General features: G+C 44.7%; 1 protein-coding gene, 1 long non-coding RNA gene and 2 pseudogenes across 3 annotated transcripts; 2 read left to right on the top strand and 2 right to left on the bottom strand.

The window, feature by feature from the left end:
• The window catches only part of LOC115134948 (peroxiredoxin-like 2A), a 14,485-nt pseudogene extending 10,596 nt beyond the window's left edge, over window positions 1–3,889 (top strand).
• A 267-nt stretch (window positions 3,890–4,156) lies between these two features.
• On the bottom strand, window positions 4,157–17,248 carry LOC115134947 (sideroflexin-1-like). Its single transcript, XM_029669068.2, has 11 exons — window positions 16,909–17,248; window positions 13,133–13,319; window positions 12,154–12,324; window positions 10,749–10,847; window positions 9,553–9,628; window positions 9,365–9,450; window positions 9,018–9,145; window positions 8,665–8,714; window positions 8,231–8,280; window positions 7,962–8,009; window positions 4,157–7,823 (listed from the first exon to the last, which is right to left on the bottom strand). Exons 2-11 carry the CDS (start codon window positions 13,294–13,296, stop codon window positions 7,727–7,729), a joined length of 969 nt encoding a protein of 322 aa, XP_029524928.1. The 5' UTR covers window positions 13,297–13,319; window positions 16,909–17,248; the 3' UTR covers window positions 4,157–7,726.
• Window positions 17,249–39,546: 22,298 nt separating this feature from the next.
• LOC135573554 (uncharacterized) lies at window positions 39,547–42,684 on the bottom strand (annotated as a pseudogene).
• A 3,133-nt stretch (window positions 42,685–45,817) lies between these two features.
• Window positions 45,818–71,765, top strand: LOC115134946 (uncharacterized). Of its 2 annotated transcripts, XR_010464816.1 has the most exons (7): window positions 45,818–45,991; window positions 51,603–55,318; window positions 55,667–55,760; window positions 57,930–58,065; window positions 61,543–61,707; window positions 62,013–62,154; window positions 70,997–71,765. It is a non-coding gene; the product is annotated as an uncharacterized LOC115134946 (long non-coding RNA). The 2 variants fall into 2 exon arrangements; XR_003864408.2 differs by lacking the exon at window positions 45,818–45,991 and having other exon boundaries at window positions 46,065–55,318.
• The last annotated feature ends 324 nt before the right edge of the window (window positions 71,766–72,089 follow it).

The following is a 72,089-nucleotide window of genomic DNA, read 5'->3' as shown; positions in this document are numbered from 1 at the left end:
GCATGCTTTAAAATATGTACAGTTGAAGTCGGAAGTTTATATACACTTAGGTTGGAGTCATTAAATCTAATTTTTCAACCACTCCACAAATTTCTTGTTAACAAACTGTAGTTTTGGCAAGTCGGTTAGGACATCTACTTTGTGCATGACACAATTAATTTTTTCCAACAATTGATTACAGACAGATTATTTCACTTATAATTCACTATATCACAGTTCCAGTTGTGCCTTTTAAACAGCTTGGAAAATTCCAGAAAATGATGTCATGTCATAGAAGCTTCTGATAGGCTAATTGACATCATTTGAGTCAATTGGAGGTGTACCTGTGGATGAATTTCAAGGCCTACCTTCAAATTCAGTGCCTCTTTGCTTGACATCATTGGAAAATCAAAAGAAATCAGCCAAAATTGTGGACCTACACAAGTCTGGGTCATCATTGGGAGCCATTTCCAAATGCCTGAAGGTACCACATTCATCTGTACAAATAATAGTACGCAAGTATAAACACCATGGGACCATGCAGCCGTCATACTGCTCAGGAAGGAGACGTGTTCTGTCTCCTAGAGATGAACGTACTTTGTTGTGAAAAGTGCAAATCGATCCCAGAACAACAGCAAAGGACCTTGTGAAGATGCTGGAGGAAACGGGTACAAAAGTATCTATATCCACAGTAAAACGAGTCCTATATCGACACAACCTGAAAGGCCGCTCAGCAAGGAAGAAGCCACTGCTCCAAAACCGCCATAAAAAAGCCAGACTACGGGTTGCAACTGCACATGGAGAAATGTCCTCTGGATTGATGAAACAAACAGAACTGTTTGGCCATAATGACCATCGTTATGTTTGGAGGAAAAAGATGGGGGCTTGCAAGCCGAAGAACACCACCCCAACCGTGAAGCACGGGGGTGGCAGCATCATGTTGTGGGGGTGCTTTGCTGCAGGAGGGATTGGTGCACTAAACAAAATAAATGGCATCATGAGGAAGGGACATTATGTGGATATATTGAAGCAACATGTCAAGACATCAGTCAGGAAGTTAAAGCTTGGTCGCAAACGGGTCTTCCAAATGGACAAAAAAAACAAGCATACTTCCAAAGTTGTGGCAAAATGGCTTCAGGACAACAAAGTCAAGGTATTGGAGTGGCCATCACAAAGCCCTGACCTCAATCCTATTGACATTTTGTGGGCAGAACTGAAAAAGTGTGTGTGAGCAAGGAGGCCCACAAACCTGACTCAGTTACACCAGCTCTGTCAGGAGGAATGGGCCAAAATTCACCCAACTTATTGTGGGAAGCTTGTGGAAGGCTACCCAAAATATTTGACCCAAGTTAAACAATGCTACCAAATACTAATTGAGTGTATGTAAACTTCTGACCCACTGGGAATGTGATGAAAGAAATAAAAGCTGAAATAAATTATTCTCTGTACTATTATTTTGACATTTCACATTCTTAAAATAAAGTGGTGATCCTAACTGACCTACGACAGGGAATCTTTACTAGGATTAAATGTCAGGAATTGTGAAAAACAGAGAAATTTAAATGTATTTGGCTAATGTGTATGTAAACATCCGACTTCAACTGTACAAATGGAGTACGCATTAGAGAAGTGTCCGCCGTGTTCCGTTTCGCATACTTTGATTTTGACTCCGACCTTCCATACTCCTATATGCGTGCTCGGAGCATGGTAGTATGCATTTTGAGAAACACCCCGACTCTCTATGGGTGCATCTCAATAGTCTATAGAAGGTGAGACGGACTTGACTATTGGTACATCTCAATAGTCTAACAAAGGCTTCCTCTCCTTGTCGCCATTCCTTCATCTGCACTGGCTTAAATGAACTGTGAACATGTTTGAATCGATTTCTACACAGGCCTGCTATGAAGGAGAGGAGCTGAACCATGTGTAGATATAGTATGCCTGTTGTCTGTGCCTGAGTTTTCTTTTCTCTTGATTGATTGGTTTACTTGTGTTCTTTGCAGCACCACTTCTATGGTCCACTACAGAGGAAGATGGGGGTGCTGGGCTTCATCCGTCTGGGGGTGTGGCAGAACTTTATGCGGGCCTGGAAGGCCGGTTACCATGGCAACATGTTGGGGGAGGGCTTCGTCCTGGGAGGCGTGTTTGTCATCGGAGCAGGGAACCAGGTACCCCACACACAGGGCTGTGCATCAATGGATTACGCTCAGCCACAGCTGGGAATCATTAACAGGAGCTGTTAAGGTGTCCGCATGCTTCTCAGCCGAAACAGTTTGTGCATATACGGTGACGTTTTTGTTCATTTTTGACTTCAGTAAGGTTTTTTTTGGCTGTTCGGGCACACAATTTTTTGAGGCAAGCCAAAGTCTACTCCCCTTTGTCTGTGATTGGTCAACAGTAGGGATTCTTCAATTAAGTCTTTGTCATTCAACGAGAGACGACCCATTTTCATTAAATTTTTGTTGTTGAAATACTGCACCTAAGATTTTAGGTGTGCAATTTTACATTTAACTAAGATCTCCTCTCATTAAAAAAAATTGCAATGACAGATTTCTTGAGTTAGATTAATTCGGACTATTTTGAGGAACTGTAATGTATACTGGCTACGGTGTCTCAAAATTGATAAACAGTACTATTGCTGCTTTTTTTTCTCGTTTTTCAAGCAGAGGTCTATTAAGGGAGTATGCTAGCACTCTGCTGGGTGCCAGCCGAACTGAAGCATGCTGACACCTTTAGACTCCAACTGCCGACACATGTATGAGGGGAGAGACTCAACCATGATGGATCCAGTGCTGCAGATGAGACACACACACTATCTGTTATCAACTCAGTAATCAGTGGCCATGAGCAGAGACAAGGGAAGGAAGTCCTCTAGGACAATATTGATACAAACACAGTTTAACCGAAATGTATAGTCCAAGAGCAGCAGCATTGTTGTTACATTGTGTTGTGAGGTTGTTTGGTATTACGTAGGTCCCTTTTTTAAAATTGTATTTTTTCCTCAGGGAATTCTTCTGGAGCACAGGGAGGAGGAGTTTGGCAACAAAGTGGAGAATGAAGATGTTTTGCAGGCTGTCAAGAGAATTGTTCCAGTGCAATAATGGTTAGTTTTGTGTTCACAAACTTAGTAGCATTAGACCAACGCTGATAGAGGCCTGTTTCATTCACAACAACTTCATCCCAACAACAAGTGTTTTTGAGTTGTGTATGACATTTAAACTTGAAACAGGCACTTTTCATATCTGTAGTTCTCCTGCACCAACCTTATATGATTTCTATTATTGCTAGCTCCGCCCATCAGAACGGTCTCTTCCTCAATAGCAATGTGAATGCTCAGGTGAATGATGAGCTCCACTGCTTATAATATCCTGACCTCATAAGCCCATTGGAAGATGAGGTGGACCATATTCCCATCTATTTTCTCTAGATGTAGAAACTCCAAGTTTTACCAATTAGACAGTGTTCTGTGGGCGTAAGGTCTTGGTCAGGTTGTTATTGTAAAAGATGTGTTCTCATGACTTACCTGGTTAAATGAAGGTATTGTCAACCAGGGACCTTACTGCTTGCACTTGAACATTACTCATCTCTTGGGAGAGCGGTATATCTACAACTAGTGTGTTTACACTTTTGAAGTCAAACTCAACGTGAGGAATGCATGGTTCTCTGCATCTGGATTTTGTACGTAAAGTCAGTCTTGTAACTTCGCTATGTGTTTCATGTTATACCTGTGAATGAGTGTGTGTGGTCAATGTGTGTTTATTAATGAAGACCTGACTGTAAACTCGGTGACGAGGGGAGCAGGTTTGATATCCAAACACACACTGCCTCAACATACTCACCATGGCCAGGTTGGCAGGAAGCAGGTGTGTGAGAGACAGGGTGCAAAGCACAATAAACCCACCACACCATCCTCCTCTCTTTTCTCTGGACCCACATTCTAGAATACATTCGAACCCCTTCATAAGATGTTTCCATTACATAGTCACAACTTCAGCTACGTAGCTGTGCACCGCAATCTGCTACTTATTGTATTTGTAAACATTGAGCAATGCGGCATGAGTGACGTGACACACCCTCAAATGGGTACGTTCAGCAGGGCACAATGGTGTGGAATGTTCACTTTGTCTTGATTTTGTTCCTGAACAGTACAGTAGGTCTGTGGCCTGAGAAAGAAAACTCACATTTCAATCACTTTATTCTATAGCTTAGTAAATGTCTCACATAGTCCAGGTGTGACAGAACATATTCCAACTCAAAATGGAGGGGAAAAACAAGTAGTGAGCACCAATACTGACAACTACATGGGTACTGGACATGGACACACATTAACATGAAAACATTCATGGAGTGTAGCAACATCATAGATTTGTCTTCAGTGTTGTGCCTTTAATGTGCTGCCAAGACCAAATTCCATGACATGCCTAAGCTAACCTACAGATATTTCATATATAAACACAATGACATGCCTAAGCTAACCTAGAGATATTTCAGATGAAAGTTATTGCATGAAAATATCTTGATAGAGGATCGTCATAAAGCTGAAGCCGATGACAAACGCTAAAGACCACTGCCTTTTCTACTTCAATTCCAAGCCTTGAATGTTTGTCAGCACATAAAGGCTGGGCTATAGGTTCATTTGTTCTAGTCACATTTCCTTGCCCTCCCCACCAAAAGGATCAGAAAACAGCTAAATGGCGATGATAAAATAAAGCTAGCTACTGCTGGATAACTTACTCTAAGCTCATAGTAAATTGTGACCTGGTTTATATCATGCACATTATAGAAACAGTACAAACATTTCCAATACATTTTTTTTTTTAAAGAAAGGTGGTACCCCCACCCTTTACATTGGTTATTACACAGCACCCAAATCCAGGCCAGACTCCAAGATGTGCACCCCCCCCCAAGGCCCAAACATACAATGAAGAGGGTACCTCCTTTTATAGCCAGTGAATGAGTTTACAATGGTGCCAACTTGCTCATGAAATATGGTATTTTATTCAATTATGGACACATAAATATTGTGACTAGTGGAATAACCATTTACTATGTGTGCGTAGATACAGTACAGATGAACCAGTATCTACTGGAATTGGGGTTAAGTCCATTTCAATTCAGTCGATTGAGAAGGAACTGACTCCAACCCTGGTATTTACAGTTGAAAGCCATGGCATAATGTAGTGTTTACTGTATGGCCATAACACTGTGCTGCAGTGCATCTGATCGTCTATAGACATGCATTTGCTATAAAAATGTATGAGGAGCCTAGCCTGGTTCCATATCTGTGTGTTATCCAAATCCTATGGCCAGTCACCCTAAACAAGACCGCACAAACAAAACTGGGACCAGGCTATGCGGATACATTACAAAAAAAACAACCAAGTTTCATATCAGTCTGAGGAGGAGATTCATGTCTTCATTGCATAAATATCCACTGATTTCATTCAGAGGGAACTACCAACTAGAGTGGTTTGGTAGACATGCAATACTGACTGAGGAAAAGGTGACCTATAGCCTGGCAAGACCGCACAAACAGATCTGGGACCAAGCTACATGGCGAAGCCATATTAAAGTCAGCCGGGACAATATTGATGGGTGGTTTTGACAACTATATCCAAACATACTGAAAATGTGTAATAGTTGTTCTAACTTCTAGCTGAATAAATGTAGCCACCTGGTGGAGAAATGGAACAGTGCACCCTGAAGTTTTAAATCTAATACCTCACCACCATTTATTTGTTCAATATATATCCTGTTACGGCATCTTAATCCCGCAAAAATATACCCGTTGTACATACTATATTTCCACCACAAAGTTACTCAGTTGATACGGTACTATGAAATTGCCTAGACTACTAAACAACCATATTACTACACTTGACATCTAGCTGGATATTCAACATTAATATACTGTATTATAGCCCAGGTTTGATCAGGAATGCTCTAACTAAGCCCAGATTTTCCACACAGGAACTAAAGATCCAAGCATTTCTTCCAACTGTCTTACAATCTAATCAATGATTTCCTTTTACACACTGTTAAAGGGACTGACAGATTCTAGCAATTAAGCGTATGCTAGCGTACATGTAGACTACCAATCATTGTGCTAACACTAGTTAGCCTTGGCCCGCAGAAATATCTAACTTCCTTCACACTGCATGTAGAGACATACACCTGGTATCCACGAGTTAATCAGAATCTGGGTAAGTGGAAAATGCCAGAATCTCACTCTATCCCTTCATGACCATGGGCTGCATTTACTAAAGACAACCACGGGCCACATTAAATCAGCTTGGGAGACACATTTGGTCAGCGGGCCTGTAGTTTAAGACCCCTGGTTCTCACAACTTTGTTTTATGACAATAAAACGATATTTGGTACACATCACCACAACACAATTCATCTAAAGCTAACAGACTGGGATTCATATTTACTCCCTTGCCTCTTATTGCATAAGTTGGCCCCACCACACATCTAGGTCACCACTGCAAGTGAACTCTTCTCTGTAACAGACGAATGACTAAAGAGACAATAAGCGTCACAAACTGACAGGCCTGTGGCAGGGTGGTTAGGACAAAACAGATTCAATTCCTTTAACATTTAGACAAGACATTCCCCTTCAATGACAATACTGACACACGGCACAAATTTCACCAACAATCATTCATGAGTTCCGTTGAAACTGCACAGACACGATCCAAATTCATCCATTGTGTTTCCAAATCAAGAGAGGCCTTGATGAGGCTTAAACATTAAGCCTTTGATCCTGTCCTATAGAAACCTTTATTCTGCCTTATCATTGTCATCAGTGCTATTGGGGATGTGCTTACTGAAATCTAATTTAGGAGTGCTCATGCAGTGTCATTGGTTTTCTTGATAACACAAACACACAGGGTTCCTAGTGCACTAGGCTGAGAGCGGTTGAGGTGGGACCGTGTGTGCAAGTACACTTCCAAGGGAGATAGAAACTGTGCTCATCCTGTTCATTGGGGCACACTCACTGGAGCAAAACATTTTGCAACAGAAAACAAAACCCTGGTAGACCCAAAAAGCAATTCAATAACAGGTCAGTCTAATGTGCTCATAAACAAACTGTTATCCTTCACTACCTGTACTAGACTACAGTTAAGGCAATTTGAGGGAGTGGATATCTAGCAGATTACATTTGACTATTTCTCATTTTAAGTCATGAATGGGTTTCAGTGCACACAGCTCAAAAGGGTACGATCTCAAACACACGGGCAATAAATAACAAAACACAATTTGGGGAGAAAAAACAAAACAAAAACAAACTCTGGGGTCAAATACAAGAGGTGACATGTATGTAGTTAGTGGTGATGGAAGTAGATTGTCATTCTGTGTGTGACATTCACAGCAGTCAGTAACTAAACAGCCACAACCCCAGGAAGGACAAATACACCAGACTAAACCCAAATTAAACCATAGTCTGTTTGTCTGTCACGATACTCTCACCTCAGGTGCATCTCATTACTCTGAAGTGGCTTCCTCATCTCCTTTCCTTCATCTACAATGATGACAAAAACCTGACGGGTAGGCTCCCCCTTATTCAATCCTTTCAGACACACCCCTCACCATAATCAAATCCTAAAGCCTATAACAAACATCATAGTAAACAAACAGGTAAATACAAAAATAAGCATAAATAAAATATTCTCTTTGCCCGCTGAGCTGTACTAGCAGGGTCCAGCCAGCAGAGGGGGCTGGTCTGAGGTGTGTGTGTGTGGTCCTACAGGCCTTTGTTGAAGAAGACGGTAGTAGTGTGGGGACTGTTCTGTCGTATCCTCTCCTGCAGATCTGGCTCCAGGCTGCTCACAGTCATAGAACTATATAGGGAGGGAGAGTTAGAGAGAGAAAGAGGGGATGAGAGAGTGAAAGGGAGAAAATGATTGATTAGACAGTTGTGTAGGAAAAGCAGGTCCACGGTCTATATCTAAGGTATGTACCAGATGGCCATAACGTACCTCTTCTGTGGGAACAGGGCGCAGCACAGAGGAGTAGCAAACACCAGGCTGAAAGAGAGACGGGAGGTTTTGTCAAACCAGAGTTTAAGTAAACTGTGCAATACACATGGTTTGCAATGGCGACGTTCAGTATTCAGAGCTCCAGTCCATTTAAAATGTTATGGTTAGTTTGCTTACAGTGCATGCCATTGCAAGAGGACTTATAACATGGATGAAACGTGTACCAAACAAACAGTTTACAGTAACATTAACTATAGATAGATACTTACCACAGACCCACCAGTCCCACCTGTACTGGAGCATTTAGGACTGGGAACCGCTGAGGAGAGAACACAGTGAGAGAGAGAGAAAGTGAGAGACTCAGAAGCAGAAGCAGTTTTTCATAAAAACAAACAGTATACAGACATTACACTGACAGTATTGTAGAGATTTACAGGCGTGGTCCAGATCTGTTTGTGCCATCTTACTTATTCATATGGTCATTGGCAAAACAGCACAAACAGATCTGGGACCAGGCTAGAGTTTTACTGGATATCAGACAGACAGGGCACAGATTTCCAACAAAAATTGCATTGCATGTTTAACACGGCTAACCATCCAGATTGGTTTGAACTCCAAATAGAGGGTAGACCAACAGTGGCTACATGCCACACTCTCCCTACTGACTGTAGAACCAGCATGCCCATGGCTGTTGTAACATTACCTTCATAAAGGCTTTCTTCTCCAGGGCGTTCATGATCACAGGGGGGATAGCTGTAGACAGAAAACAATGAGTATTTTCAAGAGCAACATTTCTGTTATTTCACAACACGTTGCTGATTCTGATAGTCATCTACAGTTAAGGGGGCTTTGCTAAATCATCTTTCCCAGAAGTACTGGTGTGAGGACAGTGAGTTTCAGACCAAATTACACATGACCAATTGATCTGGATTGAAACTACATGTTAACTCCTTACCCAGTGGTTCCCAAACTGTTTTGCGTTGTGAAATATTGTGTCCCACCAGATCAAAAAACAAAACAATGTTCAATCCATCATGTGTGAAACACAGTGCTTACCCATAGCTGGCACGGCCATGCCAATCCTGGACACCACCACCTGAATGATGCCCGACTTGGCAGCGGTGACTGACTCCCCTAACCGGTTTCCATTTTCATCGGTCACTGGGATGCCGTACTTCAGCTCCCTAAGGAGAGGGACATAAGGAGAGGATGGAATTCAACCAAACCTGTCATAGTCATGTTAATCAATTTGTATAACTTTATTTATTATTTATTTTTTTACAAATACATTTGAAACAAAGTGTTTGACAACAACCCAGTCCTAACCCCTCACAGAGCTGACCAAAAAGACAGAGGAAAACCTTCGTCCCTAGTTAGGAGGTGTGGTCTAAACTCTAGCTCACCTCTGCCTCATGAAGGGGATGTTGATACAGTTGGCAGCAGCTACAGCAAAGAAGGGGACGAACCGGCTCATGACGGCTGGAAGGCGCTGGGGAGGGAGTTTGTTTCAATGTAGAGTTTTCACAGCGCTCAAAAAAATGCAAAGCAAATGCGCAAATCCACTAGAACCAAGATGATCCAGAGACAGTACCTTGGCTAGAGACTTGAGTCCCAGGGCTGTGACTACGGCTCCGGTGGTCGCACTGACATACGCTACAGCCAGCTGACTGAGAGAACATCACACAAAGACATTTACACCTCTCAATTTACTGAGCCTCAATACGGTTCCTGTTCCATTTACCAGAGTCTCTGATACACAGACAGAATGATCCTAAATACAGAGGTCTCAGGTCACAACACATACGGAATGTAGTTAAGGCGGTCAAAGTCAAAAGCCACATTCATTGAACACAGAAACATGACAAGCCAGGCAAAGACAAGATGCACCAATAATGATTGAAATGGCCCCCCAGTCTACATGCTCGTTCCATGGTAGTTTCAATCTGCATATGAACTGAGGAGCACCAGCATTGCTGGCTCCTATTCCTCGTGTGTCCTAGTGGGTGCATCGCAATAGTCTAAAGTGGAATCCTTTCCTTGTATCCTTCCCTTCATCTACACTGATTTGAAGGAACTGGACAGGTGACATCTGATAGCAACAGTGTAAACCTTTCACCGGTCATGCGTTTTCAATTTGGTACAGATGTAAGAGGACGCCCCTTTAAAATTTTGAGATACATCCCTGGTTTGTACAGCCTCTCCACCAGGAGCTGTATGTATCAAAAGCCTCAGATTAGGAGTGCTAATCTACGATCAGTTCTCCCTTTTAGATCTCAATGCATGGGTGACATGATCCTAGATCAGCACTCTTACTCTGAAACATATGGTCCCAGACCAGAAAGATATACACAAATGCCTTGCTTCCTCTACCAGCTGCAGACATGGAGGAAGGGGTAAAGCTACAACCGTTCAGTTGGAATGGAGGAGCATGCTGGACTAAACAGTGGAGTGTAATACCGCTGTAAGGGGAGGAGTGTAGTGGACTGGGGTTCCACTGGCTAGCCTCCATACAGAGCTAGGGGTGCATCGCAATAGTCTACTATGGTCTTCTCTGCTTGCCTCTTTTCCTTTATCTGCGCCGATAGGAAAAGAGAAGACAGGTGAAAGCAACATAGGGGGAGTGTTATGGGGATTTGCTCCCACCTATCCATGTCCTTTCAGATCAGTACTGATGAAGGAAAGCAAATGAGGAGAGGAAGCTAGCTAAGGCTATGAGATGCACCCTAGTACAGGTACAGCAGGGCTGGTTTAGTATGTGGCTGTGGCATTAGTGTTCCCAGTCCCTACTTGGTGGTGAGGGCAGCGTCTCCACTGCGGTTGGTGTAGTTGACCACAGCGTTGAAGGACTGGTTCACCCACTGCCAGAACACCACCGCTGGAGTCGTCCTGGAGGAGAGATGATGAAAACGAGGTGAGAGAAGTGTGGGGAAAGGATAGAAAGGGAGACAAATAAAGTGTGAACAAGCATTAAATCATTTCAGATATTTAATTCAGAGACAGAATGCTTGAATTAATCATTCAAACAAAGGCAAATCATGACTTGTAAAAAGGTACAAATGTCACTTTCCACATTTGTGCACAGTTTACATGACTTAGTGTTTTTATTTAATTTAACTATGCAAGTCAGTTAAGAACAAATTCTTATTTAGAATGACGGCCTACCCCAGGCCAAACCCTAACCTGGACAACGCTGGGCCAATTGCCCTATGGGACTCCCAGTCATGGGCGGTTGTGATACAGCCTGAATTCAAACCAGGGTTTGTAGTGAAGCCTCTAGCACTGAGATGCAGTGCCTCAGACCGCTGCGCCACTCTGGAGCCCAGTGTGACTATGATTGTATGCCCTTTACTCTTCAGACACACAACAATAGCTGCAGTGTGCTACTCTGGTCTTGCCCTCTGAGCAGCAATGTAAAAGGCACAGTGGAAGGTATGCAGAGAGAACATGAAAACAATCCAAGGCATCCACACGCTGCAAGGCCAATAGCGGTGTCCTGACCCTCATTAAACGGCTTAGGAATCTTCCTTTTCGATGCCCACAAGATAAAACATTTGTTTAAGTTTTACATTTTAGCAGACGCTCTTATCCAGAGCAATTAGGGTTAAGTGCCTTGCTCAAGGGCCCAGCAGATTATTCACATAGTTGGCTTTGAGATGCTACCTTTCGATTACTGGCCCAACGCTCTTAGCCACTATGCTACCTGGTTCCCGAATACACAGAACACTGCCATCGAACCCAGTCTTCAGTTGAAAGAGAAGAGACTACACCGATTGGGAAAGTCAACTGCATAGGTTGTTTATGCCATTAGATGAGAAGTTCTAACATGCTACATTTATTCTACACAATTCTGTGCACTTTTTGTCCTGGCATAATTTACTAATAAGCAAGAGAGAAGAGCATGAGCGGCCCATATGGTGTATGTGTTAAGCCAGCCAGCAACAGCACGCACCAGCCACAGCATTCACAGCGTGGGTGGAGATTTAGTCATCGTGAAGAATGTTGAAATATCCCTGCTGTGCGGTTAGTTGCCGCATCTGACATGTGCCTCTACATTTCAATCTGCAACATTCACCTCATCAGATCTTCCTCTTCCAGGACGCAGCCCTGTGTGTTTTTAATGTAGGTGTTTTATGCCACACACAAATTGCATTTAACATGTATTGAATTGAAAAGTCATCCACCCCAGTGGTACCTGTAGAATGTGAGCATACAGCCGGTGATGGTCATGTTCATGGGGACCTGGGCAGACATGCGTCCCACCACCACCATCTTCTCTCCCGTGTCAGGGTGGAAGGCAGAGTCATAGATGTACTTGGCTCTCCACAGCTCATCTTCTGTCAGACCTGGCCTCACCACTCCTAACCTGGACACAAGCACATCCTCTAAACAATGAATCAAACATCAATTCTTAGCATCGAGGCAACTTATTGCAATGTTTGATTCACAGAAACACGGGCTAAAATAAATATAGGCTAAAGCTTCACCTACTTTCAATGTTTTAACAAATAAAATTGTATATCGGACATGTTTTGCAGATGTTAGCACAGGTGCAGCAAAATGCTTATGTTTCTAGCTCCAACAGTGCAGTAATACCTAACAATACACACAAATCCCCCAAATATTTCTGCAGTTCTTCATAACAAAGACAATCTTAGACATTTATTTAGGTGTTTTCAGTTCACCTCTGATGTAAGAGACAAACCAGTATGACAGATGTTCCAACCTACAAGCCTAATTAGTGGCCTGTGTCTAAATATGTTTGTTAGTTTCTCTTATTACAGTGGGGGGGGACAAGAGAGATATCAGGTTAAGGTAACTGCTAGCTAGCTCCTTGAACTCCTCAGTTTAGACTAGAGACAATGTTGATAGAGTCCATGCTCATTCATAAATGCATTAATGAAAATTGATTCCTACCCAGGGGCCAGGGTAACTTCCAAATTACCATTCACATTTTAGGCCACAGTAAACCACCCCTCTAACATAACCCAATGTCAACTCCACTACCACCCCTACATTCCTCTTATCCCGATAATCTCTCACTCTACCCCCTTTCAATACCTGTAGATCTCTACAGAGGCCGGTGTGTTCTCCAGCATCTCAGAGGACTTTAGGATGTTCCTGGGATCAACCACCCTCCTCCTCCTTCCCTAGGTGTCCTCCCCCCTCCGTACCTGTAGTTCTCCACAGTGACCCGTGCGTCCTCCAGTGTCTTAGAGGACTTGAGGATGTTCCTGGGGTCGGTGACAAAAAAGAAGTGCTGGGCGCGGCCCATGAATGTGCTCTGGTCCCATCGCGGCTCCTTGATGTTAATGTCCAGGGACAGATCTCCAGACATCCTTGAGTTTACTATGAGACCACCTGACAACAGAAACAAGTTAGTTAGAAATGTGATTATTCTCTGCACATTTGACAAAGACTCTTTTTTTTTTTTTGCCCTGTAACGTTAGAAAGACAAAAATTGGCCTTGTGGATGAATTCAACCAGCTCATGGAGTTTAGTGACTCGAGCAGAACTCAAAAGGCAAATGATAAAAGATTACTCCTCCTTCCTAGCTAGGACTAAGCCCCCCCACCTCTCTGATCCATGTATAACTCCCTCCCTCTACATAGCCTACCTCAACAGCCAAAACACACCTCCTGATTGGAGGGGCCCTCGCCACCTCTAGTATCCTCCCCAAATCATAATAAAAAAGGACAAGGAGGCCATCATCAGGGCTGTTTCTATTTGAGCCAACTGGTCGTTGTAGGAAGGTAACGGTTAAATACAGGAAGTCTGGTCTTAACCTAATTCTCTGACTATGGAGCTTGCGCCAAACCGTATCAGCATTATTGAAGTGAATTACATTGCCATCCTGAATCTTCTTCCAGCATTTTACACCTAAATTCAACCTGAATGACGAGCAGTCCAGCACTCAGTTTGAGAATAGGCCTACTGGCTGTCTTTTACATGCATATCTAGGCTATGAATCATCTGACCAAAGCTATATCAGAGCCTGGCAGTACAACAATAAACAAACTGAGGCATGAAAAGTCTAGCTTCCAACCACTGGAGTTATTATGATGTTTGGTTTCCTAGGTAATGAGGTGATAAACAGTTATTTCAAGCTGAAGGCTACCAAAGTAAGTTCATTGCATTGTGGCTCAAAACGTGATTACCGCTACTTCAAATGAATGTGGTTTCTAGCTGCCTGAAACATATCAAGGAACATGTTTAGGCTATGTGCAATGAGAGGATCAGTGGTGACACGTAATTTTAGCAAAAAACTACATGTCAGTTCGCAATCAATGTAAAAAATATATAATTGAGTTAAGAAAGCCACACACAAACACAGTCTCTTTTTTTTGTTTTCTTGAGTAAGGCAGCTCCAAAATGCAGCCTAGCTCAGTGCTTTCTGTGGTTGTAGGGCAAGCCAGCAGAAAATACGTAGCACCGTTATTGGCCGTTAAGTGTTTGGTCACTCATGGGGACACTACATCACCGCCAAGTCTAAAGGCAGAGCTAGAAAATTCAAGCCCCTTGGGTGCTGCCATAGAGTTACATTAGAAGTGCCCATCTAAGAATGCTCAAGGTCATTGGCCACAGATAAAATGACATCAAACCACACTAGATCTACAGTAGTTTTCAAAATCTTAGCTAGTAGTCATCATCATGAATCAAGTCAACAATGTACTGGCAAATCCTTTTTAATCCTTGTCATATGAAGAGAAATTATAGATAAAATGTATCGGTGCTAATCGGCCATAAACATTACACAACAAGCCGGAAATTGTAAATTCAACAATGAGGGGTTTGGAAGGAATCAGTGGCTAACAGCAAGCATTGCAAAGCCATCATTACCCTGGCTGTATGGTCCCAAGTCTAAGATTAAGGGTCTCTTTACCTAGTTTAAAATGATAAACATTCAATATTAGCCATGCTGTCAATAAAGCATGATTTGTGCCCCGCTCAAAACAACTTAATTCAGGAACTGCAAAATCTGACTTTAGTGAGTTCAAGACAACTGGTATCTCGGGAAAAACAAGCTGTGGCTGGGAATATACATTTTGAAACTTTTATCCAACTCGGAATTGTAAATCGGGAATCTTTCTAGAGCTACAACCTCATGATTCAACCTTTTTGTTTTGTTCCCAGTTGTCTTGAAAATAACCATAAATCAAGAGAATGACAGACCTTGATGACAAAATTTGCCCACGAAGGACAGCCGTGCTACCTTCCTGTTCAAGTGAGCACAGCACAACAAGGTAAGTCCAAAAATATATTGTATGCTGCTGCATAAATTATGTAATATGCCAGCTAAGAAAGTAATACTAAGAGTATGTTGTGTAGTAAGCTGTTAGTAGGCCATGTGCTTCACCCTAATAATTTGGTCCGTTCCCCCCTCATATCTTAGCCTACTGTTCTAACTTGGTGGTGCACATGTAGCATATAACCTGTTTTTGAGAAATGTAATTAAATATTGTAAGAGCTTTAATTGTCTGCATATATGCCCCCTTTATCCTACGGTTCTGACTTAGTGTACATGGAGAACACTAAGAACGGCCCATGATTAAAGGATTTGCCATATATCTTTAATTACTTGTTACTTTCACCTTCTCTTATTTCTAATCCTTTTTTTAGCTGCACTGTTGGTTAGGGGCTCGTAAGTAAGCGTTTCACTGTTGTATTTGGCGCATGTGACAAATACAATTTGATGGTCTGAATTCGGTTGCTGTACATTTCAAAAGTGCTGAACAAATAGTTATATTGACTACATCCGTCCTAGCTCACTCATGTCTTAATCAAAATTACAGATTGCCTCTTATCCGCTTGTCTTCCCCTTATGCCTTAGTTTGTACATCTCAATTGTCAGAAGAATCCACATTTGTTTAAGTCAGCCAGCCATGTAAATGAGGCTGAATGAAGTGCTTCGCTGCCAGACAAGGCACCGCTGATAGCCAGGTGTAGCAGTGGTATAGTGCAATTACTGTATTGTTTAGTGTTGTGGCATGCATCCCATCCCCAATTATTTATTTTTTGCCCCACCAAATTTACGTGCTAAAATCGCCACTGGAGAGGATAGTGGATATGCATTGACCTATATTTTGTTATGCAAATAAAGTTGTAAGCCTAAACACATCCCAAACAATTTTCAGTTCTTTTCACATAATAGTAAACCAATTGCTATGTCTATACAATAACCACTTGTGTAGACGTCATTGCGACATGGTATGAATTGACAAATGTTGTACTTAAACCACCTGGACAACAAAGCTGACCATCAAATACATTGTAACATATTCCTTCTCTTTGTCAACATACTGCAGTAAGACAACGTGGGAAAATAAGTAATGTTAACTATTGTAATCAACAAAGTGAACCTTAATGAGCCCAAGCTTTATTGCAATAAGGTACGTGACCAGTGCAGAAGATAACAGATCTTCTGTTATCAGCCGTCACACGACATCGCTCAATGCGTGACACTCACGAAAAGTGAAGGAGAAAACAAGACCAAAACAGAAATGTGCCTAGGTACAAATTGTTAATATTACTTGAATATAACGTTAGGTGACTAGAAATCAACCTGCACTTTGCATCACGCTATTGACAAGTCATTGATTCAGCGATGTGACATTTAGTGAGTGCAGTTGACATTAGCTAGCTAGCTAACGTTACTTAGCTAGCATGCTCACTTTTAGTTAACCAGCTACTTTTCTCAGTTTGCTTGTCAAATATTGAAGCAGTAGAATGAGAGTCTGACAGACACGGTCTTGGTATGAATTACTATATTGTGAACGAACATGGTAACTTTTTAGTTAGCTAGTTATATGGCTAACCTATAGCTAGTACGTCACCACGTTGTAAAAAAGGAGGAAACGACCGAACGTGAGCATCTTCGTGTTAGCTCGCGCTAGCTATACATTTACTAAATGCACAAACCCTGCCAACAAAAGCACAAAAACATACATACCTTGGTTCAATGTCCACCAGCTGTGTTCACTATATAATTGCAGAGCGCTGTAAAACTGTGACCTCTCAGTGATATCACCGAATGGCTTGATGTACACGGTGCCAGTCTCTCTACCTTGAAAGCTGAGGCGAAAAGACGGGTTCGTCCTTTGTTACCACAACCACAAAGTCATAACTATGACTAAACCCCGCCTATTTCTACAATTGATCTTCTTAAAATCTTAAACCTTAACCTTAAACTTGACAACTTAGCTAACCGTATGCATAGCCCTAGCATTAAATTAAGACCAAAAAGCAAATGTTTGTTTTCATGAATGTTTATGATATAGCCCATATTGACTTTGTGGCTGTGATTACTAGCTAGTGACAACCGGAAAAGGGCGGTGTAGAACTACAGCATGTTTGTAATTTGTTCCATAGCGATGGGAAGTTGGCTAGAATCACTGGGCGTTGGTGGCAAACGGAAAATGATTGGTTTATTGTATCTGCCCAGCTAAATACTTTCAAAAACAAACTTCTAAAATAGTAAAATATATGTATTTCAATAAAATTGACCTGGATAAATCAAGATTATATAAGAGATACATCGTTTTTTTCCCCGGACATAAATATATATTTTAAATCATGTTTTTCTATTTCTCAGTCTATCAACGTTGCTACATTTTGGTGAAAGACCTTCCTCAAGCCTTCAAATGTTCCTGTGTCCCTCAACTGAAGGTGAACAAAACAGTGTTTTCCAATCCCACCAGAGCCCAACTATGCATGCACATCCCAGTGGAAACTAACTGTGTGACTCACCACAGTGATCCCGTGACTCACCAGAGGTTCTTTCCCACCCACCATTTGAGAAACAGCTTGAACTGAGCAAAGTCTTGAGAGAGGGAAGTATAAGAAGTATGTTTTGCATCACAATGTGTGTGTGTGTATGCAGCACCATATGATTCATCATATGATTAATGATTGATTCACTGACAATCTATATTTAATAATAAACTGAAGATACTTTCAGTCATAACTGAGTTTATAAACTACAGTAGACTACTGGCCTACACTTCCTTCATTATCAGGGATTTTATACTACTACCATGATATGGCATTACTCAGACAGAAGATTGTAGCATAACATCTCTCACTGTCACCCAGGAACACTAGCCATGTATTCTTGTCAATTACAATAAGTACTAGCTTTAATACCTCAAATATGTGTAATTGTGCTCCTAAATTTCCCAACTTTGGTGCTCTGCCCTTTGCCTACTTTGTGAACCTTGTCCTGTAATTATAGAGGGATAGACACAAGCTATAGTATGGGAGTAGTTAAGACACGAGCTATAGTATGGGAGTAGTTAAGACACTAGCCATAGTATGGGAGTAGTTAAGACACTAGCTATAGTATGGGAGTAGTTAAGACACTCGCTATAGTATGGGAGTAGTTAAGACACTCGCTATAGTATGGGAGTAGTTAAGACACTCGCTATAGTATGGGAGTAGTTAAGACACTCGCTATAGTATGGGAGTAGTTAAGACTCGCTATAGTATGGGAGTAGTTAAGACACTCGCTATAGTATGGGAGTAGTTAAGTAGTATTCTTATACCTCCCAAGACAATTGTCACTGTCCAGAGCAAATGAGATGGTGCTAATGTGTCCTAAGCCATCCACAGGTGTCCAATGGTAGGGCAGATGGGCGTGCTGTGTATCTCTGTGGGCGGAGTTGATTATGCTGAGCAGTGGGGCACCGGTCTATGGCCTGTAACATGAACGGGCAAAGCGGTGAGGGAGGAGCACTCTTCCCAAATGGAACAGTAATCTGCACCGTTTGGTGATGTTGTCAACAAGGCAGCATGGTGCATTGTCCAGAAACATACAAGATCTCTTTTCCATAAAATATGCACTACCGTTCAAAAGTTTGAGGTCACTTAGAAATGTACTTGCCTAGAAGGCCAGCATCCCGGAGTCACCTCTTCACGCTGATGTTGAGACTGGTGTTTTGTGGGTACTACTAATGAAGCTGCCAGTTGAGGACTTGTGAGGCATCTGTTTCTCAAACTAGACACACTAATGTACTTTTCCCCTTGCTCAGTTGTGCACCGGGGCCTCCCACTCATCTTTCTATTCTGGTTAGAGCCAGTTTGCGCTGTTCTGTGAAAGGAGTAGTACACAGCCTTGTACGAGATCTTCAGTTTCTTGGCAATTTCTCGCATGGAATAGCCTTCATTTCTCAGAACAAGAATAGATTGACAAGTTTCAGAAGAAAGTTATTTGATTCTGGCCATTTTGAGCCTGTAATCGAACCTACAAATGCTGACGTTCTAGATACTCAACTAGTCTAAAGAAGGCCAGTTTTATTGCTTCTTTAATCAGAACTACAGTTTTCAGCTGTGTTATCATAATTGCAAAAGGGTTTTCTAATGATCAATTATCTTTTTAAATTTATAAACTTGGATTAGCTAACACAACGTGCCATTGGAACACAGAAGTGATGGTTGCCAATAATGGGCCTCTGTACGCCTATGTAGATATTCCATAAAAAATCAGACGTTTCCAGCTACCAATAGTCATTTACAACATTAACAATGTCTACACTGTGTATTTCTGACCGATTTGATGTTATTTTAATGGACAAAAAATGCAGAATCCAGAATCCTAGTCATTACTCGTCATGCTTAATTACCCCATTTTTGTTTTGAGCTCACTTCGCCGTGGGCAGCCCAGTTCCAAAACGAATGCAAAATGCCTTCATGGGCGCCCAGGCCAGATTAATCAAATCTCCTCAGTGTTAGTCACAGGTGAGGTCACTGAGCATGACATGGATACAGGTAATGTAATTTAACTTAGCTTAATAGTGTGCATGAATGGAGGCTGGTGAGAGGAGCTATATGAGGCTGGGCTCACTGTAATGGCAGGAATGGAATTAATGGAACTTTATCAAACAGATCAAACATATGGAAACCACGTTTGACTCCGTTCCGTTAATTCCATTCCAGCCATTACAATGAGCCCGTCCTCCTATGAGCCTCCACTTGTGTGCATGCATGTGTGGATGGGGAAGGTGTGTGTGTGTTTTAAACTTTAGCAGACTTAAACTTTAGCCTACACCGAAGCTCCGCCCCGTGCTTTCTTTTCGAAGGAGCAAAACTATGATGTGGGGGGGACCGGGAGCTATTAGCTGTCGTAAAAGCCTTGAAGGCGTGGAGGCATTGGCTTGAGGGTGCTAAACACCCTTTTCTCATCTAGACTGACCATCGCAATCTGGAGTACATCCGGGAAGCGAGGAGACTGAATCCTCGTCAGGCAAGGTGGACCATGTTTTTCACTCGTTTTGTGTTTACTCTTTCTTACAGACCAGGCTCCCAGAACGTTAAGGCAGACGCATTGTCCCGGCTGTATGACACAGAGGAGCGGTCCATGGACCCCACTCCCATACTCCCAGCTTCGTGTTTGGTGGCGCCAGTAGTGTGGGAGCTGGACGCGGACATTGAGCAGGCGTCACGTGCAGAGCCCTCTCCCCCTGAGTGTCCAGCTGGTCGTCTGTACATTCCGTCTGCCGTCCGCGACCGATTGATCTATTGGGCCCACACCTCACCCTCCTCTGGTCATCCTGGGATAGGTCGGACGATGCGCTGTCTTGATGGGAGGTACTGGTGGCCCACTTTAGCTAAGGATGTGAAGATGTATGTTTCCTCCTGCTCGGTGTGTGCCCAGTGCAAGGCTCCTAGACACCTGCCCAGAGGTAAGCTACAACCTTTACCCGTCCCTCAACGGCCGTGGTCGCACCTGTCGGTGGATTTTTTGACTGATCTTCCACTTTCACATGGTAACACCACGATCCTGGTTGTTGTGGATCGGTTTTCTAAGTCCTGTTGTCTCCTCCCTTTGCCCGGTCTCCCTACGACCTTACAAACTGCGGAAGCTGGGTCTGCGGTTTGTGGGGCCGTTTAAAGTCCTGAGGAGAGTGAACAAGGTATGTTATAGGTTACAACTGCCCACTAATTGCCCTGCACCTCGCCCTCCGGGTCGTCCCAGAGGCCGGTGTCGACGCGCCCGGGGGGGGAGTACTGTCACGACTTCTGCCGAAGTCGTTGCCTCTCCTTGTTCGGGCGGTGCTCGGTGGTCGACGTCACCGGTCTTCTAGCCATCATTGATCCATTTTTCATTTTCCATTGGTTTTGTCTTGTCTTCCTACACACCTGGTTTCAATCCCATTCATTACCTGTTGTGTATTTAACCCTCGGTTTCCCCTCATGTCTTTGTCAGAGATTGTTTTATGTCAGTGTTGTTTATGTTTGTATAGGTGCGCGACGGGTCCTCGTACCCATGTTTATTATGTATGTACATTTAGTGTTTGGAGCATGTTTAGTGGACATATATTAAAAGGACTCCATCACACTCGTTTTACACTCCTGCGCCTGACTTCCCTGCCACCGATACACACGACTGACACATTTACTTTTTCCAGATTTTGTTGTGCTACAAAGTGGGATAAAAATGTATTGAATTGTCATTTTTTTTGTCTACGATCAAACTCCTCTATTTTATAAATTAAACACTAATATATCTTCATTAGATAAACCCCCTGAGTCAATACATGTTAGATTCACCTTTGGCAGCGATTACAGCTGTGAGTCTTTCTGGGTAAGTCTTTAAGAGATTTCCACACCTGGATTGTGCAACATTTTCCTATTCTTTTCAAAATTCTTCAAGCTCTGTCAAATTGGCTGTTTATCATTGCTAGACAACCATTTTCGGGTCTTGCTATAGATTTTCAAACAGATTTAAGTCAAAACTGTAACTCGGCCACTGACTTCTATCCCCTCCTCTCTTCTCCAGACCATTTCCGGAGACCTCCTCCCTTACCTCACCTCGCTCATCAACTCATCCCTGACCGCTGGCTACGTCCCTTCCGTCTTCAAGAGAGCGAGAGTTGCACCCCTTCTGAAAAAACCTACACTCGATCCCTCCGATGTCAACAACTACAGACCAGTATCCCTTCTTTCTTTTCTCTCCAAAACTCTTGAACGTGCCGTCCTTGGTCAGCTCTCCCGCTATCTCTCTCAGAATGACCTTCTTGATCCAAATCAGTCAGGTTTCAAGACTAGTCATTCAACTGAGACTGCTCTTCTCTGTATCACGGAGGCGCTCCGCACTGCTAAAGCTAACTCTCTCCTCTGCTCTCATCCTTCTAGACCTATCGGCTGCCTTCGATACTGTGAACCATCAGATCCTCCTCTCCACCCTCTCCGAGTTGGGCATCTCCGGCGCGGCCCACGCTTGGATTGCGTCCTACCTGACAGGTCGCTCCTACCAGGTGGCGTGGCGAGAATCTGTCTCCACACCACGTGCTCACACCACTGGTGTCCCCAGGGCTCTGTTCTAGGCCCTCTCCTATTCTCGCTATACACCAAGTCACTTGGCTCTGTCATAACCTCACATGGTCTCTCCTATCATTGCTATGCAGACGACACACAATTAATCTTCTCCTTTCCCCTTCTGATGACCAGGTGGCGACCGCATCTCTGCATGTCTGGCAGACATATCAGTGTGGATGACGGATCACCACCTCAAGCTGAACCTCGGCAAGACGGAGCTGCTCTTCCTCCCGGGAAGGACTGCCCGCTCCATGATCTCGCCATCACGGTTGACAACTCCATTGTGTCCTCCTCCCAGACGCTAAGAACCTTGGCGTGATCCTGGACAACACCCTGTCGTTCTCAACTAACATCAAGGCGGTGGCCCGTTCCTGTAGGTTCATGCTCTACAACATCCGCAGAGTACGACCCTGCCTCACACAGGAAGCGGCGCAGGTCCTAATCCAGGCACTTGTCATCTCCCGTCTGGATTACTGCAACTCGCTGTTGGCTGGGCTCCCTGCCTGTGCCATTAAACCCCTACAACTCATCCAGAACGCCGCAGCCCGTCTGGTGTTCAACCTTCCCAAGTTCTCTCACGTCACCCCGCTCCTCCGCTCCCTCCACTGGCTTCCAGTTGAAGCTCGCATCCGCTACAAGACCATGGTGCTTGCCTACGGAGCTGTGAGGGGAACGGCACCTCAGTACCTCCAGGCTCTGATCAGGCCCTACACCCAAACAAGGGCACTGCGTTCATCCACCTCTGGCCTGCTCGCCTCCCTACCACTGAGGAAGTACAGTTCCCGCTCAGCCCAGTCAAAACTGTTCGCTGCTCTGGCCCCCCAATGGTGGAACAAACTCCCTCACGACGCCAGGACAGCGGAGTCAATCACCACCTTCCGGAGACACCTGAAACCCCACCTCTTTAAGGAATACCTAGGATAGGATAAAGTAATCCCTCTCACCCCCCCCCTCCCCCTGAAAAGATTTAGATGCACTACTGTTCCACTGGAGGTCATAAGGTGAATGCACCAATTTGTAAGTCGCTCTGGATAAGAGCGTCTGCTAAATGACTTAAATGTAATGATGTAATGTTGGTCAGAAACTAAAACCGTAAACGCCCGTGCTCAGGTCTATTCAATGCTGGTCTGACAAATCGGATTCCACACTTCAAGATTGCTTCGATCACGTGGACTGGGATATGTTCGGGATAGCCTCAGACAACAACATTGATGTATATGCTGATTCAGTGTGCGAGTTTATTAGCAAGTGTATCGGTGATGTTGTAGCCACGGTGACTAAAACCTTCCCCAACCAGAAACTGTGGATTGATGGCAGCATTCCTGCAAAACTGAAAGTGCGAACCGCTGCTTTTAATCATGGCAAGGTGACCGAAAACATGACCGACTACAGTGTAGCTATTCCCTCCGTGAGGGAATCAAACAAGCTAAGTATCAATATAGATACAAAGTAAAGTCTCAATTCAACGGCTCAGACACGAGACGTATGTGGCAGAGTCTACAGACAATCACGGATTACAAAAGGAAAACCAGCCCCGTCGCGGACACCGACGTCTTGCTCCCAGACAAATTAAATAACTTATTTGCTTTGCTTTGATAACAATACAGTTCCACTGACACAGCCCACTACCAAAACCTGCAGGCTCTCACCGCGGCCAACGTGAGTAAAACAATTAAACGTGTTAACCCTCGCAAGGCTGCCTGCCCAGACGGCGTCCTCAGATCATGCGCAGACCAGCTGGCTGGTGTGTTTACCGAGATATTCAATCAATCCCTATCCCAGTCTGCTGTTCCCACATGCTTCAAGAGGGGCACCATTGTTCCCTTTCCCAAGAAAGCTAAGGTAACTAAACTAAATGACTATCGCCCCGCCCCGTAGCACTCACTTCCGTCATTATGAAGTGCTTTGAGAGACTAGTCAAAGATCATATCAACTCCACCCTACCTGACACCCTAGACCCACTCCAATTTGCATACCTCCCCAATAGGTCCACAGACCATGCAATCGCTATCACACTGCCCTAACCCATCTGGACAAGAGAAATATCTATGTAAGAATTCTGTTCATCGATTAAAGCTCAGCATTTAATACCATAGTACCCTTCAAACTCGTCATTAAGCTCGAGACCCCGCCCTGGTCCTGGACTTTCTGACGGGCTGCCCCCAGGTGGTGAGGGTAGGAAACATCTCCACCCCGCTGATCCTCAACATTGGGGCCCCACAAGGGTGCGTTCTCAGCCCTGTTCACCCACGACTGCGTGGCCATGCATGCCTCCAATTCAATCATCAAGTTTGCAGACGTCACTACAGTGGTAGGCTTGATTACCAACAACGACGAGATAGCCTACAGGGAGGAGGTGAGGGCCCTCGGAGTGTGGTGTCAGGAAAATAACCTCACACTCAATGTCAACAAAACAAAGGAGGTGATCATGGACTTCAGGAAACAGCAGAGGGAGCAGCCCCCTATCCACATCGACGGGACAGTAGTGGAGAAGGTGGAAAGTTAAGTTCCTCGACGTACACATCACGGACAAACTGAAATGGTCCACCCACACAGACAGCGTGATGAAGAAGGCGCAGCAGCTCCTCTTCAACCTCAGGAGCCTGAAGAAATGCGGCTTGTCACCGAAAACACTCACAAACTTTTACAGATGCACAATCGAGAGCGTCCTGTCGGGCTGTATCACTGCCTGGTACAGTAACTGCTCCACCCACAACCGTAAGGCTGTCCAGAGGGTAGTGAGGCCTGCACAACGCATCACCGGGAGCGAACTACCTGCCCTCCAGGACACCTACACCACCCGATGTCACAGGAAGGCCAAAAAGATCATCAAGGACAACATCCACCCGAGCCACCGCCTGTTCACCCCGCTATCATCCAGAAGGCGAGGTCAGTACAGGTGCATCAAAGCGGGGACAGAAAGACTGAAAAACAGCTTCTATCTCAAGGCCATCAGACTGTTAAACAGCCACCACTAACATTGAGTGGCTGCTGCCAACATACTGACTTAACTCCAGCCACTTTAATAATAATAAATGGGACTAGTCACTTTAATCAATGCCACTTTATATCATGTTTACTTACCCTACATTACTCATCTCATATGTATATACTCTATTCTATACCATCTACTCTTCTTGCATATGCGGCACGACCATCGCTCATCCATATATTTATATGTACATATTCTTATTCATTCCTTTACACTTGTGTGTATTAGGTAGTTGTTGTGAAATTGTTAGATTACTTGTTAGATATATTACTGCATTGTTGGAACTAGAAGCACAAGCATTTCGCTACACTCGCATTAACATCTGCTAACCATGTGTATTTGACCAATAAAATTGGATTTGATTTGACGTTATTTGAAGCAACTCCAGTGTTGTTTTTTAGGTTATTGTTCTGCTAAAACGCGAATTAATCTCCCAGTTTTTGGTGGGAAGCAGACTGAACCAGGTTTTCCTCTAGGATTTTGCCTGTGCTTAGCTCCATTCCTTTTCTTTTTTATCCTGAAAACCTCTCCATTCCTTAACGATTACAAGCAGACCCATAACATGATGCAGCCACCACTATGCTTTAAAATATATAAATACTCAGTAATGTGTTGTATTGGATTTGCCACAAACATAACACACGTTTAAGGTAACGCGCCGGCCACATCACAACAACTAAATCCTCTGCTGTGTTCATCACAGTCCCCAGATCTTATCCTCTGCTTTTTGCTTAATATGAGTGGGTCTGCAAATAGCCCCAGAGTAGTGCTGTGTGCCCAGATACAGAGCAGCAGTCTGGGTCACGGCTTGTTACGGCAGATGGGTGGCTGGATGGGTCTGAGTCCCAAATGGCATCATATTCCCTACTCAGTGCACTTTTGACCGGGGTCCATAGGGCTCTGGTCAAAAGTAGTGCACTATATAGGGAATAGGGTGCCATTTGGGATATAGTGTGGGTGTATTTAGGTTACTGGGATCTGAGAATACTGAGCCATTTATGGGATTTATATGATTGTTCCTGATGATTCATGTAGTTGAATTGATCCTCTGTCCCTCTGTACTGTAGTTAAAGCCAGTGGGATAAGCTGAGACTGAGTTCAGCCAGATGTCTGTCTGTACCAACTACCAAGACTAATGTGAGAAATGTGATGAGTGTTATGTATACTGAATGAAAATATAAACGCAACATGTAAAATGTTGGTCCCATGTTTCATGAGTTGAAATAAAAGATCCCATAAGTTTTCCATACACACAAAATGCTTATTTATCTCAAATTTCGTTTACAAATTTGTTTACGTCCCTGTTAGTGAGCATTTCTCCTTTGCCAAGATAATCCATCCACCTGACAGGTGTGGCATATCAAGAAGCTAATCAGCATGATCATAACAAAGGTGCACCTTGTGCTGGGGACAATAAAAGCCCACTCTAAAATGTGCAGTTTTGTCACCCAACATAACAAAACCTCACGGAAGGCTGGTTGCAACAGAAACCAGCTGGAAATTAAAGTCCACAGCCTCTGATCTGTAAGGAATCCATAGGCATAAGAGAACAGAGGCCACAAAGCTACAGATTTCAAAGTATCAGAAATGGGAAATGCATCCCTCCCTCCTGTTTTTTGATACATGAATTAATTTCTATATCTAATCCTAACCCAGAGCGGCTATCCCCTTCACCACACTAGAGTTTACTCAGAGTTCAGTTTAGTGCCTCTGGCTGTGGGTGCCTCTGGATAACGAGATATGCCCTCGGAGCTTTAGGGAGATCCCCTGAGCTGTAGTCTGTTGATCTGCACACGACCCCACTGGTCCTCCCTCTCACTAAGAAATCAACAAAAACAACAACACTTTACTGTTTTGTTTGAAGGTGCAGCTCAATAGTTTTCACCCGCTTCCTCTCCATCATCTGCACTGAACTGAAAATAAAGAATAGATGAAAACAATATGGTGGGGATACCTGAAGTTACAGGTATTTGATTTCACTCAATTGCAGTTTTCACAGATAAGGGAAAGGAGACCAAGAAAGACACTTCAGACTATTGAGATGCACCCCATGAGTCACACTTTATTTATGTTAGTCAGAGGACTGAGGCAGATCTCTCAATACACCAGAGAATGTAACCATCTGTCTACAACACATCAATATTAGCGTGTTGTCTAGTAATGATTACTGGAGAGAACAGAGAATGTGACTGGATGAGGGATGACCAGTCTTTAACCGTGTAGTGAAGAATGAGTTTCATCCACTTTTATTGGCCAGCATGAGCATGGAACCAAATTAACTATGTGTGGTATCCCAGTAGGCCTACCCCGGGGGATGGTAATAGAGGGGAGGGACCTGATGAGACGTTGGCTCCCTCTGCTGGGAATACGTGAGCTGGGCACCCCGACCAGCTCCAGGTGGAGGTAATTAGGGGAAAGTGCCAACCAGCCGTGGAGGCCAAATAAAAGGAGCACTGTGGCACACCGCGATGGAGAACGGGGAGAGACCGACACAGAGCAAAAGCAGAGAAGAAGGACTGAGTGAAACCTACGTGATTGTCTTTGTTATGTTTATTTTCTGTCCTAGTAAAGTTGTTTTTGTGGACTAAACCCTCCTTGTCTCTGTGTTGATCTTGTCTCTGTGTTGATCGACCTGCTCTACAAGAGCCCTGTTGATGTGGAAGGTGGCGAGCTCGGCCCTCCGTTTCTTGTAGTCCACAACCAGCTCCTTTGTCTTGTTGACATTGAGGAAGAGGTTGTTGCCCTGGCACCGCACTGCCAGGTCTCTGATCTCCTCCCTGTTGGCCGTCTCATTGGCATCGGTGATCAGGCATACCACCGTTGTGTCATCAGCAAACGTAATGATGATATTGGAGTTGTGCACTACCACACAGTTATGGGTGAACAGGGAGTACAAGATGGGACTAAGCCTGCACCCGATGGGCCCCTGTGTTGATGGTCAGTGTGGCGGATGTGTTGTTGCCTACCCTTACCCTCTGGTCCAGGATCCAGTTGCAGAGGGAGGTGTTCAGTCCCAGGGTCCTTATCTTAGAGATGAGCTTGGAGGGCACTATGGTGTTGAACTCTGAGCTTTTCAATGAACAGCATTCTGACATAGGTGGTCCTCTTGTCCAGGTGGGAGAAGGCAGTGTGGCCTGCAGTAGAGATTGCTGTCATGCAGAGCAGTGGAATGACTCTTCGGCTGTGAAAAGCTGCCTTGTCTCATTAAGGCTCTCTGCTCCCTCTGAAAGCTGTTGACACTCACCTGCACATCTTTGGAGTTCCATTCATGAAGTGTTTAGTGTCTTTGGCTATCCCGGATTAAGTGATATGACATGCTATTCTATAAAATCCTTTCTCTGTAATTAATATTAACTGATTGAGCTAATCATGTAAATGTAATTAACTAGAAAGTCGGGTCACCACAAAATAATATTTATAGAGCCTTTATCTTCCGAATGAACTAGTAATATTTTCCATCAACAGCAGTCAATATTAATCGTCACCTTATTTCAGTCTCATCTGAAAGTTGAAAATTCTTGGTTATCTTCATGAACAAATTGAATCAGCAATACAAAATTGGGTTTAATTATTTATTTACTAAATACCTAACTAATCACACAGAATTACATATACACAGAATGAATCATACCTTGATTACAAATGATATCATAAAGGAAAACGTCCCTAGCGGACAGAATAGATATGACAGCTGGTTACACAAAGAAAAGGGGGCTGGGTTTGAGTGAAAGAGCGGGAAGACTGAAGAACAAAGGGATAAGTGATGTCTATCGGGCCGTAGGCAGCTACTCTGTCGTAAATACAGAATCTTATCCATTCTAAATTACCGCCCATTTGGAAAAGGATAATGCAATAAATATTTATTCTGAGCTGCGCTTCGGTAGGTTGGTGATAGATGGAAGGCCGTGTTGCCCAACAGAGTCCTTCGTCCTTTGAAGAATGTCTCTGCTGGTAAATTGGATGCGTTGTAGTAACTTCTTTGTGTGGCAGACGGGATACTCTGTCTGTTCTTTCCTAGCCCACATTTGCAGCTGCTGTTGCTAACTCAACGGCTAGGACGTATCACTTCTGTAGTGAATAAGAGTTCAAAGTTCATACCATTCGCAACCAAAGCTCACACTGAGGTTGGCTTCGTTCTGTAGTTATTATCTGAACCATTCTGACATGTCTCAGATGACAACCGAACTGACATCATATTCATTAAGTACCACTGCATATGTTCAACTGGTCGGATTCCCAGAATATGGTTCATTTCCGAAAGGATTTTCAAATGTCACATCAGTAGGGTAGAGAGAGGAAAAAGGGGGAGAGGTATTTATGACTGTCATAAACCTACCCCCAGGCCAACGTCATGACAAGTGCTTTGCAGTTGAACCTGCAGGAGAGCTCAGAATCAGGGAAATTTTTCACAAACGTGCGAACCACTTGTTGAATTATATTTTCCATCCTCCCACCCTGTCTACGTAAACCCTTATCGGCTTGATCTGCTGCTTTGTTGAGCCTGATCCAGTAGTTGATTAGGTTCTTCTTTAGCTTGGGTCTGGGACTGTAGAAGTCTTCAAGCGGCAGACAGGATGACATGTCACTGAAGTACTGCAGGAGAATGTGATAGTATGACATCCACTGACTTGTCACTCTGCAAGCCAATCTTCATGACATCCCTTGCTTTTCCCATCAACCTGTTCATGATCTCTTCCGCCTAATCAGTCACATCACATCACATCACATCACACTCTTGAACTGTGGATCTGTCAGAGCTGTCACCTCTGAACGCTTTGGGTTCTCTCTCGGACTTGACATGGACTGTCACCTCTGAACGCTTTGGGTTCTCTCTCGGACTTGACATGGACTGTCACCTCTGAACGCTTTGGGTTCTCTCTCGGACTTGACATGGACTGTCACCTCTGAACGCTTTGGGTTCTCTCTCGGACTTGACATGGACTGTCACCTCTGAACGCTTTGGGTTCTCTCTCGGACTTGACATGGACTGTCACCTCTGAACGCTTTGGGTTCTCTCTCGGACTTGACATGGACTGTCACCTCTGAACGCTTTGGGTTCTCTCTCGGACTTGACATGGACTGTCACCTCTGAACGCTTTGGGTTCTCTCTCGGACATGACATGGACTGTCACCTCTGAACGCTTTGGGTTCTCTCTCGGACTTGACATGGACTGTCACCTCTGAACGCTTTGGGTTCTCTCTCGGACTTGACATGGACTGTCACCTCTGAACGCTTTGGGTTCTCTCTCGGACTTGACATGGACTGTCACCTCTGAACGCTTTGGGTTCTCTCTCGGACTTGACATGGACTGTCACCTCTGAACGCTTTGGGTTCTCTCTCGGACTTGACATGGACTGTCACCTCTGAACGCTTTGGGTTCTCTCTCGGACTTGACATGGACTGTCACCTCTGAACGCTTTGGGTTCTCTCTCGGACATGACATGGACTGTCACCTCTGGAACTTCCGGTCTCACTGAATCAGCGGCTGACTCTTGGCGGTGTACTGTGGTGCTCGCCACTCACATCAATGGCTCCAGCTGATATTAGTTACTATGGAGCAGTTGGTGGAAAAACTACCCAATCGTCATACTTAAGTAAAGATACCTTAATAGAAAATGACTGAAGAAGAAGTAAGTCACCCAGTAAAATACTACTTGAGTGAAAGTCTGAAAGTATTTGGTTTAAAATATACTTAAGTATCAAAAGTAAATGGAATAGCTAAAATATAAAAATATATAAAGTATAAATAATTTCAAATTCCTTATAATAAGCAAAGCAAACGACACCATTTTCTTGTTTAAAAAAATTACGGATAGCCAGGGGCACACTCCAACACTATTTACAAACAATGCATTTGTGTTTAGTGAGTCCACCAGACCATAGGCAGTAGGGATAACCATGTGTTCTGTTGATAAGTGTGTGAATTTCACAATTTTCCTGTCCTGCTAATGATTCAAAATGTAACGAGTACTTTAGGTTGTCAGGGAAAATGTATGGAGTAAAAAGTACAATATTTTCTTTAGGAATGTAGTGAAATAAAAGTAAAAGTTGTCAAAAATATAAATAGTAAAGTACAGATACCCCCAAAACAACTTAAGTAGAACTTTAAAGTATGTTTACTTACAGTGGGAAGACAAAGTATGTGAACCCTTTAGAACATGGGTGTCAAACTCTGGCCCGTGGGCCAAATTTGGCCCGCTGGGTAATTATATTTGGCCCGCGAGACAATACCAAATTACTACTAGAGCTGGCCCGCCGGTATTATACAGCGCATTCACCACTAATACTACAAATCCCATAATGCTCTGCTGTTTTCGCGTGCCAATCAGGACAGGACCCAGAAACGCTCACTCCTCTGTGACAGTAGTCATAGCAACATAGACGCTACAACAGCGAGCTAACCCTTCCCAAAAATGGCGAAAAGAAAGGCAGAAAACAGGAGCTTTCTGGACAAGTGGGAGGCAGAATATCTGTTTACATATGTAAAAGACAAACCTGTTTGTCTTGTTTGTGGAGTCAACGTGGCTGTAAGTAAGGAGTACAACATTAGACGACACTATGAAACGAAACACCATGACAAATACAAGGACCTGGACATGACTCAAAGGAGCCAGAAAGTAGAGGAGATGAAAAGAAGTTTGGTTTCACAACAGAATATGTTTAAAAAAGCCACATCACAAAGCGAGGCTGCTGTAAAGGCTAGTTATATAGTGGCAGCAGAGATTGCAAAATAAGCCCGGCCCTTTAATGAGGGAGAGTTCATGAAAAAGTGCATGATGAAGGTTTGTGACCTCGTATGCCCAGAGAAAAAAACAAGCATTTTCAAACGTGAGCCTGAGCAGGAACACAGTAGCTGATCGCACATGTGATCTTGCCACCAATCTGTATGACCAGCTGATGGAAAAGGGAAAAGATTTTGTTGTGTTCTCCCTCGCTGTGGATGAGAGCTGCCCGTGGAGTGGACTCAAATCTGTGTGTTAGGATTCAAATCAATGCATGGCACAACCACAGGAAAGGAAATCTTTGAGGTTTCCAAATGTGTAACTGAAATAAAGCTGCCGTGGGATAAACTCGTTGGATTAACGACAGATGGTGCGCCAGCGATGTGCGGTAAAAAGAGTGGACTGGTGGGCATGGTTCGGGAGAAGATGCGGGAAGAGAACTGTGCAGGTGAGCTAACTGTTTACCACTGCATCATACATCAGGAAGCACTGTGTGCCAAAGCCCTAAAGATGGAACATGTTATGACCACAGTAACACAGGTAGTTAACTTTATAAGAGCCAAAGGTCTAAATCACCGCCAGTTTAAATATTTTCTGGAGGAGTGTGGTTCGGAATACGTAGACGTGCCGTATCACACAGAGGTGAGATGGCTAAGCAGAGGAAAAGTACTGAACAGATGTTTTGAGCTGTGTGAGGAAATATGTCAATTCCTGGAAACCAAAGGGAAGGATACAGCAGAGCTCCGGGAGCAAAAGTTCCTGTGTGAGCTGGCCTTTCTCTGTGACATCTCGAGCCATCTCGATGCGCTGAACCTGCAGCTTCAGGGGCGGGGGCGCATCATCACAGACATGTACGCTGCAGTGAGGGCCTTCAAAACTAAACTGTGCCTGTGGGAGAATCAGATGCTGCAAGGAAACCCTTGCCATTTTCCCTGCTGCCAATCCATAAAAGCGCAGATCTCTACCGCCGTGTTCCCATGCGCACAGTTTGCTGAAAAACTCAGTGTTCTCGCCGCTGAGTTTAGCCGGCGATTTGCCGACTTCGAACTTTGAACTGCTTAGTAATCCCTTCGCAGTTGATGTGGAAAATGCACCAACCAACATCCAAATGGAGCTGATTGAACTCCAGTGCAACGACACGCTGAAGTCAAAGTATGATGCTGTGGGCGCCGCACAGTTTCCACGGTTCATCCCTGACACAATGCCTCAGCTCCGCACCCAAGCTGCTCAGATGCTCTCCATGTTCGGCAGCACTTATCTATGCGAGCAACTTTTCTCCTCGATGAAGATGACCAAAACAACTCACAGGAGACGTCTGACTGATGAACATCTTCGCTCGACACTGAGGATTTCTTCAGCTCAGAGCTTGAGCCCAGACATTGATGAACTAGCATCCAAGAAGAGATGCCAGGTATCTGGCTTGGGCACATCAGATTAGACCAGTGTGCAATAATTAACGTTTTCTTTATGCACTTTTTCTTGCTACAAGGCATGGGCTTGAATGGTTGATTGATTTATTATCATTTTATTTGTAAAATTATTGGCCAGTGGAAAAAGTTTATTTTGGTATTTAAATCAGAAGGCTGCAAATAGAAAAGAGGCATACAATTTTTATTTAAATTTTATTTATTTAATAAATGAATGCCATTGATGTGTTTTTTCATTTGAAATTAGATTTTGCATGTCTCCACTATTAAATTATATATTGTATGGTAATAAGCGATGCTTGTTCCATATTCAATGTTAAAGCAAAACTTGTTTGGGTCCATATTAAAAGGTTAATTTGTTCAATGTTGGCCCGTGACTTTGTTCAGGTTTTACATTTTGGCCCACTGGGTATTTGAGTTTGACACCCCTGCTTTAGAATGACCAGGATTTCTGCATAAATTGGTCAGAAAATTGTATCTGATCTTCATCTAAGTCACAACACTAGACAAACAGTCTGCTTAAACTAATAACACACAAACAATGATCATTTTTCATGTCTTTATTGAACACACTGTGTAAACGTTCACAGTGCAGGTTGGGAAAAGTATGTGAACCCTTGGATTTAATAACAAGTTGACCCTCCTTTGGCAGCAATAACCTCAACCAATATAGAATATTTTGCCAGTTGCGCTGTGGAACATCCAGGTGATCTTTTGCGAACTTCAGATGTGCAGCAATGTTTTTGTTGGACAGCAGTGGCTTCTTCCATGCTGTCCTCCCATGAACACCATTCTTGTTTAGTATTTTACGAATTGTAGACTCGTCAACAGAGATGTTAGCATCTTACAGAGATTTCTGTAAGTCTTTAGCTGAGGAAAAAGGAAACCGCACACTGCTCTTGATAGTATCACTGCTCTTGATAGTATCACTGCTCTTGATAGTATCACCGCTCTTGATAGTATCACTGCTCTTGATAGTATCACTGCTCTTGATAGTATCACTGCTCTTGATAGTATCACCGATCTTTAATAAGCTTACGTATTGGCCACACGGCCTTCGTCAGAGCTTTTGAGATTTTTAAAAATTTGCACCCTTATGTAGACCTGGCCCCACCCACATCCGTTCTACACATCGAAGGGGGTTGGAGGCAAAATACAGAGACCCTTTTTCCTTCATCTTGTTCAATTGTTGCCATGCACCTGCAAATAAGATTGCTCAGATGTGCGAGTGCCTTTTGAATTTTGTATAACTATTTTTCAATCCGCACTCTGGAATCTTGTAAGTATACACAAAAGTAAAAGACGTACCAAGTATACAATGGATCCACTACGAGAGATAAACTCACTTACCACGCATTTTGCGAGTACCCTTTCATTCACACAAGAAGACGCCAATAAGATTATTTGTCCTACCTCCAACATAGACAACCCAGTTCCACGCTCGACTGTCGAACTCAAAATCCAACTCCAGAGACACAGAGAGAAAGAGACACGTCTGTTCCTGCATGGCACCACTCTTAGCCAGTATTGGCGCAACAAGCGCATTCCAAGAGGACTGAGAATGCAGAAGGAGCCTACAATAGGGAAAAACGACAAAACTGTTGTTCAGCAATGGGGTGAAATACTCAACAAATGCTCATTAGATTTAATGCTATTAATCGTTGAACATGTGTCGAAGGAAGTGAAAGAAGTTGAAGTTAAGATTAGCGAACATGAGGCTATAATGAAGGAGAATTTAGGCCCTAATTTTACAGCCATAGACGACACGATCAAGCAGTCCATTGGGAAACACAGAGACTCTCTACAAGCAACAAAGATCAAGAAATACCAGCGAGACACAGAGGACTACCAGCTCAACCAGGTGTACGCATGGGAAGGCCCAAGGACAGGAGCACGGAGAGGCCGACGAAGGGGACGAAGGGGACACACCGCTGATCGGAGGATACAGATACGCAGCAGCGGGAGGACATGGAAACTTGGTCACAGAGGCTTCCACCGAGAGCCAATTCCCTACAGACAGTGACTCCAGCTACCATCGCACACAGTCTGTTCTTTTAGCCCGGAAGCAACAGAGGGCTCCAGGAAAGAAAATAAATTATGCAGGAGAGGCAAGCGGTCGAAGAGGAGACCAGGAACACAGGCCGTGGACACGGAGCTACAGCGGGACGTGGTAATTAACCTCTCCAAAAAAGACCTTACTGACGCTCAAGTCTCAGTCTTATCTAAGGGCCTCTGTTTTGTACCTACATGTACAGATAATAACCTCTCCAAAAAAGACCTTACTGACGCTCAAGTCTCAGTCTTATCTAAGGGCCTCTCTTTTGTACCTACATGTACAGATAATAACCTCTCCAAAAAAGACCTTACTGACGCTCAAGTCTCAGTCTTATCTAAGGGCCTCTCTTTTGTACCTACATGTACAGATAATAACCTCTCCAAAAAAGACCTTACTGACGCTCAAGTCTCAGTCTTATCTAAGGGCCTCTCTTTTGTACCTACATGTACAGATAAACCATTCGATACGAAAGTTGATCTGTTTAAATTATTTCGCAAGATTAAACTTAAGCATGTACTTTTGCAAAACACTGATTCGGGCCTAGTAACACATCAAAGAACTGGTACCCATTTTAAGCCCAAAAGCAAATTATATCCCATGGTTAACAACTCCTCGATTAATACCTATTGTAGGTTAGTCGAACAAGAAGCCATATCAGTCTATACGAGACAAACAAACCACATTCAGAAGAATCTCCCTAGAACAGAAGAACTGGCACTTAATGAACTAATGAAAGATTAATCTTTGGTTATTAAACCTGCAGATAAGGTTAAGGATAAGATAAGGTGCTGTGGTTGTTTTAGACTATGAAAAATATAAAGAAGAAATTCAGAGACAACTCTGTTGATCCCACACAGGTTTTCCAAAGGGAAATATGCTCTAATCTGGAGCCCTATTAAACAACCTTATCTCAAAACCTGAATATGAATATATTTGCTGCAAATGTGCCATACGTCCATGCTTATACATTTTACCGAAATTACACAAACCTAAAACACAACAAGGCAACTATCCAGGCAGACCAGTGGTTGCAGGAATAGGCTCAATGCTAGAGCCATTGTCGAACTTTGTAGATTATTTTATTAAATCTCATGTGCAATCAATGCCATCATATGTAAAATACTCTATAGACTTCAGAAACAAGATATCACCAATAACGGGTTTAAAAGAAGACTGTATTTTGGTCACATTAGATGTCGAGAGTCAATATACCAACATTCCCCATGTGGGGGGAGGGGGCTGGCAGCACTAGCACACTATTTGAGAGACAGAGATACTAACGAATAGCCACCAACAAACCTTATTATAGAGCTGAATATGTTTTGACGTACAGCTATTTCAGGTTTGATGATGAATACCACCTACAAACGAATGGAACGTCGATGGGCTTCACATTCGCTCCGAGACATGCTAACCTTTATGTGGGTCTTTTTGAAGAACGTTTTGTTAATAATGAAAACAAAAATCCATTTTTGAATAAAGTCCTGAAGTGGTATCGATATATTGACAGCATGTTTTTGCATATGAGGAGGAACGGAAAAAGAGCTGTCAGACTTTACTCAATGATATTGACCCCAATCTCAAATTCACTATTGAATGTGACACTAAACGTGTTCATTACCTCGATATGTGGATTGAGAAATGAAATGGAACCCTGTTTACCACCCTGTATAGAACAGAAACGGACAGAAATAATATATTACAGGGGGACAGTTTCCAACCTGAGCCATTAAAAAGAGGACTTCCAAGAAGCCAGTTTTTCAGACTGTGCAGTAAATGCCTCCACAGAGGATTATCTAGAAAAAGCAGAGGAGATGCGTGATAGGTTTCTAAGAAGAGGCTACTCTCCACAATGTGTGGATGAAGCTCTTCATTTGGCATTGGGGAAAACACGAGATGAACTGCTACAAAAAGACCCACTGGAGCTAAATAACATTCTGGAATGTTCACCAACACATACACTTTGAACTCGTAAAAAATGGTTGATGCTGTCAAGAAATGTTTTATCATCGGACCCAGCTTTTCCAGCTGAATTTAAGAATCCACCACTTGTATATCGGAGAGGTCGCAATTTACGAGATAAATTGGTCCATGCCAACTACCAGCCACAAAAGAAAATCAGCCAGGCTCTTTACCGCCCTCTTCAGAATGGTTGCTATAAATGCAGAGGTTGCGCACAGTGCAACAATATGTTGAAGTGTGAATATTTCTGCCACCACCATATAGAACTGAAGGAGAACTGTCAGATTTTATGGCACTACTCAATGACATTGGCCCTAATCTCAAATTCACTATTGAACTTGACACTCAACGTGTTCATTATCTCGATATGTGGATTGAGAAATCAAATGGAACCCTGTTTACAACTCTGTATAGAAAAGAAACGAACAGAAATACTCTATTACAGGGTGACAGCTTCCACCCTGAGCCATTAAAAAGAGGACTTCCAAGAATACATTTTTTTAGACTGCGCCGTATATGCCTCCACAGAGGATTATCTAGAAAAAGCAGCGGAGATGCGTATGAGTTTTCTAAGAAGAGGCTACTCGTCACAATGTGTGGATGAGGCTCTTAATTTGGCATTGGAAAAAACACGAGATGAACTGCTACAAAAAAGACTCGCTAAAGCCAAAGGACACTCCGTAATGTTCAAAAGTACATATACTTTGAATTCGCGAAAAGTGTGAGGTGTGGTCAAGAAACACTGGCATATTTTATCATCGGACCCAGTTTTGCCGGATGAATTTAAATATCCACCACGTATTGTGTATAGGAGAGGTCGCAATTTACGCGATAAATTGGTTCATGCCAACTGTCAGCCACAAAAGAAAATTAGCCAAGCTCTTTTTACGCCCTCTACCAAATGGTAGCTATGCAGAGGATGCGCACAGTGCAACAATGTGATGAAGTGTGAATATTTCTGCCACCCACACACAGGAAAACGGGAGGGGGGTAATTTAATTTGTGGGGGGGTTTCAATTCCATCGGGGTGGAAATGGGGGAAGGTATCATGAGGGGATATGATGGAGGAAATATTACTATGATGGGTGATTCATCAATAAACACAAATGTTTATAATCTGAATAGAAATAAAACTCCTGGGAAGGAGGGGTCTAAACTGGCAACCCAGAGTAACCATACCTACAATCTAAGTCATTCATGACAAAAAACGTAACTCTTGACAGACACTGATAGCCTTTGAGTATAGAGATAATGTCCGGTTTCAAAAGGAAACGCCTTACTGATGAGTAGGTACAACATTTACATTTACATTTAAGTCATTTAGCAGACGCTCTTATCCAGAGCGACTTACAAATTGGACAATAGATATTTTGTAATTCTGAAGAACCTGTGTATGAGAGTGACAATGGTGCCCTGCCCAACATTGCAGGCAATGATCATCCCTCACCTTCCCAAGATGCTGGTGCTACTGCCAATCTTGTAGGCTGTAAGGGAGAAGAGGTTGAAGTTGAGGAGGTCGCGCCCTGCTGCTGGAGATCCTGTCACTTCAAACAATCAGAGATAGACTTCAATGACACCCTGTCTGGCATACAAAGCACCCTGCCTACCTCCTCAGAGGCAGAGTGTTTTAAACTGTTCCTCATACAAAGCACCCTGCCTACCTCCTCAGAGGCAGAGTGTTTTAAACTGTTCCTTGAGGAATTGGTGGAGAGTGTGGTGCAGGAAACCAACAGGTATGCCCATAATCATATTACAGAAAACCCCAAGGCTATTTCAAATGTATCAACATTCATAATGTCTTTAGCCTACTAAATGTGCATAATTTGTTTGCAAGTATTCTCATGAACTGAAAGAAAAGACTGTCGCTGGCATAAAAAGAGCCTCACATGGCTTGGAAAGGGAGGCTTACATTCTGCCAATTACATCCCATCAAAGCGTCACAGATTTGGAGTCAAGTTCTCTGTTTACGTGGCTCTCTGACAGGATATGTACAGGACCTGATCATCTACACCGATGCCACCACAGGTATAAGGCATTTTGAGGGTCTTGGCATATCTGGGTCAGTGGTGATCACCGTACTGCAGCCTTATTTATAAAAAAATATATATATATATATTGTAATGACCTGACTAGATCATAAATGAACAATTGTCCAGACAGAGGCTTGAGTTTGCGAATTGACGGTTTATTGAACCAACTTTACACAGGCTACTGTTTGGGCCGTAGCACACGCCAAATAGATGACAGATAACCCACAAGCCAATCGTGACCTTCTCTTGTGAAGCCCAGACGTAAGAGAGAGAGAACAAAGGCTGAACCTGGTCTTAACTTCCAACCCCCCTCCACGCCACTCCGCCAACCACCAGGATGCCCGGCATCAGAACATTCCAGGCATTCCCGTGATTGGCAGATAGCAGGTTGATTGACATGTCGGACCCCGCGAACACCGGGTACTGGTCAGTACAACACAACCACCTCCTAGCCTAGCACATAACACACAGCTGTCTGTGCGGGTCGCTACACAGCCCCCCCACCACAAAGTCCCTCGTCCCCGAGGGAACAAACAAAGTCTCTGAAGCGACCCGGAGGTCTCCTTTGCCTGCGTGGCCGTGATGGTCGCAGAGTGCCCCTCTGGGAACCAGGGGATGAAGGCAGGGATATGGGGGACAAGGAAGCGGGAACGGGTAATACAGTCCGTGGTTCTGGGGAACCACGCGGTGACACAGGGGGAGACAGGGGAGTGGGCTGTCTGGAGCCTTGTCTGCGGCACCTGAGGGTGGGTGCCTGGAGAATGTCATTGCCAGAGAGGGGAATTGTGGGGGTTCCTGGGGTTTGGGGAGAAGAGGCCCCTCTGTATGGGGCTAACCTGTCCCGGTGCAGTGCCACCTTTCTCCCCTGGGAGGAAGCTGCACCCGGTACACAACCTCCCCTACCCTCTCCAGGACACTGCAGGGTCCCACCCAGTGACTGTCCAACTTGGGGCATCTGCCTTTTTTCCTTAGGGGGCTGTAGACCCAGACCAGCTCCCCAGCCACAAAGTGCCTTCCCGGGTGTGCACGTCATAGTTCCTTTTCTGCCTCACACCTGCATTCACCAGCTGCTCTCTGGCGAAGGTGTGGGCTGTCTCCAGGCGGTCCTGGAGTCTCCCGGGCATACTCCGGCCCCGGAGGAACATGAGGGCTATCCAGGGGCCGACCAAACGCCATCTCCGCAGGGGTGCGGATCTCTCTCCCCAGCATGAGGAGGGCAGGCGTGCAGGAGGTGGAGTCTTGGACAGCGGAGCGGCATGCCATGAGGACCATAGGCAGGTGCTTGTCCCAGTCACGCTGGTGTTTGGAAGAGACGATGGCCAGCTGCTGTCCAAGCGTTTTGTTGAAGCGCTCCACAAGGCCATCACTTTGAGGATGGAGAGGAGTAGTGGGGTCTTGTGCATACCCAGCCTCTCACACATGGTGGCGAACACACGGGACTCAAAGTTTCTGCCTTGGTCGCTGTGGATGGACTCTGCAGCTCCAAACCTGCTGAACATCCCTGCTGTCAGGGCGCCGACGATGGTCTCTGCCTCCTGGTCAGGCAGAGCATAGGCCTCGGGCCATTTTGTGAAATAGTCCATGGCCGTGAGCACCCAGCGGTTTCCACTGTCTGTGGTGGGGAACGGCCCAACTACATCCACTCCCACCCTCTCCATGGGAGCCCCCACTGGGAACTGTTGGAGCTGAGCATGAGAGCGGCCTGGGGGCCCTTTCTCGCTGTGCAGTTGTCACAGCGGCGACAAAGTCCTCCACATCCCTCTTGTGCTGCCCCCAGTAGAAGCCCTGACGGAGACGGCGCAGTGTTTTTGTGACCCCAAAGTGTCCAGTCCCCACCCCCCATGAGTACTCTGGAGCACAGCCTCCCGCAATGCTTTTGGGACCACCACCTGCCACCTCTCCTCTCCCGTAGCTGACTCCTTCCATGCCCGCTGTAGCACGCCATCAGCCAGCCGCAGTCTCTCAAACTTCGACCACAACCCTTTGGTCGCGAGTGAGAGCGCTGTCACCTCTTCCCATGGTGGCCTCACCTGCGCCTCTACCCACTGTAGCACTGGCTGTAGGTCTGTGTCCCGTCCCTGCTGCTGCCGCCATTCAGCCACGTCGACAGTCTGCAGCTCACAGCAGACAGGCCCGCTCGCCCGACACACTGTGGCACAGACACCCTCCTCTGCCCGCAGCTCTCTCTCCCGTCCCTCTCTCCGTTCACAGTGGCGGCAGCCGTCTGCAGTACAGGGCCGACGGGACATGGCGTCGGCGTTGGAGTGGCGTGCCCCTGCCCTGTGCACCACCGTGAAGTCATACGGCTGAAGCTCCTCCAACCAGCGTGCCACCTGCCCCTCTGGCTCTCTGAAAGACATGAGCCACTGGAGAGCAGAGTGGTCAGTCCTTACAGTAAAGGGCAGACCACCCAGGTAGTACTTGAAGTGTTTGACGGAAGCCACAACAGCCAAGAGCTCCCGCCGGGTGACACAGTAGCGGCGCTCATGTTTGTCAAATGTTTTGCTGAAGTACGCCACCACTCTCTCCCCCTCTGGCCCCACCTGGGCCAGCACCCCACCCATGCCCACATTGCTCGCGTCTGTGTCCAGGATAAAGGGCAAGGTGAGGTCAGGGGGCGAGCACGGGGCCTCGATCAGTGCACGTTTGAGGGTGTTGAACGCCTCCTCACACTCCACTGTCCAAGTGAAAGCCTTGTCCTTCGGCAGCAGGCGGTTCAGTGGAGCAGCAACGCTTGAGAAGCCCCGTACAAACCTCCTGTAGTACGAGGCCAGGCCCAGGAAGCTCTTCAGCTGACGCTGGTCGGTGGGGGTGGGCCAGTCTCTGACAGCCCCTACCTTGTCCTCCATGGTGCTGATCCCCTCCTTCCCCACTCGGTGGCCCAAGAAGGACACCTCTCTCCTCATGAAGTGGCACTTCTCGGGGTGGAGCTTCAGACCTGCGGCAGCCACCCTCTCCAGCACACGCCGTAGCGCCCCCAGGGCTGACTGGAAGGAGCTGCCATGGGCCAGGATGTCATCGAGGTATACCAGACACTGCTGTCGGGGGATGCCATCCAGCACCCTGTCCATCAAACGCTCAAAAGTAGCTGGAGCGTTGCACAGGCCAAAGCACAGGACCTTGAACTGCCAGTGTCCTCTGTTAGTGGAGAACGCAGTTTTGGCTCTGGCCTCTGGGGAGAGGGGCACCTGCCAGTAGCCACTGCGGAGGTCTAGTGAGGAGAACCAGGAGGACCCCTAACCAGGTCCAGCGACTCATCGATACGTGGTATGGGGTATGAGTCCTTCCTGGTTACCTCATTCAGCCGCCTGTAGTCCGCACAGAACCTCAGCTTGCCCCCTTCTTCGGAACCATGACGACTGGCGCCGCCCAGGGGCTGTCTGAGGGCTCAATGAAGTCTGCCCGCTGCATCTCCAACACAGCCTTGTCTGCCGCCTCCTGGCGTGCCAGCGGGATACGGCGGGGACGCATCTTGATGGGTCGAGCATCACCTGTGTCGATCTCATGCTGCACCAGAAGAGTCTGACCCACCTCTTCCTCACTCAACGCAAAGCTGTCTCTGAATTCAAACAGCAACTGCCACAACCGTTCCTGCTGCTCAGGGTCAAGACCAACACAGTTCCTCCCCCATATCTCCCTCACTGCAGGGAGTGTCCTCTCCTCCCCATCTGGGGTAGCTGGGCTGGGGGGTGCGGCCCGGGCTCACAGAGGGCTGTGTCATGGAGGTAGCTGGGGAATGTAACACACCGCCGTAGGTGACAGGGGGACTGGGGAAAAGTCACACACAGCTGTGGGGGAGGGGCGCAGCCATGAGTCTCTGCTGCTTTAACTGTTGGAGTAAAGGGTTTGTTGGGTTGAGTGAATGTGACATTAGGGGGGCCATGGTGACTTCCGTCCCTCCCTGGAAGCTCAGTGTGCCCCTATTTAGGTCTAACTGGCAGCCTGTGCTCCTAAGAAAGTCCAACCCCAGGATACAAGGGTCCTGCACAGCCGCCACCCACACAGGATGACGCACAGTCCTGCCCCCTACTGTCAGAGTCATTATTCCCTTCCCTTTCATGGGTGCCAGCTCACCTGTGACTGTGCGGAGCTGCACAGTTGTAGGCTCACACTGAGTCCAACCTGGCACAATATCTGGCCTCACCAGGGTTACTGTGGACCCAGTGTCCACCAGGGCGGAGCAGGGCACCCCCTCCACAGTGACAGGGACATGACAAAGTCCCCAACACAGGTCCGGCCCACCACAACAACAGGCTCCATCCGCTTGCCCTCGTCTGCTTCTGGGGAAGTGGAGCCTTGCTTCCCCGTCTGTGCCGGTGGGCTCCTCCTGAAGATGATGGTGGTTGGGATAGAAAGCCAGGGGTCCGCACTACCCGGTCTATGCGGACCCCGAGCCGTTTCCCTGAGCTCTGGGGGACATGGGGCAATCTCGGCGCAGATGGCCTGGCTGGCCACAACCCCAGCAGACCCTGGGACCAGGGCTTGTGTTTCGTGCCGCCTGTAGCGACACAGCCCGAATGAGTTCTGTCATTTCCGCCACCCAAGCAGGCTTTTCCGGCTCCGGGCTGCTCTGCCCCCAGCTCGCACAGAGGGTGTGTCTCCCTGCACCCCCACCAAAGCCCCAGCTGAAGCCCCAGCCCACACCAGCTCCTCTCCAAAGCCATCTCCAAGGCTGTCTGCAATGACTCAGGATGAGCCAGCTGGGTCTGTATGCGCAGCCCGTAGGGGAGAGCGCCTGTATGAACTGGTCCCGTGCTAGCTCGCTCTGCACGGAGGGGGCATGTGAGCATATGCCCGCCGAGAGAGGCTCTCAATGTCATTAGCTAGCACCCGTAGAGGCTCTCCAGGCTGCCTGCGTCTATTCCTCAGTTCGGAGCGCAGTAGCCCGGGCTGTACACACTGTCCATAGCGCCTCCTCAGTGCTCCCACTAGAGCACCATAATCATGCCTGTCCTCGGGGCTAATCAATATCAAACAGGCCAGAGCTTCATCCGTGAGGCATAAAGCCAACTGCAGTGCCCTTTCTTCATCCGACCACCCCTAAAATGAGCTAACAGTTCAAACTGAGCATGAAAAGCTTCCCAATCCGCCTTACCGGAATACTTCGGGGTCTTAACAGATACGGACGCAGCCGGGAACTGGGCGCCGCCATGTTTGTTTACATCCTGAGCCCCAGATTCCTCGTCACGCCGCGTCGACGTCGCCACTTCGGTCCGCCCACCAGAATCCGCGCGAAATACACTCGACGAAGCACTCATGCCCGCTTCAGCGGCCATCACTCTAACGTCCTCCCTCAAGCGGCCTCTGCGCTCCGACGCCCTGGCGATCTCCTCAGACAGAACCCCCGACGTCCATTCACACGCACCTCCTTGGCCATAATCGTCCCCTACCTCCACCTTCACTTTCGGATTCCCTCGAAGCATTTTCAATCCCCGTTCTCACCTACGGTAGCTAGCCACATAAGTCAGCTAGCTAGCTGGCTAACTTGTATCAACGTTTTTACTTCTGACACCAATGTAATGACCTGACTAGATCATAAATGAACAATTGTCCAGACAGAGGCTTGAGTTTGCGAATTGACGGTTTATTGAACCTTTACACAGGCTACTGTTTGGGCCGTAGCACACGCCAAATAGATGACAGATAACCCACAAGCCAATCGTGCCCTTCTCTTGTGAAGCCCAGACGTAAGAGAGAGAGAACAAAGGCTAAACCTGGTCTTAACTTCCAATGCTCCAACCCCCTGCCCAAACCCCCTCCGCCAACCACCAGGATGCCCGGCATCAGAACATTCCAGGCATTCCCGTGATTGGCAGATAGCAGGTTGATTGACATGTCGGACCCCGCGAACACCGGGTACTGGTCAGTACAACACAACCACCTCCTAGCCTAGCACATAGCACACAGCTGTCTGTGAAACCCCACCTCTTTAAGGAATACCTAGGATAGGATAAAGTAATCCCCCCCCCCCCCCCTTAAAAGATTTAGATGCACTACTGCTCCACTGGATGTCATAAGGTGAATGCACCAATTTGTAAGTCGCTCTGGATAAGAGCGTCTGCTAAATGACTTAAATGTAAATGTAAATGTGCGGGTCGCTACAATATATATTTAACTAGGCAAGTCAGTTAAGAACAAATGTTTATTTACAATGACAGCCTAGGAACGGCCTTGTTCGGGAGAAGAACGACAGATTTGTACCTTTTCAGCTTGGGGATTCTATCTTGCAACCTTTCGGGCCCTAGTCACTATAGTATCTGGTCAATATAACGGATCATCTGTGAAATAGTCAAAACCGAATTGCACGACGGGAGAAAACGTCACGTTCGTCTGTAGCTGTACCCCAACTAGCCACAACCACCTGACGAGGTTGCTACTTAAAAATTCCACTCCGACGCATGCTGCTGTTAGCTAGCAGGCGGTTTTAAGAAATAACGCTGAACAGATCTGTGAAGTCATCTTTTTGTGTCTTGATTTTCTTTAAACACAATGCAGGCCAAGGGATTTGCTGTAGTCCACTACCAGTAAAGGTAACGTTATTTTAGGTAGGTAGCCTAGTAGCAAACTTAACGCTAGCTAGCTATGTTATGGACAACTAGCTAGCTTGCTAACGAGTGGTTAGCAGTTGCTAACCGCATTAACCTAGTTAGCAAAACACAATAAAAAGTTACATCTAAATAGCTAACGTTAGATACAACGCCAAATACGATTTAGCGGTTTGTTGTCATTTAGCTAGCTATCTAGCTAGCTCGTTAGCTAGCTATGAAGTTGGCTGGCTAGCTTGGTCAGATCAGTTGAATGGTAATTTTTATAGCCCATGTATGTATTGGAAAGACACGGGTAGTAGGAAATGGGTGAATTATATTTGTTTTTAGCAGCGAGTCTGATTCCCGGGTGGGTTTGAAATAGAACTTACAGTATTTATCAATATTAAATACATGAATAATTGCTGCTGGTGACTGGTTGTACCGTAAAGTGACGTTGACTTTCCTTTTTAAAATAAGTTGTTCTGTCAGATATCTAACAATCGACTGTTTTCAGTTTAGAGATTGTCATCAGGGCTTTTTGATGAGTTTGTTTTTGTAGTTTATTGGTGCAAAATGGATGTTAAGATAGAGGACGATGAAGCAGAGAGATCCCAAGTAACCATTTGGTCTGATTCAATTAATGCCTGTATAGATTACCCACATTCTCCAGTGTCAGGAAACACAGAAACAAGTTATCTGGAAACCAAAACCGATTCAACATATGAACATGACTATACAGTGATCCAAACTACCAACAATTTATCAGACAGTTATTGTCTTTCTGAGATTGATGTAAAACTTGAGGAGAATGACATGGGAATATCCCCAACTGTCCCATGGTCTTCGTGTTCCTATGTGGGTTTACCAAAAGAGCATTCACATGTACCTTCCATCAGTTCCCAAACAACAAGCCAAGGGCAGATTTTACGTATTTTCCCTGAAAAGACAGGCCCAAGTGATGGGGAGAATAATGCTGTCAAAGTGGTTTATTTCTGTAATGCCCAAGATCCCGTTAGCACATCTGAAGGACATTTTCTCAAAGAGGAGTCATGGCATGGATCACCGTCCAGTGATATTCCCATAGCAAATGCATTCACCCTCTGTGGTTCATTTGAAGCTCAAATCAACCCATCTTCACAGGTGTTTAGCGTAAACCAAACCCAGACCAATAATGAATTGCCATTGCCTGCTGACAATGTTCATCTAGCAAGATATAGTACTGACACTCCTTCTGTGCTAACCTCGCCTGCTACAGAAAGCGGCTGCAATTTAGCTGTATCTACTAGATCGAGGCCTATTCTTTCCGATTGTGAGCCATTCAACTTTCCTTCTGATGAAGACGAAGACTACAATGGCGATGAAAGACGAAGACTGCAATGCCAAAAAACGATAGATGAGTATATACGGCAGTGTCGTGTCAGTTACTCAAGAAAAACCCCAAGACAGTTTGGAAGGTTTTGGAAAGCTCCATACCCGAAGTGCAAAGAACTGGGTGTAGATTTCAATGTTGGATCTGGAGCGAAACAGAAACTTGATCGTCATTTACTGACAAATGGTGTAATGGTTGAGGTGTCTCAATATGCTAGAGAGATTAATAGAGCTCACCAGCATGTTATCTATGATATTCTAGAATACAACTTTGATCTTGGTGTTGGTAATGTACGATATGAATTTTCCTCCCGGACTTTGTTAAAACTAAAAGAAATGAAAAAGAATACCAGGAGGACACAACCTGAGTGGTTAGCAGAAGTGTTTGAACTTCCTGATCCAAAGATACTCAAAGCAAGCAACTCCTCTCTTAAACGGGCAAGATCCAATTTGCATAGCAGCGTCTCAGAAAATCGAACACCCTTTGACGTCTGTATAAAGGAGGAGTCTGTTCTGGACTTGATATCTCCTCCGCATGTGAAGACTGAAAGCCTCTTTACTGAGACAGTTTTAACACGGTGTGCGGATGAGACTGCACTCCTTGGCCCTGAAAAGGGACCTAATGAAAAATGCACAAAGGATGAGGCTGATCTGGATGTGATCTATCCTCAACATGTCCAGACAGAAACCATCTTCACTCAGACAGACATAACAATGAAGCAATCCTTAATGATGCCCACACTAGAAGAAGCATTGGAGTACCTCTACCCTCTCTGTAAGGAAAAAGGACTTGACCTGGATGTGAAGTCTAAATGTGTGAAAATGGATAAACTTGACTTGCATCTATTGACCAGAGATGTCATGTTAGAATTGGCTGATTTTGCTTCAGATGTGTGTGGAACTTACAGGCAGGTTGTCTGTGATGTTCTAGAACAAAATTTTGATCTGGATTTACAAAGTGGGAAAACTGAGCTCGCTGTAGATATTATGTATAAGCTACACGCTTTGTTGAAAATGACAGATATACAAAAGCGAAGGAGATGTGGATATGACAAGGATACTTTCATGAAAAAACGACCCAAACATAAGAATCCCGCAGTGATTTTCCGTAGACTGAATTTCACTACAGCATCACTTGTGCCGAAATACCGAAGACTGAAAGAAATAACAAAAAGGAGGAGGTTGGATTTAATGAGAAAAAAAAGAGAAATGGACATGTTAATAGCCAGGGTGTCGAAGGGGGGCAATTTGCTGGAAGTCAGACAAGTAGAACCTCATTGGGTCAAGCTAGAGAGCATCTCTGATAAGATTGACCTTTGTGCTGATGAAACAAAGCAAAATGTTACCATCTTAGAACATTCAAATGTGACGTTTAACACTAAAGAACTGGTGAAAGACTGCTACCCACTCTGTCATGAAATAGGTCTGGGCCTTGATGTTGCATCCAAACCTGCATTCACTCACTGTGGTTCATTTGAAGCTCAAATCAACCCAACTTTACAGGTGTTTAGCGTAAACCAAACCCAGACTAATAATGAATTGCCATTGCCTGCTGACAATGTTCATCTAGCAAGATATAGTACTGACACTACTTCTGTGCTAACCTCACCTGCTACAGAAAGCGGATGTAATTTAGCTGTATCTACTAGACCGAGGCCTATTCTTTCCGATTATTGTGAGCCATTCAACTTTCCTTCTGATGAAGACGAAGACTACTATGGCGATGAAAGACGAAGACTGCAATGCCAAAAAACGATAGATGAGTATATACGGCAGTGTCGTGTCAGTTACTCAAGAAAAACCCCAAGACAGTTTGGAAGGTTTTGGAAAGCTCCATACCCGAAGTGCAAAGAACTGGGTGTAGATTTCAATGTTGGATCTGGAGCGAAACAGAAACTTGATCGTCATTTACTGACAAATGGTGTAATGGTTGAGGTGTCTCAATATGCTAAAGAGATTAATAGAGCTCACCAGCATGTTATCTCTGATATTCTAGAATACAACTTTGATCTTGGTATTGGTGATGAAGTACGATATGAATTTTCCGCCCGGACTTTGTTAAAACTAAAAGACATGAAAAAAAATCACAGGAGGACACAACCTGAGTGGTTAGCAGAAGTGTTTGAACTTCCTGATCCAAAGACAATCAAAGCAAGAGACTCCTCTCTTAAATGGGCAAGGTCCAATTTGCATAGCAGCGTCTCAGAAAATCGAACACCCTTTGACGTCTGTATAAAGGAGGAGTCTGTTGTGGACTTGATATCTCCTCTGCATGTGAAGACTGAAAGCCTCTTTACTGAGACAGTTTTAACACGGTGTGCGGATGAGACTGCACTCCTTGGCCCTGAAAAGGGACCTAATGAAATATGCACAAAGGATGAGGCTGATCTGGATGTGATCTATCCTCAACATGTCCAGACAGAAACCACAATAGAAGAAGCATTGGAGTACCTCTACCCTCTCTGTAAAGAAAAAGGACTTGACCTGGATGTGAAATCTAAATTTGTGAAAAAGGATAAACTTGACTTGCATCTATTGACCAGAGATGTCATGTTAGAATTGGCTGATTTTGCCTCCGATGTGTGTGGAACTTACAGGCAGGTTGTCTGTGATGTTCTAGAACAAAATTTTGATCTGGATTTACAAAGTGGGAAAACTGAGCTGGCTCATGAGATTATGGATGTGATAGGATCAGTTTTGAGGAGAAGGACACAGTTACAAGGTCAAAGGAGATGTGAATTTTACAAGGATACTTTCATGAAAAAACGTCGCAAACAAAGGAATTCTGCAGAGATTTCCAATAACCAGAAGGCCACTACAGCAACACTTGAGCCGAAATACCAAAGGCTGAAAGAAGTAACAAAAAGGAGGAGGTTGGCTTTAATGAAGAATAAAAAAGAAATGGACATGTTAATAGCCAGGGCGTCGAAGGGAGGCAATTTGCTGGAAGTCAAGCTAGAGAGCATCTCTGATTAAGATTGACCTTGCACTTTGTGCTGATGAAACGAAGCAAAATGTTACCAACTTAGACCAATCATATGTGACGTTTAACACACAAATGGGTGTAAGAGTGCTACCCGATCTCTCATGAAGTAGGTCTGGACATTGATGTTGCATCCAAACCTGCACAAACGAAACAAATTGAATTTACTGACTAACACTGTTGTTATCGAGGTTCATACATACTTGCGTAAGAATCGTTGAGGTAAGATTGGATTGGAAAAGATGGGTGGGTATTTTGTTTGCTCTCTGATATTCTAAAATACAATTTTGATCATAGTTTGCAAAATCAGAGACGTTATCAATTTCTATTATGGATTTCGAGTAAAGTGACGGTTCGGAAACACAAACCTAAGCTCTTGGGAAAGGGTGAAATGTCGAAAGAAGTGTTCATAATACCAAGTGTGATTTCATAGCCGTGCAACAAAAAACAAACCCAGTGCTTTCAGATCATTTTCCTAAAAGAATGTCAAATCTCAGGGGAGAAAAAAAATGGAACAAGATGCAAGACTGGTATATCCTAATCATGGTCAACACAATCGCCACGAAGAGCATTTAATCAAAGATTGTTCATGGAATGGCTCAACGCCCATTGATATTCTGACAGGAAATGTATTCAGCCTCCCAGAATTGTCACTACGCATTGCAGAAAAGGGTTATTTTGAAAGTCAAGTCAATCCAACTTCAGATATTTAGCCAAACACCAACTGAACGACAACAGCAGGCCAACAATCTCCCAAAATATGGTACTGCTGTACCTTTTGTGCTATCCTCATCTGCTACAGCAATCGGCTGTAATGTAGAACTACCTACTAGTCCTCCTCTTCCAGCCAATTGTAAATCATTTGAACTTTCCCTCTGAAGTCTACAATGTCAAAAATTCAGAGGATGAGTATGAACTCAGCAGAAAAAGAAACGTCCTCTCACTGTCGACTGCATTTATTTTCAGCAAACTTAACATGTGTAAATATTTGTATGAACATAAGATTAAACAACTGAGACATAAACTCAACAAGTTCCACAGACATCTGACTAACCGTAATGGAAGAATGTGTCCCTGAACAAGGGGGTCAAAAGTAAGTCAGTATCTGGTGTGGCCACCAGCTGCATTAAGTACTGCAGTAAATCTCCTCACCAGATTTGCCAGTTCTTGCTGTAAGATACCCCACTCTTCTACCAAGGCACCTGTAAGTTTACAGACATTTCTGAGGGGATTGGCCCTAACCCTTATCCTCTGATCCTTCAGGTCCCAGACGTGCCCAATGGGATTGAGATCCGGGCTCTTTGCTGGCCATGGCAAAACACTGACATTCATGTGTTGCAGGAAATCACGCACAGAACGAGCAGTATGGCTGGTGGCATTGTCATGCAGGAGGGTCATGTCAGGATGAGCCCGCAGGAAGGGTACCACATGAGGGAGGAGGATGTCTTCCATGTAACGCACAACTTTGAGATTGCCTGCAATGACAACAAACTCAGTCCGATGATGCTGTGACACACCGCCCCAGACCATGACGGACCCTCCACCTCCAAATCGATCCCGCACTAGGGTACAGGCCTCAGTGTAATGCTGATTCCTTCGACGATAAGTGCGAATCTGGGGTTTGTGCCCAACATTGTTGCACAAACCCCAAACCCAACAACTGGGTTTGTGCCCAACACTGTTGCTGGTGATATCTGTTGAGGACCTGCCTTACAACAGGCCTACAAGCCCTCAGTCCAGTCTCTCTGTCTATTGCGGATAGTTTGAGCTCTGATGGAGGGATTGTGCGTTCCTGGTGTAACTCGGGCAGTTGTTGTTGCCATCCTGTACCTGTCCCGCAGGTGTAATGTTCGAAAGTACCGATCCTGTGCAGGTGTTGTTACACGTGGTCTGCCACTGTGAGAACGATCAGCTGTCCGTCCTGTCTCCCTGTAGCGCTGTCTTAGGCGTCTCACAGTACGGACATTACAATTTATTGCCCTGGCCACATCTCCAGTCCTCATGCCTCCTTGCAGCATGCCTAAGGCACGTCCACGCAGATGAGCAGGGACCATGGGCATTTTCTTTTGGTGATTTTCAGAGTCAGTAGAACGGTGTCTTTAGTGTTTAAGTTTTTATAACTGTGACCTTCATTTCCTACAGTCTTTACGCTGTTAGTGTCTTAATTACCGTTCTACAGCTGCATGTTCGTTAATTGTTTATGGTTCATTGTGCAAGCATGGGAAACTGTTTAAACCCTTTACAATGAAGATCTGTGAAGTTATTTGGATTTTTACGATTTATCTTTGAAAGACAGGGTCCTGAAAAGGGGACATGTTCTTTTTTTTTCTGAGTTTATTTGTCAGTGTCGTCAGTTGCTCAACCTTTCCCAAAATGGGCTGGAAGATATTTGAAAGTGCCAAGAAATAGGCTTAGAATTAATTGAATGTCGGAACTGGAGCAAAATATAATCTTGATTTGCATTTTTACTGACTAATGCCGTAATGGTTGAGGTTTCGGATTTAAGTATGTGGATTAGTAGAGCTTGCCAACATGTCTGAGATATTGTAGAGTACAACTTTGATCTTCTTTTGCAAAATGCGTAACGATATTACTTTAAAAATGGACAGAAGCAAGATGCATTACAAGAGAAGAACCTGGGTGGTTAACATAATTGTTTGAACTTCCTGATCCAAAGACAATGAAAGCAGGACAATACTCTCTTACATGGGCAAAAAGCTATTTGCATACAGTGCCTTCGGAAAGTTTTCAGACCCCTTGACATTTTCCACATTTTGTTAAGTTACAGCCTTTTTGTCAAATTGATTAAATTAAACAATGTCCTTAGCAATCGGCGTTCAAAAGTGCTACCCACGCTGCAAGGAAATGGGCCTGGACCTCGACGTTGCATCCAAACCTGCAAAAAACAAAACACACATTTTAGTTACTGGTAATGGTGTAAATATTTAATAATAGAATGTAAAAAGGCTAAAGGATATGCATCTTTTCTCTATGATAGTCCAGAATACATTGTTGATCTTAAAGTGGAACTGATAGCGTTTTAGCAATATGCAATCTTAGATCTGTTCATATACATCCCAGGAAGATTATATATATATATATTTTTTAACGTTTTCTGACACGTGAACACTTTTAGATATGGTCATTTTTATAAATTCATTGAATGTTTGAGAATGAAGTATAGTAAGGCATTTGTGAAAATTCTATGAGAATATTGTCAGAGGACAGACCCAGTTTTTGAAATTATTTTTATTGACTGTTCAACTCAATCTGATCTTGGACAGTTTTTTTTAGTTTACCAGTGATTTTGTGTGGCCTACCACTTCGCGGCTGAGCCGTTGTTGCTCCTAGACGTTTCCACTTCAAAATACCACTTACAGTTGACCGGAGCAGAAATTTGACAAACTGACTTATTGGAAAGGTGTCATCCTATGACGGTGCCATGTTGAAAGTCACTGAGCTCTACAGTAAAGCAATTCTACTGCCAATGATTGTCTATGGAGATTTTATACACCTGTTAGCAACGGGTGTGACTGAAATAGCCGAACCCACTTATTTGAAGGTGTCCAAATACTTTTGTGTTAACGGTTAAGTATTTGAATAGTGGATTTTGCAGATTCCCTTGGCCTCCTGTTGGTTCACTTTTGTTCTTGCTGTGTTTTATTTCTAGCCTTTAGTCTTTCAACGACATGTTCATTGATGAGCCTAACTTTTCTACCTTTGAAAGCCTCTGTAGATTAACCTTCTGATCTTATTTTTTTGATGTAAATAAGGCGAACAATGATATTTTTTTCTAATTTAAGAGTTGGCCTAGGCATTGGTAAAAAACCTATGGATCATGTTTTTCTTTTTGTAAGTTTGTTTTTCAGCCATTTTTGGAGTGACTTATCTGTGGGCTAGTTCTTTTTTTCTTTGAGGAGGAGAGATTAAGAAAACACTGCTTCAAGACTTGCTTTGCAGTTACCCAGTTACTTTTCTCTTAAGGTCAACTATGAAGTGAAAGTATTTTTAAGGACACACTTTCATTGACATTCGTAGGTGTACCTCTGACACCTGTTGCATCACAAGGTATGCAAGTAAATGTGTGACAGATGCGCATTGCAGCTTTTTCTACTGCTTGCCATTCAAACTTTAAAACATGCAAACCGGTCTGGAATGGTGTGCTTGTATACAGTGTTTTGATACCAGTTATTCTAGAGCCCGACGGATATGGGATTTTTGTATCCAATTTTAGAGGGGAAATATTCACAGATAATTGATATTGGGCCTATATTTTTATGATTTTAGCTTTTCTGTATGGATTGTGATTAAAAAGATACTCAAAGAACATTTAATATAAGCACCACAGAAAAATTAGGAGCACTAGAAAGATGCAGGAAAGAAAGTAAATAAAAAAATGTTCTCTAGTGAAAGGAAGATATACCACCCTGATTCCAGGAAACAACATGAGCCTCTGAAGACTGAGCGGCCCCATGCCAGAATGAGGCATTCCATTTGTAGGGCTGTAGCCACTGGTAGTTGTCACTTGCAAGATACAACATTTTACGCTGGCACTGTGCTGCCTCTCGCCCCTAAGTGTTGCTTCAGTGAATGGTCCTTGCTATCCGGGATCCGTGAGACATCGCTACCGCATAGTTTTGAAACACCATGTAAACACTGAGAATGTAAAGCAACTTTTTTGTCTACCTGCCATTTTCTTTGTTGGACTTTTTGTCACCTTTTTTAGACAAATGAGTGAATTGTCTTTGTTTATATTTTAATTTTTTAATGTTTAATTTTTTTTAGTCATTTTGACTCTTATCCAAGTGCTTACAGTTTCGTGGATGTTTTTGTGATATTCATTTTTCTGAGCAGATGTTAGTTTCAGCCATTTTTGGAGGTTGATTTATTTAGTTTATTAGTCTTCATACTTCTACAATTGTGGACTGCCTCAAAGGAGTTTCTTTCTGGCATACTTTGGAGTGTCTTTGGAACAAAGGGTATGTAGCTTTTATGCTTCATTTCTGTTAATGTTAACTGTTAATTAGCCTAACCAAGACTTAGCTATTTCAGGTTTCATCTTGTGTTATCATGTAGGGTTGTAAATATATATTTCTTAATCTCCACTCTTGAATGTATTTCGTAATCACTTGGGCCCTCCCTTGAAGAGACCACTAGCCCCCAACCCCTAGAATTAGAAAGTATTTGACATGTGGTAATAGCTCCAGCATGCCTTCTGATGGACTTTCAGCATTTTTGCCATATTCTTTTCATATCTAAGTGTAAGGGTTAGTAGTGTTTGCTGGATCCTGCCCTGTTCTGGTAACTGCATACACATTTCTTCCCAGGTGCTGCGTCTCTGTGTCAACCGGCTGAGCATGCGCCCCAAAAGCAGGATGGTCTTTCTGTCCTCTCTGCCATGTTTGATGGAACTCTACAGAAGTGAGTAGCCTACCTCAAAGCCCTGAAGGGGTGTTAGTCAGAGATTCAACTGGCAGCTTTATTTTTTAAAGTATTTTAATTCACCTTTTATTTCACCAGGTAGGCCAGTTGAGAACAAGTTATCATTTACAACTGTGACCTGGCCAAGATAAAGCATAGCAGTGTGAACAGACAACAACACAGAGTTGTTTTAAGAATGTAAAATGTCAGAATAATAGTAGAGTGATTTATTTCAGCTTTTATTTCTTTCATCACATTCCCAGTTGGTTAGAAGTTTACATACCCTCAATTAGTATTTGGTTGCATTGCCTTTAAATTGTTTAACTTGGGTCAAACGTTTCGGGTAGCCTTCCACTAGCTTCCCACAATAAGTTGGGTGAATTTTGTCCCATTCCTCCTGACAGAGCTGGTGTAACTGAGTCAGGTTTTTAGGCCTCCTTGCTCGCCCACGCTTTTTCAGTTCTGCCCACAAATGTTTTATAGGGTTGAAGTCAGGGTTTTGTGATGGCCACTCCAATAGCTTGACTTTGTTGTCCTTAAGCCATTTTGCCACAAGTTTTGAAGTATGCTTGGGGTCATTGTCCATTTGGAAAACCCATTTGTGACCAAGCTTTAACTTCCTGACTGATGTCTTGAGATGTTGCTTCAATATATCCACATAATTTTCCAACCTCATGATGCCATCTATTTTGTGAAGTGCACCAGTCCCCCATGCAGCAATGCACCCTCACAACATGCTTCCTTCCCCATGCTTCATGGGTTGGGATGGTGTTCTTAGGCTTGCAGGCCTCCCCCCTTTTCCTCCAAACTTAATGATGGTCATTATGGCCAAACAGTTCTATTTTTGTTTCATCAGACCAGAGGACATTTCTCCAAAAAGTACGATGTTTGTCCCCATGGGCAGTTACAAACCCTAGTCTGGCTTTTTTATGGCGGTTTTGGAGCAGTGGCTTCTTCCTTGCTGAGCGGCCTTTTAGGTTATGTTGATGTAGGACTCGTTTTACTGTGGATATAGATACTTTTGTACCTGTTTCCTCCAGCATCTTCACAAGGTCACAAAGTTAAATCTAGAATTGGCTTCCTATTTTACAACAAAGCATCCTTCACTCATGCTGCCAAACATACCCTTGTAAAACTGACCATCCTACCAATCCTCGACTTCGGCGATGTCATTTACAAAATAGCCTCCAATACCCTACTCAACAAATTGGATGCAGTCTACCACAGTGCAATCCGTTTTGTCACCAAAGCCCCATATACTACCCACCATTGCGACCTGTACGCTCTCGTTGGCTGGCCTTCGCTTCATACTCGTCGCCAAACCCACTGGCTCCATGTCATCTACAAGACCCTGCTAGGTAAAGTCCCCCCTTATCTCAGCTCGCTGGTCACCATAGCATCACCCACCTGTAGCACGCGCTCCAGCAGGTATATCTCTCTAGTCACCCCCAAAACCAATTATTTCTTTGGCCGCCTCCTTCCAGTTCTCTGCTGCCAATGACTGGAACGAACAACAAAAATCTCTGAAACTGGAAACACTTATCTCCCTCACTAGCTTTAAGCACCAACTCTCAGAGCAGCTCACAGATTACTGCACCTGTACATAGCCCACCTATAATTTAGCCCAAACAACTACCTCTTTCCCTACTGTATTTATTTTATTTATTTATTTGTTTTGCTCCTTTGCACCCCATTATTTTTATTTCTACTTTGCACATTCTTCCACTGCAAATCTACCATTCCAGTGTTTTACTTGCTATATTGTACTTACTTTGCCACCATGGCCTTTTTTTGCCTTTACCTCCCTTATCTCACCTCATTTGCTCACATCGTGTATATAGACTTTTTTTATACTGTATTATTGACTGTATTGTTTGTTTTACTCCATGTTTTACTCCATGTGTAACTCTGTGTCGTTGTGTGTCGAATTGCTTTGCCTTATCTTGGCCAGGTCGCAATTGTAAATGAGAACTTGTTCTCAACTTGCCTACCTGGTTAAATAAAGAATAAAAAAATAAAAAGGTCCTTTCCTGTTGTTCTGGGGTTGATTTACACTTTTCGCACCATTTGTATGTTCATCTCTAGGAGACAGAACGCGTCTCCTTCCTGAGCGGTATGATGGCTAAGTGGTCCCATGGTGTTTATACTTGTGTACTATTGTTTGTACAGATGAACGTGGTACCTGCAGGCGTTTGGAAATTGCTCCCAAGGATGAACCAGACTTGTGGAGGTCTACAATATTTTTTCTTGGCTGATTTCTTTTGATTTTCCCATGATGTCAAGTAAAGAGGCACTGAGTTTGAAGGTAGGCCTTGAAATACATCCACAGGTACACCTCCAATTGACTAAAATTATGTCAATTAACCTATCAGAAGCTTCTAAAGCCATGACATCATTTTCTGGATTTTTCCAAGCTGTTTAAAGGCACAGTGAACTTAGTGTATGTAAACTTCTGACCCACTGGAATTGTGATACAGTGAATGATAAGTGTAATAATCTGTCTGTAAACAATTGTTGGAAAAATGACTTGTGTCATGTACAGAGGAGATGGTCTAACAGACTTGCCAAAACTATAGTTTCATAACAAGAAATTTGTGGAGTGGTTGAAAAACGAGTTTTAAGACTCCAACCTAAGTGTATGTAAACTTCCGACTTCAACTATATACAGTGGGGCAAAAAAGTATTTAGTCAGCCACCAATTGTGCAAGTTCTCCCACTTAAAAGATGACAGAGGCCTGTAATTTTCATCATAGGTACACTTTGATAGGTATCGCATTGTAGGATTTTTTTATGAATTTATTTGCAAATTATGGTGGAAAATAAGTATTTGGTCACCTACAAACAAGTAAGATTTCTGGCTCTCACAGACCTGTAACTTCTTTAAGAGGCTCCTCTGTCCTCCACTCGTTACCTGTATTAATGGAACCTGTTTGAACTTGTTATCAGTATAAAATACACCTGTCCACAACCTCAAACAGTCACACTCCAAACTCTACTATGGCCAAGACCAAAGAGCTGTCAAAGGACACCAGAAACAAAATTGTAGACCTGCACCAGGCTGGGAAGACTGAATCTGCAATAGGTAAGGAGCTTGGTTTGAAGAAATCAACTGTGGGAGCAATTATTAGGAAATGGAAGACATATAAGACCACTGAGGCTCCACGTAAGATCTCACCCTGTGGGGTCAAAATGATCACAAGAACGGTGAGCAAAAATCCCAGAACCACACGGGGGACCTAGTGAATGACCTGCAGAGAGCTGGGACCAAAGTAACAAAGCCTACCATCAGTAAGGGCATTGGAGATGAAACGTGGCTGGGTCTTTCAGCATGACAATGATCCCAAACACACCCCCCGGGCAACGGAGTGGCGGCTTCGTAAGAAGCATTTCAAGGTCCTGGAGTGGCGTAGCCAGTCTCCAGATCTCAACCCCATAGAAAATCTTTGGAGGGAGTTGAAAGTCCGTGTTGCCCAGCAACAGCCCCAAAACATCACTGCTCTAGAGGAGATCTGCATGGAGGAATGGGCCAAAATACCAGCAACAGTGTGTGAAAACATTGTGAAGACTTACAGAAAACGTTTGACCTCTGTCATTGCCAACAAAGGGTATATAACAAAGTATTGAGATAAACTTTTGTTATTGACCAAATACTTATTTTCCACCATAATTTGCAAATAAATTCATAAATTCTACAATGTGATTTTCTGGATTTTTTTATCTCATTTTGTCTGTCATAGTTGAAGTGTACCTATGATGAAAATTATACAGGCCTCTCATCTTTTTAAGTGGGAGAGCTTGCACAATTGGCGGCTGACTAAATACTTTTTTGCCCCACTGTATATATATATATATATATAAAGTGGGGAGAACAAGTATTTGCTACACTGCTGATTTTGCATGTTTTCCTACTTACAAAGCATGTAGAGGTCTATAATTTTTTTAATCATAGGTACACTTCAGCTGTGGGAAGTATCTAAAACAAAAATCCAGAAAATCACATTGTATGATTTTTAAGTAATTAATTAGCATTTTATTGCATGCCAATTATTTGATACATCAGAAAAGCATAACCTAATATTTGGTACAGAAACCTTTTTTTGCAATTACAGAGATCATACGTTTCATGTAGTTCTTCACCAGGTTTGCACACACTGCAGCAGGGACTTTGGCCCACTCCTCCATACAGACCTTCTCCAGATCCTTCAGGTTTTGAGGCTGTCGCTGGGCAATATGGACTTTCAGCTCCCTCGCAAGATTTTCTATTGGGTTCAGGTCTGGAGACTGGCTAGGCCACTCCAGGACCTTGAGATGCTTCTTACGGAGCCACTCCTTAGTTGCACTGGCTGTGTGTTTCGGGTCGTTGTCATGCTGGAAGACCCAGCCACAACCCATCTTCAATGCTCTTACTGAGGGAAGGAGGTTGTTGGCCACGATCTCGCGATACATGACCCCATCCAACCTTCCCTCAATTCGGTGCAGTTGTCCTGTCCTCTTTGCAGAAAAGCATCCCCAAAGAATGATGTTTCCATCTCCATGCTTCACGGTTGGGATGGTGTTCTTTGGGTTGTACTCATCCTTCTTCTTCCTCCAAACACGGCGAGTGCAGTTTAGACCAAAAAGCTCTATTTTTGTCTCATCAGACCACATGACCTTCTCCCGTTCCTCCTCTGGATCATCCAGATGGTCATTTGCAAACTTCAGACGGGCCTGGACATGCGCTGACTTGAGCAGGGGGACCTTGCGTGCTCTGCAGGATTTAATCCATGACGGCGTAGGGGGTTACTAATGGTTTTCTTTGAGACTGTGGTCCCAGCTCTCTTCAGGTCATTGACCAGGTCCTGCCGTGTAATTCTGGGCTGATCCCTCACCTTCCTCATGATCATTGATGCCCCATGAGGAGAGATCTTGCATGGAGCCCCAGACCGAGGGTGATTGACCGTCATCTTGAACTTCTTCCATTTTCTAATAATTGCGCCAACAGTTGTTGCCTTCTCACCAGGCTGCTTGCCTATTGTACTGTAGCCCATCCCAGCCTTGTGCAGGTCTACAATTTTATCCCTGATGTCCTTACACAGCTCTCTGGTCTTGGCCGTTGTAGAGAGGTTGGAGTCTGTTTGATTGTGTGTGGACAGGTGTCTTTTATACAGGTAATGAGTTCAAACAGGTGCAGTTAATACAGGTAATGAGTGGAGAACAGGAGGGCTTCTTAAATAAAAACTAACAGGTCTGTGAGAGCTGGAGTTCTTACTGGTTGGTAGTTGATCAAATACTTATGTCATGCAATAAATGCAAATTAAGTACTTAAAAATCATACAATGTGATTTTCTGGATTTTTGTTTTAGATTCTGTCTCTCACAGTTGAAGTGTACCTATGATAAAAAATACAAACCTCTACATGCTTTTTAAGTAGGAAACACTGCTGATTTTGCAGGTTATCAAATACTTGTTCTCCCCACTTTATATATATATATATATTCATGTTTATTTTTCTATTGTCAGAATGATTCAAATCAAAATATTACTTGTGTTACTGAGCAGGTGGGTGTGATGAATTCCGATAGAGACATGCTGATGGTTCCTGGGGTGAATGGACTCCATTTTGTGTTTACTGACGCAAGTGAACTCTCACGCATTGTCACTGTCAAACACAGGGTTGACCAGGGCTGGGAGGGTGTAAAACTATAGTACAATACTGTTGGTCTACTGGGGTTAAAGGACTGAGTCTGTCTGTCTTTGCGTGTGTCTGCTAATATGTATGATGTCATCTATATCTTCTCTCCAGACTACCATGGTGGTTTCCAGACTGGGACAGACTGGGAAGGGGAAACAAGTGAACAGATATTCGCCAGGACAATCGCAGAATGGTCACCATGGAAACATACCACCTGTACCAGTTCAGGACATGAGATCGCCACGTTGACCATCTTTAAGACGAAACAGTCTCTGGGTGAGTATGCCCATCAGTCAGCAGCCCACTAATCAGTAGCCTAGTACCCCGCCCTACCAGTAGAGGTCAGTGCATCACCTGCTTATTGTTATTAATGGCCCAGTCTGAAAAATACCCTTAGTAAGGCTATTTACCGTGTCTCTTTAGTCTACAGCAACAGTTGGTCATCTTCCCATGTAGTTGCAGGATTTCAATCTTGCCAAAGATCAGTATCACAACTGATGCAACTAAGTCTTGTACTAAATACTATGGTTTTTAGTTGATTGGCAAAAGCCAACACCTACACTGGCACTCTGTCTCTACAGGTATCAGTATCTCAGGTGGGATGGAGAATGAGATGATGTTTCCAGGAGGAGCTGCCTCTACCAGTGACGTTCTGATGCTTCTTTAGGAGCTCACTGTAATATTCCGTCATGATTTAATCCAAGCTGAGCCATATAATACAAGGTGATGTGTTTAGCGGAATGTATTGGTCTGTGACGTTTGTAAACAACACTCAACTTTGGCCTGGGCTCAGAACTCTGAGTCTACAATACCTGAATGAAAAGACTTTGCTGGTGTGCCTGTGTTGGTGTGTCTGGCTTTTGTCTGACTGACAGTCTTATGAGAGGTAGAATGAGAGCGAAGGGGTGGAGAGAGGAAACTATTTTAAGACTCCTGCATGCTTCCCATCCAGAACAGTTTGCGTATACACTACATGACCAAAAGTATGTGGACTCCAGCTTGTCAAACATCTCTATCCAAAATCATGGGCATTAATATGGCGTTGGTTCCCCCTATTGCTGCTATAACAGCCTCTGTTCTTCTGGGAAGAATTTCCACTAAATATTTTTTTACCTTTTATTTAACTAGGCAAGTCCGTTAAGAACACATTCTTATTGACAATGACGGCCTACCCTGGCCAAACCCTAACCGCCCTATGGGACTCTCAATCACGGCCGGTTGTGATACAGCCTGGAATCGAACCAGGGTCTGTAGTGACACCTCAGGCACTGATATGTAGTGCCTTAGACCGCTGCTCCGCTCGGGATTGTTCAATAACTTGCTTCCATTCAGCCACGAGCATTCGTGAGGTTGGGCACTAATGATTGCAGTCGGCATTCCAATTCATCCCAAAGGTGTTCGATGGGGTTGAGGTCAGGGCCCTGTGCAGGCCAGTCAAGTTCTTCCACACCAATCTCGACAAACCATTTCTGTATGGACCTCGCTTTGTGCACAGGGGTATTGTCATGCTGAAACAGGAAAGGGCCTTCCCCAAATTGTTGCCATAAAGTTGGAAGCACAGAATTGTCTAGAATGTCATTAACATTCTTTAACATTTTCCTTCACTGGAACTAAGGGGCTCAAACCATGAACAGTCCCAGACCATTATTCCTTCTCCACCAAACTTTACAGTTGACGCTATGTATTGGGGCAGGTAGCGTTCTCTTGGCATTCGTCAGTCGGACTTCCAGATAGTGACGTTTGATTCATCACTCCAGAGTCCAATTGCGGCGAGCAGCCGATGCTTTGGATTGCACATGGTGATCTTAGGCTTGTGAGCGGCTGCTCAACCATGGAAAGCCATTTATTTATTTTTATTTATTTAGATTTTACCCCCTTTTTCTCCCCAATTTCGTGGTATCCAATTGTTAGTAGTTACTATCTTGTCTCATCGCTACAACTCCCGTACGGGCTCGGGAGAGACGAAGGTCGAAAGCCATGCGTCCTCCGATACACAACCCAACCAAGCCGCACTGCTTCTTAACACAGAGCGCATCTAACCCGGAAGCCAGCCGCACCAATGTGTTGGAGGAAACACTGTGCACCTGGTGACCTGGTCAGCGTGCACTGCGCCCTACCCGCCACAGGAGTCGCTAGTGCGCGATGAGACAAGGATATCCCTACCGGCCAAACCCTCCCTAACCCAGACAACGCTAGGCCAAATTGTGCGTCGGTCGGCCCACGGACCTGCCGGTCGCGGCCGGTTACGACAGAGCCTGGACGTGAACCCAGAGTCTCTGGTGGCACAGCTAGCGCTGCAGTACAGTGCTCTAGACCACTGCGCCACCCATTTCATGAAGCTCCCGACAAATAGCTCTTATGCTGGCGTTGCTTCTAGAGGCCATTTGGAACTAGTGAGTGTTGTAACCGAGGACAGACGATTCTACTGCAAATGTTTGTCTATGGAGATTGCAATGCTTTGTGCTCGAAGGAACAGGTGTGGCAGAAATAACTGAATATACTAATTTGAAGGGGTGTCCACATACATTTTGTAGTGATTTTTTGTTTGTTTTGGTCATCAAAGGGTTTTTTCAGCTGTTCTTCCACACTTGTGTTTCTCTCTCCTTGAGGTGCATGGACTAAGTTCAGTGCCGAAGTCTTCGTCCCTTAGTTGGTCATTGGTCAACAGTAGGGTTTGTCATTCAATGATAGCCGACTCGTTTTCATGCACATTTTTTCACTTGAAAAATACTGCACCAAGCATCTTGGTTAGATATAAAGTTGAGGGACAAAGATATCCTTGGCAAAAACAGCTAAATTAATTACAGGTTTCTTGAGTTACTTTACATAAATGTGGACTATTTTGAGGAAGTGTATATTGACAACGGTGTCTGAAGATAGACAAAAAGTACTATTTTCAAGGGAGTATGTGAGTACAATCGTTCGCCTCGCCGAGTTCGGATGGGCACCAGCTGACCTAAAAATGCAGAAGTCACCTTGCTCACAGCTCTGTGAGGAGAATAGTTAACAATAGCTGAGTGTGAGTGTGCGTCTCCTGTATGATATGTAGGGTGTCCACCCACTCTACCCAGAGTTTTCACCCACTCTACCCAGAGTTTTCACCCACTCTACCCAGAGTTTTCACCCACTCTACCCAGAGTTTTCACCCACTCTACCCAGAGTTTTCACCCACTCTACCCAGAGTTTTCACCCACTCTACCCAGAGTTTTCACCCACTCTACCCAGAGTTTTCACCCACCTCTACCCAGAGTTTTCACCCACCTCTACCCAGAGTTTTCACCCACCTCTACCCAGAGTTTTCACCCACCTCTACCCAGAGTTTTCACCCACCTCTACCCAGAGTTTTCACCCACCTCTACCCAGAGTTTTCACCCACCTCTACCCAGAGTTTTCACCCACCTCTACCCAGAGTTTTCACCCACCTCTACCCAGAGTGGGGGAAAACATGCTTTGGTGATGACGTTTCACTTTCTTATGTTATAAAATACATTTGACCAAGACAAATATGATTCTTAATGTTCTGAATCGTTCAGTGGGGTCGTTCTCTGACATCATTAATATTATATCCTAGAAGTCATATTTCATAACCTAATACATCTGATAAAAAGAACTGAGCTCTGTTGACAGAGCGGTGCAGACTCATCGGATTTCACGTCTTCCAAGTTGTTTCCGTGCGTCGCAAATAGCTAAATTAGCATGACACGAGCTGAATGAAATGTAAAAGGCTTGTGCTACGCTCAGTGGTCCGTTAACATTTCACAGAGATACACCTGCTTTTGTTCATATTAAAATGAACAGCATAGAATTAAATGTGAAAATACAAAGAGTCATGTCTCAACATTGATATCGATCTTACCTCTATTGTTTTATGTCCTCCGGAGTTGAGAAGAAAAATGAGTTAGCCTTTATTCTCTCACAGCATCCAGCCTGGCTGACACGATGCTATTCCCCTGATTTATGACCACTTTTCTCTGGCCTCCATTGATTTAGTAACTCTAATTTTGACCATCCTACAAGGGTAAAAACTCCAATCACCTTTCAACGGATTATGATGGAGACCATGGGGTTTCTTAGAGGAGTACACAATTAACATATTATTTTACACATTGGTCCAAATGTTTTTGATTGGACACCCTATAATATCTTAGCCAGAGTGTATTACCAGAAAGAAAGATCCTGAATGATGCAGGGGGATCAGGTCAGAGGTTACAGTGAGGTGAGAGGGGGGTGAAGAGATACTAGGTCACAGCTTCATTTATTGGTCACGTAGAGTTTTGCAGATGTTATCGCAGGTGCAGCGAAATGCTTATGTTTCTAGCTCCAACAGTGCAGTAATATCGTGTGTGTGTTGCTGCCGTGAACCTGATGACATCACTTCCCAGGTCCGATTAGTGTCATACACTCTGGGGATCCGGTGTCGGCTAAGACATTCAGTTTCTAAGAACTTCCCCTTCCACCTTTTCACACACTTTTTTTTATTAATCCGTTATTTTACCAGGTAAGTTGACTAAGAACACGTTCTCATTTACAGCAACGACCTGGAGAATAGTTACAGGGGAGAGGAGGGAGGATGAATGAGCCAATTGTAAACTGGGGATTATTAGGTGACTGTGATGGTTTGAGGGCCAGATTGAGAATTTAGCCAGGATACCGGGGTTAACACCCCTACTCTTATGATGAGTGCCATGGGATCTTTAATGACCTCAGAGAGTCAGGACACCCGTTTAACATCCCATCCGAAAGACGGCACCCTTTTTTAGACCAGAGGAAAGAGTGCCTCCTACTGCCCCTCCAACACCACTTCCAGCAGCATCTGGTCTCCCATCCAGGAACTGACCAGGACCAGCCCTGCTTAGCTTCAGAAGCAAGCCAGCAGTGGTATGCATACGCATGCGTCGGAGACCATTGAGAAGGAGGGAAAGGACACGGAGGGCGAGAAATGGTTGGGAGAGAGAGGGAAACAGACATGGTTGGGAGAGAGAGGGAAACGGAGACATGGTTGGGAGAGAGAAGGAAACAGAGAGACATGGTTGGGAGAGAGAGGGAAACAGAGACATGGTTGGGAGAGAGGGAAACAGAGACATGGTTGGGAGAGAGAGGGAAACAGACATGGTTGGGAGAGAGAGGGAAACAGAGACATGGTTGGGAGAGAGAGGGAAACAGAGAGACATGGTTGGGAGAGAGGGAAAGAGAGACATGGTTGGGAGAGAGAGGGAAAGAGAGACATGGTTGGGAGAGAGAGGGAAAGAGAGACATGGTTGGGAGAGAGAGGGAAAGAGAGACATGGTTGAGAGAGAGGGAAACAGAGGGACATGGTTGGGAGAGAGAGAGAAACAGAGAGACATGGTTGAGAGAGAGGGAAACAGAGAGACATGGTTGAGAGAGAGGGAAACAGAGAGACATGGTTGGGAGAGAGAGGGAAACAGAGACATGGTTGAGAGAGAGGGAAACAGAGAGACATGGTTGGGAGAGCGAGGGAAACAGAGACATGGTTGGGAGAGCGAGGGAAACAGAGACATGGTTGGGAGAGCGAGGGAAACAGAGACATGGTTGGGAGAGCGAGGGAAACAGAGACATGGTTGGGAGAGAGAGGGAAACAGACATGGTTGAGAGAGAGGGAAACAGAGAGACATGGTTGGGAGAGAGAGGGAAACAGAGCGACATGGTTGGGAGAGAGAGGGAAACAGACATGGTTTAGAGAGAGGGAAACAGATACATGGTTGGGGGAGAGAGGGAAACGGAGACATGGTTGGGAGAGAGGGAAACAGAGACATGGTTGAGAGAGAGGGAAACAGAGACATGGTTGAGAGAGGGAAACAGAGAGACATGGTTGAGAGAGAGGGAAACAGAGAGACATGGTTGGGAGAGAGGGAAACAGAGAGACATGGTTGAGAGGGAGGGAAACAGATACATGGTTGGGGGAGAGAGGGAAACAGACACATGGTTGAGAGAGAGGGAAACAGAGACATGGTTGGGAGAGAGAGGGAAACAGAGACATGGTTGGGAGAGAGAGGGAAACAGAGCCATGGTTGGGAGAGAGAGGGAAACAGAGAGACATGGTTGGGAGAGAGAGGGAAACATAGCCATGGTTGGGAGAGAGAGGGAAACAGAGACTGTTGGGAGAGAGAGGGAAACAGAGAGACATGGTTGGGAGAGAGGGAAACAGAGAGACATGGTTGGGAGAGAGGGAAACAGAGACATGGTTGGGAGAGAGAGGGAAACAGATCCATGGTTGGGGGAGAGAGGGAAACAGAGAGACATGGTTGGGAGAGAGAGGGAAATAGAGAGACATGGTTGGGAGAGAGGGAAACAGAGACATGGTTGAGAGAGAGGGAAACAGAGAGACATGTTTGGGAGAGAGGGAAACAGAGACGGTTGGGAGAGAGAGGGAAACGGAGAGACATGGTTGGGAGAGAGAGGGAAACAGAGACATGGTTGGGAGAGAGAGGGAAACAGAGACATGGTTTAGAGAGAGGGAAACAGAGACATGGTTTAGAGAGGGAAACAGATACATGGTTGGGGGAGAGAGGGAAACAGAGACATGGTTGGGAGAGAGAGGGAAACAGACATGGTTGAGAGAGAGGGAAACAGAGACATGGTTGGGAGAGAGAGGGAAACAGAGACATGGTTGAGAGAGAGAAGGAAACAGAGAGACACGGTTGGGAGAGAGAGGGAAACAGAGGGACATGGTTGGGAGGGAGAGGGATACAGAGACATGGTTGGGAGAGAGGGAAACAGAGACATGGTTTAGAGAGAGGGAAACAGATACATGGTTGGGGGAGAGAGGGAAACAGAGACATGGTTGGGAGAGAGAGGGAAACAGAGACATGGTTGAGAGAGAGGGAAACAGAGACATGGTTGGGAGAGAGAGGGAAACAGAGACATGGTTGGGAGAGAGAGGGAAACAGAGACATGGTTGGGAGAGAGAGGGAAACAGAGAGACATGGTTGCGACAGAGACATGGTTGGGGAGAGAGGGAAACAGAGAGACATGGTTGCGAGAGAGGGAAACAGAGAGACATGGTTGAGAGAGAGGGAAACAGAGACATGGTTGGGAGAGAGAGGGAAACAGAGAGACATGGTTGGGGAAAGGGAACAGAGACATGGTTGGGAGAGAGAGGGAAACAGAGAGACATGGTTGGGGAGAGAGGGAAACAGAGAGACATGGTTGGGGGAGAGAGGGAAACAGAGACATGGTTGGGAGAGAGAGAAACAGACGGTTGGGAGAGAGAGAGGGAAACAGAGAGACATGGTTGGGAGAGAGAGGGAAACAGACGGTTGGGAGAGAGAGGGAAACAGAGAGACATGGTTGGGAGAGAGAGGGAAACAGAGAGACATGGTTGGGAGAGAGAGGGAAACAGAGAGACATGGTTGGGAGAGAGAGAGGACATGGTTGGGAAAAACAGAGACATGGTTGGGAGAGAGAGGGAAACAGAAATGGTTGGGAGAGGGAAACAGAGACACATGGTTGGTTTGGGGAGAGAGAGGGAAACAGAGACATGGTTGGGAGAGAGAGGGAAACAACAGAGACATGGTTGGGAGAGAGGGAAACAGAGAGACATGGTTGGGAGAGAGAGAGGGAAACAGAGACATGGTTGGGAGAGAGAGGAAACAGAGACATGGTTGGGAGAGAGAGGGAAACAGAAGACATGGTTGGGAGAGAGAGGGAAACAGAGAGACATGGTTGGGAGAGAGAGGGAAACAGAGACATGGTTGGGAGAGAGAGGGAAACAGAGAGACATGGTTGGGAGAGAGAGGGAAACAGAGAGACATGGTTGGGAGAGAGAGGGAAACAGAGACATGGTTGGGAGAGCAAGGGAAACAGAGAGACATGGTTGTGAGAGAGAGGGAAACAGAGACATGGTTGGGAGAGCGGGAAACAGAGAGACATGGTTGGGAGAGCGGGGGAAACCGAGACATGGTTGGGAGAAAGAGGGAAACAGAGAGACATGGTTGGGAGAAAGAGGGAAACAGAGAGACATGGTTGGGAGAAAGAGGGAAACAGAGACATGGTTGGGAGAGCGAGGGAAACAGAGAGACATGGTTGGGGGAGAGAGAGGGAAACAGAGAGACATGGTTGGGAGAGAGAGGGAAACAGAGAGATGGTTGGTTGCTTTACTCTGACACCCCCCCCCTCCCCTATCTCCTGTTTCCTAACTCAGCCTCACACCTCTCTGGCATGGCCTGATAGCTTGTCCTTATCTGGTGTGTCTGCTGGCTGTCTCCCACACACTGAGACCAAATGGTCCCTGTCTGGTGTCTCTCTGCTGGCTGTCTCCCACACACTGAGACCAAATAGACAACTACAGCAGGCTTTCCTGTCTGAAAACACCATATCTTTTAGCTAGCCACCAGGTGTGTGTGTGTGTCTGTCTCTTTCTGTGTGTGTGTGTGTCTGTCTCTTTCTGTGTGTGTGTGTGTTTCTCTCCTTTTCATCTGTGCTGTTAGCTGAGTAAAGTTACTGTGTAGTCAACAGCACCAGGATTATACTATTTACCCTGTCCTAGAGTTTTGGTGTTGCTGTTTCCAGACATATGACCTGGAGTCTGGACAGTGATCCACTACCTACTAGGAGCAATGCCCATCTAACTAATGTTAAACACACTTACATGTGGATGATGCCTATTGGCTAGACATGGACATGGTGAGAGAGAAAGGCCCAAAAAGAGCATCCATAAATGTTTACCTAAGAGGATGAATGAGATTGTCTAATATTCAAAATGACTTTGAACTTTAATCTGCTTTTTAGGTAAATGGATTGAAGTATTTTGGTGCTGGTGTCTTATCAAATCAAATTAATTTATATAGCCCTTCGTACATCAGCTGATATCTCAAAGTGCTGTACAGAAACCCAGCCTAAAACCCCAAACAGCAAGCAATGCAGGTGTAGAAGCACGGTGGCTAGGAAAAACTCTCTAGAAAGGCCAAAACCTAGGAAGAAACCTAGAGGGGAACCAGGCTATGAGGGGTGGCCAGTCCTCTTCTGGCTGTGCCGGGTGGAGATTATAACAGAACATGGCCAAGATGTTCAAATGTTCATAAATGACCAGCATGGTCGAATAATAATAAGGCAGAACAGTTGAAACTGGAGCTGCAGCGCGGCCAGGTGGACTGGGGACAGCAAGGAGTCACGGAAGGGAAGGCAGCAATGTTTTGGGTTAACCAATGCTAGGGGAGATGGAGATGTATTTTCAGTTCAAACAGGGCCCTGGTTTGGGGAAAATCGAGAAGAGACCTTGTAATGTCACATACCTCTGACCTTGTGATTGTGTGTGACCCTTCATTGGGGCTGTCAGCCAGGTGCATCCTCAGTGAGCCCTGATGACATCACAGGAAGTTCCTCTCCTCAGGGTTCTAGAACTCTTCCTGCATTAAACAATGCATTGTGTGTTTGTGTTTTCAACATAACCTTCTGCTGAGGCTGAGTGTGTGTGTGAGCGAGTGAGAGAATATGGTAATGAATGTACTGGGATGAAGGAGAGGAGTAGATGCTGAGTGGGAGCCCAGGTCACTGCACAGTGTTGGCGTCTGCATCACCTTTAACCTGTCTTTGTGTGTGTCTCCAGGCGTGGTATGAGCTGGTTTCAGTGGACGGTGAGTCTCTGCAGCGTGTGACCCATCAGCATGCAGTGTTCAGCAACAAGGCCAAAGACCCCGTGGTGTTTGTCAAGATCCTCACTGTCAGGCTTACACAAGTACTACACACAGTGTTTTTATTGAACCTTTATTGAACTAGGAAAGTCATTTTAAGGACAAATTCTTATTTACAATGACGGTCTACACCGGCCAAACCCGGACGACGCTGGGCCAATTGTGCGCCGTCCTATGGGGACTCGCAATCACAACCATATGTGATCCATTCTGGATTCGAACCAGAGACTGTAGTGACGCCTCTTGCACTGAGATGTAGTGCCTTAGACTGCTGCGCCACTCGAGAGCTCAGTACTGCTGGCCTGTCTACAAGAATGCTCTGAGGTGCAGTTCACCCATCCACTGGAAATGGAAATGATTTGAAATGGTGGTGTTCAAACCATGTCGACTTAAAGAGGATGAGGATTCCCCTGACGCAGATGGTTCGCTCCAGCTAGGCTGCAATGGAAGGGAATGGTCTATTCCCCGAGGAGAGGAGCATGGGTACCTCGGGACCAATGAGCATGGGTACCTAACCTGGGACCAATAAGCTTGCTTCTCTAGGGCAAAAAGGTTAATGGTTGTTTGCATAGCAAACAGGAAATACTGCAAAATTAAAATGTTTTTTTTTTTTACACATGTGGGATTACTGTGCTTGCTTTGTGTATAACAATAATGTGATAAATACTATTTATCAAATATGAACTTGATTATATGTATCCTTTTTCTTATATGAACTTAACATTTTGGAGAAAACACCCCTAAGAATAAAAATGTTATCTAGCATGGTCAGGAGTCAGCAGCTAGCTATCCATATTAGCATATGTATCATCAAGGGACAGGGACTTTATTTTGTGAAAGCAGAGAACAAAAAACACACAGACTTAACCACACACACACCGTTCCAGGAAGCATCTCAGTCCATGGACGTCCTGCCAGAGAGAGCCTTATGAGAGGTATAGTCCAGATTAAGCCTCTGTATAATGTCAAAGGTCATCGTTGTAGTTTTTAGTAGAAGTCTAGGGCATC

Source organism: Oncorhynchus nerka, linkage group LG10 (assembly GCF_034236695.1).
Source record: "Oncorhynchus nerka isolate Pitt River linkage group LG10, Oner_Uvic_2.0, whole genome shotgun sequence".
In the NCBI taxonomy this organism is placed as follows: Eukaryota; Metazoa; Chordata; class Actinopteri; order Salmoniformes; family Salmonidae; genus Oncorhynchus; species Oncorhynchus nerka.
This window is presented reverse-complemented; position numbering and strand designations above follow the sequence as displayed.

Coding starts and splice junctions, on each gene's coding strand:
- LOC115134947 (XM_029669068.2), bottom strand. CDS start 13,296: ATGTCTGGAGATCTGTCCCTGGACATTAACATCAAGGAGCCGCGATGG. Junction 10,848..12,153: donor TGTATGCTCACATTCTACAG/GTACCACTGGGG, acceptor TCTCTCCTCCAG/GACGACTCCAGCGGTGGTGT. Junction 8,715..9,017: donor CATGGCCGTGCCAGCTATGG/GTAAGCACTGTG, acceptor TTCTGTCTACAG/CTATCCCCCCTGTGATCATG.